We start from the raw sequence: 72,089 nt of genomic DNA, 5'->3' as shown, positions 1-72,089 counted from the left end.
ATAGTTTGCACGGTGGGAGCAGGCTGAGAGCACGAACCACACAGGGAAGTTGTCTTGTGGACTTGATGATGTGCCTGTGTTATGTTAGGTAACAATTAATCGTAAACGATACGCAATATTTTGATTTGTCATCTAAAGCACAAAATGGCTAATAGAATATGTTTTTTTTAAAAAGCACTTCAAAAACTTTGCACTTCTGGCTCCACCCATGGGCTGGAGGACACAGGTAAATGGATTTCTTGTAGAAAAGACAGCTCTGTCAGGAAACAAATGCTCCTAACATTTACTCAGTCACCTTGTAAGGGTGTCTTGGGCTCTCTATCCTCTCTCTTTACTTCTTCTTCTCTCTCTCTGCTTTCTCTCTGGGGTACCTCTACACCCGTTCCCTCTCCCCACATGCTCATTTAATAAACGCCATATAACATTAAAAAAAAGGGTGTTTTGGGTTAGAGGTGTCACTGAACCAGCAGACATCTATACCACTAAGAACCACCCTGGAATGTTACAGTTTTCATCAACATATGTTGGATACTCAGGGAAACTTCACCAGGTACAGAGCAACAAAACACTGAAATATATAGGACAGTGGGCAAATCAGCAGTGGACTTGGCCAGGAAAGACACAGAACTACAAACCCACAGCACTAGTGGGTGGTGGAACCAATACTTGACCTAGCAGTATCTGTATCCCTGGCAACCAAGTACTGGACTTATGCAGGATGTGAAGGAGTGAGGGTTTTTTTTTTTTTATTAATTTATTCTTGTTACATCTCAATGGTTATCCCATCCCTTGTATCCTCCCATTCTTCCCTCCCTCCCATTTTCCCATTATTCCCCTCCCCTATGACTGTTCCTGCGGGGGATTACCTCCCCCTGTATATGCTCATAGGTACAGCCACTTTGGAAATCTATCTGGTGCTATCTCAGAAAAATGGGAATAGGACTTCCTCAAGACCCAGCTATTCCACTCCTTGGAATATACCCAGAAGATGCTCCAGCACACAACAAGAAAATTTGCTCAACCATGTTCATAATAGCCTTATTCATAATAGCCAGAACATGGAAACAGCCTAAGTGTCCCTCAGTAGAAGAATGGATAAAGAAACTGTGGTACATATACACTACGGAATACTACTCAACTATTAAAAACAAGGAATTCCCGAAATTTGTGCATACATGGACTGAGCTAGAAAGGATCATAATGAGTGAGTTAACCCAGAAGCAGAAAGACTCAAATGGTATATACTCACTTATATCTGCATACTAGCCCAAGGAGCATGTCCCATGAAAGCCTTCACTTACCAGGAAACTGGGACAGAGGGGAGGACATCCTATTGGGACTCTAGATGAGACAAGCATGGGAGAATAGCAAAGTAGAAGGATTCAGAGGGTCCTAGAAACCTACAAGTAGAACATTATGATAGGCAGATTTGGGCCCAGGGGTCCCACTCAAACTAAGGCACCAGCCAAGGACAATACAGGTGGTAAACTTTAAGCCCCTACCCAGATCTAGCCAATGGTCAGAACATTCTCCACAGTTGAGTGGAGAGTGGGGTCTGACTTTCTCACGTACTCTGGTGCCTCACATTTGACCATGTCCCCTGGAGGGGGAGACCTGGTGGCACTCAGAGGAAGGACAGCAGGTTGCCAAGAAGAGACTTGATACCCTAGGAATGAGGTGTTTTAAGTGATGGATCTCGGTAGGAGCCAGGCACCGTCAAAAAACACTGGGATCATCCAAGACTAGGATGTTTAGAGAATGAACATTGGTGAAAAATACTCTCTGGGAAAGAGACAATAAAAAACAGGGTACCGCGGGGAAAACAGGAGGAGGAGATTATTTCCTGAGAATTCCCAACTACAAACATGCACTCATATAACTTAGAGCACAAATTTGTATATTTATATAATCAAAAAAAAAAAATTAACAAAGCAGGGCGTGAAGGCCACCGTGGCATTTAGAATTGCCTCAGGTTGGCAATAGCCTTAGACACGTGAGGAGTGGTTGTACTCGTCTGCTTGCTGGTTTTGAGCCGTGTTTCACAGCCCAGGCTGAACTGAAGCTTGCTGCGGGACCCGTTCTTGTCTCACCGTTGTGATGCTCCAACTGCATCCTCCCTGGTTCTGGAATCTAAGACATGTGCTGCTGTACCCACGTGGAATACACTACGCTTTAAACCCAGGATTCAAGTTCTCAGAATATGAATTTCTCTTACAAAAATGTTGAAAATGTTCATAAAACTATAGTAAGGTATTATTAATAGCTTTATTTTCACACAGAAAATTTTCATGATTTGTCATATATCATACAGGGGACTAGCGTTCATCCGATTAACAGGTAGTGCTTAAACACACATGTATGCACATACACGTGCACACACATTTACAAACATGTACAAACGTGTGCACACACATGCACACTCACACACATGCATTCGCGCATACAATAAAAATTCCTAGGAATTGAACCTTCCTGAGAGTCAGTAGAAAGAGTGACCAGTGGGATGTCATTCCATGTGTATACTCATTAAAATAATAAAATTGTACAAAATAAACATCTGGAGAGGACGTAACTGAATCTATAAATGAATGTGTGCTACACGGTAGAGGAGAGAATTTTGAGATTTCTTACACACCTAGGACATCTAAAACAACTTTAGACTAATAACTACATCAAAGAACAGTGGAGAAGTGAGAGCTGGAAAGAGAGGCCAGACTTAGTGTGCTTGCCTTGCAACCCTGAGGATCTGGGGTTGTCTGCAGGAAAAGAACTGAAAGTCATGGTGTGAATTTGCGATCCCAATGCTGAGAGACTGAGGAAAGCAGATATCTGGGACTTTCTGGCCAGCCACCCAAGCTTAGTCAATGAGTTCCAGGCCAGTGAGAGACTCTGCCTCAGAAAATGATGGGTGGACCTGAGGAATGACTCCCAGTATTGCCCTTCACATGCATTTAGACATGCATGCAATCCCCCACACATGAACATGTGCGTATGCACATACCTAGAAACAAACAAGAGCAAAGACAATTGGGGAAATGACTCATTTTAAAAACATCTCATTTTTGGAGGGGGAGACCTGGTGGCACTCAGAGGAAGGACAGCTGGTAGCCAAGAAGAGACTTGATACCCTATGAGAATATACAGGGGGAGGTAATCCCCCTCAGGAACAGTCATAGGGGAGGGGAATAAGGGGAAAATGGGAGGGAGGGAAGAATGGGAGGATACAAGGGATGGGATAAACATTGAGATGTAACAAGAATAAATTAATTAAAAAAAACAAACAAACAAAACAAAACAAAACAAAAAAAAAACATCTCATTTTGAAAGTACCAGAGGGGTTATAGACAAATATTACTGGGTCAAAATTAGAAAATGGAAACCTCAAGAAGTGAGATGAATATTTACAACCAAGAAATCTTTGATTCTACAATGAAAATGAACAAATGATAGCTACCCAAATTAATATGGGCAAGTGTCAGATGTAGTAATGGTGGAAGTGAGCTAGACAGGAAAGGATGCACACCACACAATTCTTCTTACACTAATTTAAAGTGGTAGGCAGAGCTGAAGGGCTGTTAAAAATGATGCCTATTTAAGAGGATTGAAGACACTAATGAACACAAATGCCAGGAAAATTTGCCTTTTGGGGCCAGCGGAGAGGTGACAGAAAGTTGTGTTCCTAGGGTGCTTTTAATATTAACTTCTTATCCTAGCTGGGGTTCATGGGAAAAGCTAAAATAATTGTCTATTATGCACATTTTTCATATATGTAATAATGATGGTTGATGGGCAAAGATAACTGTATACATGATGATAGTCCAGGAGACAGCTTTGGGAGATGTGTGTTCCATAAGGTTCTCAGAATATGAATTTTTTCTACAAAAGTGTTGAATTTTTAAAATAAACTATAGCAAGGTATTATTAATAGTTTTACTTTCAGATAGAGGCATAGGAAAATTTAATAACTTTTCTTATGTTATACAGGGAACTAGCATTCATCTGGTTAACAGGTAGTTATTGAATACATGTGTGTACACACACACATGCACTCACATGTATAAAGACACACATGCACATACACACATGCACACACACCTGCACACACATACATAGCTGCATACACACACATGCACACATACAATAAAAATTACTAGGAAATGAAGTTTCCTGAGAGTCAATAGAAACAATAAAAAATACTAGGAAGAGAAATTAAGAAACTTTCATGACGGAGTCAAAAGGTCCAATATACATACAAGACAGTGTCCCTCCCAAACACAATACAACTTGTCAGTATTCAAAGAAATGGTGCTTGAAAATTTTCCAGGATCTTGTTAAACATTCTTATTCAGGAAGCCAAGGGAATTAGAGACTATGCAAATGAAATGAAATTCACACCAACTTTTAAAAAGTAAATCTGTATAACACTAAATATAAAAAGCAGAGTTTGGAAAGAGGAGAGAGAGGAGGAGGAGGAGGAGGAGAGAGAGAGAGAGAGAAAGAGAGAGAGAGAGAGAGAGAGAGAGAGAGAGAGAGAGAGAGAGAGAGAGAGAGAGAGAATAAGAGAGTGATGCTGACAAGAGATTCCACAGCACCCGAGGGCATCAGAAGACAGTGGAGTAGGACTTTCCAAGGCTGGGAACAGTGAGTGTCAAGCCAGGGTCCTATATGCAGTGGTGCAGAATCTTGGGAGTAAAAGCAAAGTATAATTTTAACTCAAAATATAAGAAAGATCAAATGTGTTTATTATAAATTAGACCTGGTGCTAGAACATCTTAAACTAAATTTTTGGAGGAAAAGAATAATCTTGTAAAAATTTTGACTTAAGAAGAAACTATAAAGAAAATGGTCAATATGATGCTATGAACTATTAACAATACCTGTGGAGTAGACTTAAAATTCAAGCAAAGAATAAAGACATGTCAAAAAGACCTAAGAGAGGTTAGTGCTAAAGATTTCACATTATTCACTACAAAGAGGGATTGATTACGTTTAAAGTCCATTATGTTATAAATGTTAAAATCCGGGAGTAGCTGTTGATAATCCCACACTATTGGTGAGAAATGAAGGAAAGGTGAAGGAATCTTAATCTAAAAGAAATCGAACAGAACAAGAAAAAAAATTAGAAGAAACAAGCTGCGTGTGCACAGACAAGTAGTTAGGTGATATTCATAGAAGAATCGTAATTATTACAAATATTAACTGTGCTACCTAGCAAAGGTTGCCAGACAGAAAACAAAGCAACATGTTGCCAATGCTTTTGTAAGGAACACAACATAAACATAGTGATGAAGCAGAGTAGAACAGAGGTGAAGAAAAGGCATGGAGTGGAGAGCTGGCCTGAAGCCAGCCAGCACACTGTGTTAACATCCAAGCGTGGTAGACTTGAAATGGGGAAACACTGTTGAAGAGCCTTCGTCAGTATTAATAACATTCAAATGAGTGAGGGTGTGTGAAATTAATATTATACTATCGAAAAGTGGAGGGAACTAGTTTTTAATGACAGATACGTAATTATGACAAACAGCCTGGCTCACAATCACTTGATTATTGTGATAAAAATTGTTATAGCTCACATATTATAACTCTAATTAAAAAATACTCAAAACATCATAGAAGTACATGTTTTTCAAATATGTACTAACAAATTCACACAGTTGACTAAGTATTAGATAACAAAGCAAATCTCAAAATATATTTTTTTAAAAAATGAATTTCTTTCATATCATGTTCAGTAAGGTTAAAAATCTGTTGTACATTCTCACTATATTTTGAAATTCAGGAATGTATTTTTATATACTCTATTCTTAAATATCAGAAAACTTAGTTCAAAACTTGAATTGAACAAAATAAAAATTCTATATGTCAGAACTCAGAAGTGCTTTGTAATTAATTAATAACCTCAAATATTCACACTTTCTCTAACAAGGCCAAGCCACCTAATCCTTTCAAACAGCAACTGGTGACCAAGCATTCAAATCTATGAGCCTATGGGGGCCATTCTTGTTCAAACCAACACAACACGCAAACAAAAGTGTAGCATTTCATGAATGCTGATTGAGTGGTGTGTGCTTGCTACAGTGTTAGGTATAGAGGTTAGGTATATGAAATCTGGGACACTTATCCTTCAAGGGTTTCTTTGTCTTGGGACAAAATATGTATCAGTGTGACTTTCTGTCATACTCACACAAGAGTGATAAAGGTCTCCTACACATATGTAGCTGATGGGCAGCTTGGTCTTCATGAGGCAGCAGTTGGAGCATGGACTCTGTTGCCTACTTTTTGGATCACTTTCTTCTATCTGGGCTGCCTTTACATCCAGATCCACAGGCAACAGGAAGAGAGAGAAACTGAGACTGGCTTGGGCTTTTGAAACCTCAAAGCCCTCCCCACCCCCACTTTCTCCAGCAAAGTCACACCACATAATCCTTTCAAATAGTGTTTGGCCTCAGTAGAAGAGGATGTGCTTAGTCCCAGCTAATGTGCCTGGGTGGGTTGATATCACCAGGTCCTGGATAATGGCCTGGGATTTAAGAAAGGACACACTCTCTCAGCTTGTCATGCAGAAGGGGTAAAAACGTTAATTGAAAAACACAATGAAGGATATGTTGGCCAAAAGTCTAGAGATTTTCATCTCACAGGAAGAGGATCTCACCATAGCTTCAGAAGGTGGTCAGAAGAAAGGGCAGATGACGTCTGAATTGTAGATAAAGAAGAGTCTATGTTGGTGCAGTGAATCTAAGGGGTGGGGGGTTTCCACAGTACGTTTCATGGAAGGGTGAAGTGAACTCTTGCACTGGTGAGATTACAATTAGTTCAATGTGACCAAGCACATAGTGGAGTTAAAGAGGGAGATGGGAAACTAAGCAAACCTAGGTCACATGCCCAAAGTATAGTATGAAATACTAAGAGCCTTGTATTTTATTAGTAGGGTGAGAAGACTCTTGAAGCATTTTCAGCATGAAAGAGTTTTAAAATAACTTCTCATAAGACTATAAATTATATATCATTAATGTAGATTTCTCACAATAATATAAATAACAATGGAAGATTTCATATCAAGCTAAGTAAGACATGGAAGATGAGTTTGGCTGTTGCAGTCATTTATGCAGGAGAAGGTGGGCTAGAAGAATAAGATTGGAGAAGTAAACAGGTTCTGGAGATATTTAGGAGATTAGGATAACACAATCCTACAGTTACTGTGTACAGGGCTATGAGAGAGAACAGAGAGTTAGAGCAGTCTATACTCACAGCTTTAGTAGCAAGGTGGGTATTTTGTGCTGTTATCTGAAACAGAGAACCCAGGAAGAGCAGAGGGAGTAAAGTGGCGACAACGATGGACAGGATCTATCGGAGTTGCCATGGAAACAGATGATTTCTCAAGAAACGGTTATAGAGGAGGACTAAGGACCCCAAGCTGGAGGAACAGGTACAACGATGGAAAAACTTGAAAGCTATAGAGGGACACAGAAAGCAGGAAGAGGAAGGTGGATCGCCATGGAGATGAAGAGCTTCCTGAGGTAAGCCAATAAACCGAATAGGAAGTAAGGGCAAAGGGAAGGAATGACTCGGATCATGGCAGCAAACCATTTTCAGGGATCTCGAGGACAGCCTACTTCTGCAGGGTGGAGAAGACACAAGGACAGCGAGTGCAGGTTTTCCGTACAAAAGGCTCATCCTAGTAAACTCAGAAAGATGTCTGAAATATTGCTAGTATTTTTTTATTAACCTGTTTGGAGAAGTTTCAAACCATTTACATTTTATATGGGGAAAGAAGACTGGAGTATGTGTCTCCCTGAGTTTCAGAAGACACTATGTTTCCAATAAGCTAGTAGAGCCTCACGCTGCTTGAAACACTTATTGAGACACAATAAAGGCAAATATGCCTTGGACGTAGTTTAGCACCTTGGGATGCCACATAGTTTAGGTCATGCACGAAGACCTCTCTAGTAATGCACTTGGCAGCTCAAGACTCTTATTTGCATGTAATATACTTAGCAACTTATTAGCAGTATAGGACCCTACCTTTATTAGGCTATGTGTCCCCTACTCCGACAATGGAGTAAGTTTTCCCTTCCCTTGACAACTCTCAAACTTAGAGTCTATTAAATCATGCCCAGCTATGTCTGTATGTAAGAGCAGGGAAGGCTGGATTAGTTTGGAGGAATTCTCAATAAGGCTGTCTGGATCCTCCAAGCAAACTTTTAGGGAGAATTCCCTATGGAGCATCTTATACAGATGTATAACAAGACATGCATATGTCTAAAGCCAGTTGCATTATAAGAAACAATTATTTAACTTATGACACTCAAATAAGGAACAATTCAAACTATACTCTTTAGGATCCAGGTGTGTCTTCTCTTGACCCTCATGAAAAGAATCCCCATACTCCTATGAGGGCTCTTCAGTGCCTTAAGCCATGTGGTCCACTGTCCATCTTGACAGTGTGCTCCTTTCTGGCGTGTACTATCACTTTGCTTTAAATAAAACATTTCTCTTACTTCTCAATCAGTGTGAGCGTTTGTCTCAGTTCTTTTGAATAAGAGGTCAAAACCTGGCAACATCAGGCTCAAACCCAACCGCAACTAGAAGAGTGGGCCATTGGGCTTCCACAAAGGTAATGGAAGAATCCTGCATATGTTAAAAAAGTGTATCAAGTAACAGTTAGGAGCTACTGTAAGCCTTTACCGCTGGCTTACAGGAAATGCAGTGCTCATTATTGCAGCCTTTTTGCCTAACTCTGTAAGCTACTTTCACTTGACTTACTTTTTCAGTTCTTTTCTTTTCTCTCCCTCGGTACTTTATTATTTTAATTTTAATTTTATTTTTATACATTTTTAAAATTAATATATTCATATTACATCTCAATGGTTATCCCATCCCCTGTATCCTCCCATTCCTCCCTCCCTCCTTCACCCTATTCCCCTCCCGTATGTCTGTGACTGAGGGGGACCTCTTCCCCCTGTATATGCTCATAGGGTATCAAGTCTCTTCTTGGTAACATGCTATCCTTCCTCTGAGTGCCACTGGACCTTCCCATTAAGGGGACATGGTTAAATATGGGGCACCAGGGTTCATGTGAAAGTCAGTCCCGCTCTCAACTCAACGGTGGAGAATGTCCTGTCCATTGGCTAGATCTGAGTAGGGGTTCGAAGTTTACTGCATGTATTGTCCTTGGTTGGTGCCGTAGTTTGAGCAGAACCTCTGGGCCCAGATCTGCCCATCATAATGTTCTACTTGTAGGTTTCTAGGACCCTCTGCTCAACCATGTTCATAGCAGCCTTATTCATAATAGCCAGAACATGGAAACAGCCTAAATGTCCCTCAGTAGAAGAATGGATAAAGAAACTGTGGTACATTTACACTATGGAATGCTACTCAGCTATTAAAACCAAGGAAATCCTGAAAGTTGTGGACAAATGAATGGAACTAGAAAGGATCATACTGAATGAGTTAGCCTAGAAGCAGAAAGACTCAAATGGTATATACTCACTTATAATTGGACACTAGCCCAAGGGGCATGTCCCACGAAAATCTTCACTTACCAGGAGATTGGGATAGATGTGAGGACATCCTGTGGGGACTCTAGGTGAGAGAGGCATGGGAGAATGGGGATATACTGTGTCAGTTCTCTGAGACAACAACTTAGTCCATGTGAGCACAAACTCATTAGCTGAAGAAACGTTTGGAGTAAGGTGAAGCCTAATACGATTATATTGTTGAGAGACTAAATTAAAACCATGTAGTCTAAGAGATTCCCTTGGAGTGAAGCTCCTTTTCATGGTGGCACATGAGAAACAGGTTTGGAGAACAGATTTCTTCTCACACAAAGCACAATTTTTATATGCCACCGACACATGCTTAAATGGCCACTGTTTCTGGTGTTACCAGTGATCATTTTCTTCTAATCAGCTAATTGCTGATAGCTCACATGAACATCTTGTGTGCAATTTTATTTAGCACATTTCTCAGAGAGAACGAAGTGTCAGAGCTTCCCAGGTACACTGCTGCAGATGCCAGCTGTACCACAGGAGTGTTGCCCAAAAACATCTGGATCCATTTTCAGTATGAAAGGGGGTAAATATGCTTCTGGAGGAGATGCGCATCCTCATCTGTCAGTTTTTTTTTAATAATATTTCAAATTCCAGTTGCTTCCACCAAATGATTTTGATAAGAAGTACAATGCATGGGTTAAATTCTTTGATAAGAAGAAAAAGGCTAATATTTTTAGAAGCTGGCGTTGATTTAAGCATTATAATGACTGCCCTAAGAATCCATGATTAGAATAAGGAAAATATTTATATATTGTTTTCTTTTTCTTTTTAAAGGGTTTGGACAGTGAAAAAAAATGAAATTCTAACCCCTTTTAGGAAAGAAGGCAGCAAAGGTAAGCTTTAATGATTTGTCTTTTAGCTCCATTATAATGGTGACTACTATTCTGAAAGGATCCGTGGAGATATATACATGACAGCTACCCTATATTGTATTCGTATATAAAGTATTACATATAACATATTCATATGTATGTACATATAAAGTAGCTGTTGTCTACTTGCACATAGCAAATCTTGCCAGATGGGTACCCCGATTCTTAATTTGTTAGTAGAAATTACAGCCCAGTGATCACAGGTATTTATTGATTTACTCACAAGCACCTCACTAGTGGAATCACAGTCGTCTGATTCTACTTCTGTTTGACTGTCTGTTTTCTCTTGGTTCTTCTGTTCTGAACCAAAGACACAGGGAAAGTCTGCAATAACTTTGATATGAATTCTCGGGTTGGAGATGATTTGAAGTGACAGACTAATACATACACACCACACACACATATGTAGACACCTAAAAGGAACAAATATAAGGAGAACAAACATGTTTATTTTTAAACTATACCTGCTTATGAATGTTAAGTTAAAAATAAATAAATATAGTCCTTCTGTTAGTTAACTTTTTTAGAGCTATGAAAAATAGCTGGGAGAAAATTTAAGGGATTGGAGATTTACTTTGGCCAATAGTTTCAGGCATTACACACTATTGCTGTGGACTTATGATTAGTCAGAACATCATAGCAAAGGGGGTATTGTGGAGCAGTGCTTCCCACCAATGGTGGCTTGGAAGCCGAGGGCATGATATGAAGGTTACAGGGCCAAAGTAGACCCTTGAAGGGCGTGGCATAAAGTTATCATATAAATCAAATGCTGATCTCTGTGCCCTCTCATCTCTGGTTGCAATCCTCATTCTGAGAATCCCTTGTCTGAATGTTGTACAAACACTGCTCCCCAAGGGTCCCCCAATATGCCAATAAAACAACTTATAGCCAATCACTGAGCAGGAGAAGAGAATGGAGCTGACCTTCCTGCCAGCCAGGGAGAAGGAGTTAGAGGAGGAAGTAAGGGATTCAGCCACTGGAGATGCCCAGGAAATATCAGGAGAAAGAAGGTGAAGCAGGAAAGCTACAAAGTGCAAGTATCGCTGGGATGTACAAGGGTGAAAACCAAATTAGCTTAGAGGATGAAGAATAGATTAATAACTGTTCAGCTAATGTGCTTTGAAGCTTGTTAAAATAATGTAACAGAGAATCAATTATTTGTGTGATAGCTGGGTTAAGGGAAAAATTGAGAAACAACCACAGTTTTATAAAAATTATCTTAACACTTCACTGTGATATTTTGAATATGAAATACACTCCTACCCTCTCTCTTACATTTTCCGTGACTCCTGAAGATTATACTTGTGTTAGGATGGAATTGTCCCTTGAGTGTAAGCCCAGGAGATAGCTGGGTCTTGAGATAGGTTAAGTTCCAGTTTTCTGAGAAATCACCATATGGATTTCCAAAGTGGCTCCATCCTACCACCAGGACATAGGCTCCACTCTGTTCATATAAGCCTTATTTGTAATAGTCAGAAACTGGAAACGACCTAGATGGCCCTCAATCAAAGAATAGATAGAGAGAATGTGGTATATTTACACATTACAGTGATAGGATATTACTCAGTTGTTAAAAATAATATAAATAACAATTTAGATGTAATATGAATAAATTAATAAAATATATTTTTAAAGAATTAAAAAAATAATATAATTAAATTTGCAGGCAAACGGATGGAACAAGGAAAAATCATCCTGAGTAAGGTAACACATACCCAGAAAGACAAATAGGGTGTGTGTTCACTTAGAAGTGGATGTTAGCTGTTAAGTAAGGAATAATCATGCTATAATCTACAGACCAGAGAGGCTACATGGAGGGGGGTTGATCTAGAGCTACCATGTATTCAGATGTTAGTTGTTTGCCCCCTCCCAAATGCTTACTGTTCTATGAGCAAAAAACAAAAACAAAACAAAAAAAACCAAACAAAAAAACAAAACAAAACAAAACAAAAACAAAACCCTCATGGAACCAAAATGACATTTGTGTAACCTTGACCCCCAAATTATCCCTGACTGGCCAATATATTGCTGAGACTGGGCTGAGCAGAGAGAGAGCGTTGCGTGAAGTTTTGTGAGCTACGTACGGGGAGAGAAGGATCAGGGGAAGAGAGGAGGCAGGAGAGGAGGAGAATGGACCAATTCCAGAGAAGATAATGTGAGTACTGGGGAATTTGGATGGCAGCAGGGGTTGTGGGGTAGATAAATTGATAGTCGTGTAGCAGATTAGATATTATGCTCAAGTCTGTGCTAGCTTTGAATACATCATAGTCTTACTCTGTGATTAGTTGGGAAATTGCTGATTACGGAGTAACTAAACTTTATCAATAATATGAATGAGTATTAATCATTAATATTCATCAACAGCTAAGTAACAAGGAGGGCTCATTGGGGGAGACACACAAATCTCCTTGGGAAGAGGGAATGAAATAATTATTTCATGTGGGCTGGCGCAAGGAGGAGACTGAAAACAAGAGGGGTGAGGTGGGGGCAAGAGGGAGGGAAAAAGGACTGGGAGAGACAACTGGAATTGGAGCACACCTCAAAGACTAGCTAGAAACCTTGTGCAATGGAAACTCCCAGGACTCTTACAAGAGTGACCCTACCTAAGACTCCTAGCAATGGGGAATAAAGAGCCTGAATGGTCGTCTTCTGCAACCAGAAAAGACGCCAGTGGAGAGATTAGAAGGCCAAAGTAGCCACAAAAACTTCCAACTTACAATTTGACCTTCCTGCAAGATGTACTGGAGCAAAGGTGGTGCAGAAATTGTGGGAGTGACCAACCAATGATTGATTCAGCCTGAGGCCCACGCCGAGTGTGGATCCCCAATCCTGATACTTCCCGGGGGTCCAGGATCCAGAGGATGGATAGCTCAGAGACCTAGGGTAGGACCAAATACAATTGGAGGAAACAAGTCAATGGAACGATTTTTATGATATTCTGCTATTCTCATAGACAGGAGCCTAACATAGGCAGCATCAGAGAGGCTTCATCCAGCAACTGAAAGAAACATGCAAGGACCCACAGCCAAACATTAGACAGAGCTTGGGGAATCCTTCTGAAGACAGGGAAGAAGAATTGTAGGAGCCAGAGGAGGCAAGCACCCTGCAAGAAAACATATAGAACCAACTAACTGGAGCTCATATAGACTCTCAGAGACTGAGGCAACAACCAGGGGGCCTGCCTGGGACTGACATAAGCTCACTCTTATATGTTATGGCTGTTAGCTTGGTGTTCTTGTGAGACTCCTAACAGTTTCAGTAGGGGCTGTCCCTGACTCTTTGGCCTGCATTTGGGACCCTTTTCCTCCTACTAGGTTGCCTCATCCAGCCTTAATACAAAAGGAGGTGCCCAGTCTTATTGCAACGTGATAGGCCATGTTTGATTGATAGCCCTGGGAAGAGCTAGTAGGCATAGATGGGGCTGGGGTTAGGACTGGGAGGGGACAAGAGAGGAGAAACTCTGGCGGAGATGTAATATATAAGAGAACAAGAGCAGCAGCAGCAGCAGCAGCAACAATAACAATAATACTTTTTAAAAGTCCCTTTCTTCCATGCTCTGCTTCCTGCCTTTAGGAAGAGAAGATCCGCCCGTGCCACACGCTCCCATCTCCGTAACGCCCAGTGTCACGGATTGAAACTCTGGAAGCCTGGGGCCTTCTTTAAGTTGCCACACAGATATTCTGGTCACAGCTAAAGAATGTTGCTAACGCCCTCAGCCACCAGGTGCTCCAGCTAGGCACCACTTCCGGCCCCTCACAGCTCTCCCTCCATTCAGAGCACGCCTCGTCAATGGATGCTAACAGAGCCTTCCTTAGCCACCCGATCCTGTCTGGAAAACTCAGAAGGGTGCTTCCCTAATGTCTGGGTCCCTTTCAGTCCAATTGTGCTGACATCACGTTTCTTTCTAAAGCTAAAGATAAGAAAACAACTTGAAAACTTTCTGTTTGATTGCTTTTTTGGGCCAGTTGGATCGTTTCTATCCCAGCGGGCTGCTAACTGGTGGAGACGTGGAGAACACAGCCCTGGTGACATAATGGATTTGAAGTCGGTCATGCTATTAGCCAGCACGCTTGTGTATTTCAGTAGTGATCACTAGTTCCCTAGGATTTCTATTCAAGTTGGCTTGTAAGGATTTTTTCAGTTAGTTTACCTTTTACCCTGAGTGCAAAATGAAGCAGAGGTCTTGCTGAGGCATCATTTTTCTAACGGTTTTTACTTTTAGACCTTGATGAAATCGCCCCTCTCTCGAGTTCCTCTGTATCAATCATTTTCACAAAATGAAAATAACAATGTCTGGATACCAGACTCCTAAAACCCTTTGTCTTAATTGCTCAAAATGTTCTTTTATACCTCTAGTCCTTTGTGTATGAAAAGTGTACAATAATGACTATCAAAGAACGTGCTGGTTGGGAGGGATGCAAGGGGAGCGTGTGAAATGCAACGTGTGAAGATAATATATTAGTGTTTGGCAAAATTAAGGGCTTAAATGTCACAAGAAAAATATAAACCAGAAAGTTTCCTGGGACTGGCCTCCTATACGGCCCTCATTTTCATCTTTATACCTCTGACTTCATTTCGTCCATCCGCAAGCAGTTCATGAGATGTGCACACCCGTGGTTTGCATGCTGGGTGCATGAGCAGACAAAAACCTTCACTTTTTTGTCTCTACTTAGCTGTATATCTCAGAGGAAGCAGCATAAAGACCAACAGGAAGGCGTATGGTATATTAAGTGGTAAGCGCTAAAAACACTGAACTAAACCAGGAGAGGGTGGAAGGGAACAATTTTGAGTTAAGTGTGGAGACCAGGGGTATCCACGTGACTGAAGACATGTGAGTAAAGGGCAGAGGCACAAGAATATACGGGGATTCCCCGAGGGAGAAAGGGAGCCATGTATGGCCTGAGGCAGGACAGCGCTCAGGATGCTTCCGTGTTCTTCATCTTCTGCAAAAGTCTGAGCATTTCACCAAGTAGACCTGTTTCACAAAAGCATCAGAAAGCCCGAATCTCCCTTCCTAGAAGATGGCTACCATTCTTCAGGTCAAAGACGGCCCTCTCCACATTTTAGAGTTCAGGCGTAGGGGGAGAATTGGAGACACAGGAAGCCTGCTCCCTGTTTGATTTAAGGCGGGTCTCACAGGAGGTTTTCCCATGTGGACAGTAGAGGAAGCCCTGAGTGAGTGTGTATTATTGACAAGGGCCCCAGCTCCTCAGACCCATGAATATTGGCAAAGTCTTCACTTGGGCTGAGGCTCAAGAACTGGCAGCCTACCTCTGGCGGAATGTAGAATGCAAGGAACCCATCTATCTCTGCTCCCTCCTCCCAGATGTTCGCAGGCTTTTCCCTTACAGAGACCCCCTCACCCGGGATAGCTAACTCATCCTCCTGTGCTGGATGCAATAAACGCACTGACGTTTTGGCTTGCTCATAGATAGAGTACGCGCAGCCTTCTCGGTCCCAGTGTTTTTGTACATGAGTCTGTTTGCCTGTCCTCTCTTTATTTCTGCACCACCCCAGTCAGATTTCTAGGTGTCAGCCATGTGTAACACAGCGGTGAAATACCTGCGTGTGTGCTACCATGCCCTGCTCACCTCCTTCACTACAAGATAGGCTAGGAAATATAGTCTTTCTTTTTGGGAAGCACGGAAACAATTAAAATAAAATTTAAAGAGATATGCAGGGACCGAAGGAGGGAGAGAGGAGGAGGACATAAAGAGAAAGAAAGAGAGAAAGAAAGAAAGAAAAAAAAGAGAAAGAAAGAAAAAAAGAAGGAAGGAAGAAACGAAAGAAAGAAGAAACATGCTCTGAAATAAAGATAAAGAGAGTGGAACAATGAGTAGATATTAGAAAATGGCAAGATATTTTCTCCTTTTTTATTATTATGTTTCTTTTTTAATAGATACATTTATTTCATTACACCTAAATAAAACAAACTACATATATCAGGAAGAACCATGAAACAATCAGGAATTATATAACTGTTATATTCACAGTGATTTGGCTATTTGTGTTTGACAAACTTGAAGTAAACATCTTTCCTATCTTGTTGAGTCTAAAATTCTGAATGTAAATCTATATCTATTATAGCTAATCTATATTAATTTAAAACATCTATCTAGATATAAAAACATCTTAACCCCTAACCAACTAAGCTTAATTGTAATACTAAACTATCTGGTCTTCAACTCCATCAGAGACTTGAGAAGGAATAAAAATTACCTGAGTGAACCAGAAGTTCAAGTTAGCAGCTTCCAAAATGAAAAAAATGACAGAGACCGTTTACTGCTGGAACAGTCACCTAAAACTCTCTATAACATTGGAGCATCATATTCAGCCTTCTGGTCCAATATATCTGACAGACATATGTTGTGAGGCAGGAACTATTGAGGACTTGCTTACCCTGTCTTGGCACAGTTTGGCCATCAACTCTGCCTGCATTCAATCTTGCCCATTTTTAGGCAGAATTCTATCTGTGGCAGAAACAAGGACATTTTGACCAGTGGCTGGTTTGTCACATTTGAAGCCATCTCTATAAGGAGGTTCTTTGATGCTCATCATCTTCTTTGAGGTAGGTTGGGTGTTGTCAGGAGTTAACCTATCTTGTTGTCAAAGAGTCTTTAGAATAATAAAAACAGCTTTAACTGCCATATTCAGTAGGTCTCTGAGGCTTTTGAAGACCTTATCTATTTTTACCTTATCTATCTATAGAATCATATCTATCTGTTAGACCTAGGATGTATATTGTTGTGATTAAAAATAGACTAATAATTAATACTACTATGATTTGCTCAATTAACAACTAGCTTGTATTATTTAATTATCCTAAACAGCTTACAATACCACTTTCAAGGTATTGGAAGCAAAGCTTGTATTATAATTGAGTTGTATAGGTACAATACCTTCTTTTAGAGTGTGTGTATGTATGTATGTATACACACACACACACACACACACACACACACACACACACACATATATATATATAATGCATGTGAAGAATAATCTTAAATTGAATTCCATACCAAGGTATCAAGATTAACCTTATTTTGCATCAATATACAAAATTCCATGCCAATGAATTAAATAGAACCTCATTTGTAAGTAACATTTACAGCCATAAGTTGAGAAGTAGATTCAATAATCTACTTTTTATTCTATCATCCCTATATATTTGTATGTCCCCCCTTCTTTATGTTCAGTTTCTATCTCCTTACTTATGAAAGAAAGATAAAGGAAAACAGAGACATCCCTGAGTCAAACCTAGTTTTCCCTCTGGATCCAGAGGGTCCTAGAAACCTACAAGAAGAACATTACGATAGGCAGATTTGGGCCCAGGGGTCCCGCTCAAACTATGGCACTGGCAAAGGACAATACAGGCAGTAAACTTCAAACACCTACCCAGATCTAGCCAATGAACAGGACATTCTCCACAGTTGAGTGGAGAGTGTGGTCTGACTTTCACATGTACTCTGGTGCCCCATATTTGACCACGTCCCTTGGATGGGGAAACCTAGTGGCACTAAGAGGAAGGATAGCAGGCTACCAAGAAGAGACTTAATACCCTATGAGCATATACAGGGGAGGAAGTCCTCCTCAGTCACAGTCATAGTGGAGGGGAGTAAGGAGAAAATGGGAGGGAGGGAGGAATGGGAGGATACAAGAGATGGGATAAATATTGAGATGTAATATGAATAAATTAATAAAATAAAATAAAATAAAAATAACCACAAAAAAGCCAATAATAACATTTAACCAACTCTCAATGAAAATAAGTATCTGTAGCCCAAGAGAGCAAACAGAAATCCTCCTTAGGGGAAATGAGGCATTGTTCTCTTAAGGTTTTTTTCAGGCTGATTTAGGGAGAATAATACCTTTGAAGGGGCCCAAATAAAATGGGAAAAATTGGCTAAACAAGCAGAAAATGGCAAAATTTTAAAACAATGCCTCAATTCACAGCTCAGTTCTCTTACCTTTAGAAATGGACACATCTCTGTAATGTCTATATAACCATTTTTGCCCTATAAGTCTGCCTCAGAAATACAAAAAATACTCCACAACATTAAATAAGTAAAATATTGTCTATCTATCTGTCTGTCTATCTATCTATCTGACAGCAAATATGGAAAACGGCATATTTGTCTTTCCATTATGTCTCTTAAAGAAGGTACATGCGAACTACACAGAAGCCACCTAGCCTGCTCAGTTCACAATACTGTTTGCCATTAATTTCACATCCAAATAAGTATTTCCTAAGAAGTATAATTCGTTGACATTTCTTAAACATATCTGATAAAATAAAACAGAACATTGCTGTTGTTTTTACAAGCAGGAGTGAAATATAACCAACTCAGCTTCCTTCAAACCTTTTAAGAATAAATATCATTTCCAGTGAAAAATACAAAAATGGCTGTCATTGATTCCCAGTTCTAGATAGGGAGGGCACCTCAGGCACCGGATAAGCTCACCTGTCTGTCCTGTCTAGACAGAGGTGGGAGGGTGGAGGTTCTTCCAGGAATGCTGGTATTTTGGGAAGCTGCCTGTACTTGGCTTTGCAAACTTAAGTGGATTGTAGGAGTCAGGAAAGTCTTTGAGTTTTCTTTTGTCTTAAGCCTGCTGGATATAAGCTTCCTGAGACTGGCCCATTCTTTTCCAGCCTATGCCTTTCCACTGATACATTTTAGAAGTGAAGAATGGCCTGTTTATGACACAGTAGACTCCTCAGCCTGTGATCTGAGTTGTGTCACTTAGTGGGTTCCACAGGACCACTGCCAGCGACCCAAAGCATAACCATTGTTTTCTATTCATTTCCTTTGCTGTCGCTAACTCTTCATCCTGGGTCTGTAATTTAGGTGAGAGGGAGCCTGGATCTTTTTATTTTCATCTCTTAAGGGAGTTCTATAATTGAATAGGTCTTATAACACAATCAATTCTTGGATTTTTTTAATGACTTGCTTTATTAGTCTTGTTTTGCTGTTGATGTAAAAGACCCCCAAACTGAATTCAGGCTCAATAATGCTCCACTGTCACCGCTTGTACTGTAATGGCTTTACATAAAAGACTCATAAAACAAACTATACTGTTGCATAATGCTTAGTCAGCCACCCTTAGCAGTTACCAGAACCTTTCTGTCTCTCATCAGCACAACTTTGTCCTTATCACACTGAATGTGATGGGTTTCAAATTTAGTCTTCTTTTTTTTTTAAACTGTAGACTTTTCTCTCTTTCTCCATATTTTTGTCCTTTCTCTCTTTTACAGAACAGAGTCCCCCCATAGATACAATATATTCTGATTACACTTTCCCTTCTCCAAGTCCCCTCAGTTTCTCCCCATGAAGATCCATATTCTTTCAGTTTCTAGTTAAGAAGCAAATGGACATCTAAGGAATAATAATAAAATAAAATAATATAAATCAAAACCAAAGAAATAAGAATATGACAAAACAACCAAACAAGAGAATGGCCCAAAGAAGAAGCACAAGAAATGCATATAGATGCAGAAACACACATGGTAGTACACTCTGGAATCCCATAAAAATAATCTACACCCAAGGCCTTAATATGTAAGCAAAGGACCTATAAGGTAGAAAAGAGCAAGAAAATGCTCTGAGTTGACATTAAGAGACAAAGAACCCCAGTGATACTGTTGATGTCATTTCCTGTTGGTTGTCTACCACTGGGAATGGGACTTGCTGCTAAGAGTGTTTTGTTTCACCAGTGAGAGACCCCAATGAAGAAAACTAATTTTCTATTCACAAGTGGCTACCACTTCAAAATAGCTTCTGGTTAGGGATGGGTGTGTGTATGTGACCTCTTCTCCTTTCTGCTCCAGGACCCCATCTGGTGCAGACCCATGTCAGCCCCTTAAAGAAAACTAATTTCTTACTGCTTGTGTGTGTGTGTCGCCATATGAAAAAGAAATATGTTCCTTAAATTTTTGTGAATAATTGTGTTGGAATTTTGATGGGAATTGCTCTGAATTTGCAGATTGCTTTTGGTAGAATAGCCAGTTTTACTATATTAATTCTACAGATCCAGAACATGGGAGATCTTTCCATTTTTGATATTTTCTTCAATTTCTTTCTTTAAATACTTGAATTTTTTATAATGCAAGTCTTTCACTTGCTTAGGTAGAATTAGCTCCAGCTATCTTATAATTTTGAGGTTATTGTGAAAGGTGTTGTTTCCTGATTTCTCTCTCAATGCACTTGCTATTTGTATATAGAAGGGATAATGATTCTTGAGTTAATTTTATATTCAGCTACTTTGCTGAAAGCGTTTATCACCTTTAGGACTTTCCCTGTGAAATTTTTAGTGTTACTTATATATTCTATCATATCATCCACAAATATACTTTAAGTTCTTCCTTGTCAACTTATATCCCTTTGACCTCTTTCAGTCTCCTATTGCTTTACCTAAGACTTCAAGTACTATATTGAATAGGTTATGGAGAGAGTGCACAACCTTGTCTTGTCCATGATTTTGGTGGAATTTCTCGGGTTTTTCTCCATTTATGTTGATGTTGGCTATGGGATTGCTGTAAACTGCTTTTATTATGATGAGGTGTGTCCCTTATATCCCTAATGTCTTCAGGACTTTTATCATAAAAGAGGTGTTGGATTTCGTCAAAGGTCTTTTGCTAACTCTGTTAATTTGGATCTTCTCTCTGCCTTTCAGTTAATTTGACTAAATGTTTGTCAACCTTATTGATTTTTATCAAAGAACCAACTCTTTGTTCCATTGATTCTTATATTTTGTGTAGTCGTTTGTTTTACTTTATTGAGTTCAGCCCCGTGTTTACTTATCACCATCATACTTTTTGGGTGTGATTTCTTTTTGTTCCAGAGCTTTCAGGTGTGCTGTCAGTTACTAGCATGGGCTATCGCCTATTGTCCATGTAAGCAATTGGTGCTATGAACTTGGCTTTGAGAATGCTTTCATTGTGTCCCATATGTCTGCATATGTTGGGTTTTCTTCCTCACTTAAATCTGGCCCATTTTCAATTTCTTTCCTATTTTTTGTCGTGACCCATTTTTATTCAGTGGAGAGCTCTTTAGTTTCCATGAGTTTTTAAGCTTTCTGTTGTTGTGGATATCTAGTTTTATTCTGTGGTGGCTAGATAGGATACAGTATGTTAATTTATTTGTCTTGTATCTGTTGAGATTGCTCTGTTTCCATGTATGTGGTCAATTTTTCCATTAAGTTCCATGTGCTGTCGAGAAGAAGGTCTATTCTTTTGTATTCTGGTAAAATACTTGCTAGTGTCTGGTCCATTCAGGTGAAGACATCAGCCAACTCCAGCATTTTTCTAGTTAGTTTTGTCTTGGTGACCTGTGTATCTGTGAGAGTGGGCTTAGGGTTAGGATTAGGGCTCCACTAAGACTGTGCGAAGGTTGATATGTGCTTAAATTGTAGTAGTGATTTTTTTATATTTTTATTGATAATATTCATAGCATATCTCAATTGTTATCCCATCCCTTGTATCCTCCCATTCCTCCCTCCCTCATGCTTTCACTCTATTCCCCTCTCCTATGACTGTCACTGAGGGGGACCTCCTCCCCTTGTATATGATCTTAGGGTATCAAGTCTCTTCTTGGTAGCCTACTATCCTTCCTCTGAGTGCCACGGGGCCTCCCCATCAAGGGGATGTGGTCAAATATGGGGCACCAGAGTTCATGTGAAAGTCAGTCCCCACTTTCCACTTAACTGTGGAGAATGTCCTGTCCATTGGCTGGATCTGGGTAGGGGTTTGATGCTTACTGCACATATTGTCCTTGGTTGGTGCCATAGCTTGAGCAGAAACTCTGGGCCCAGATCTGCCCATCATAATGTCCTTGTAGGTTTCTAGGACCCTCTGGATCCTTCTATTTCCCCCATTCTCCCATACTTCTCTCACCTAGAGTTCCAACAGGATGTCTTCACCTCTGTCCCACTTTCATGGGACGTGCCCCTTGGGCTAGTGTATCTGGCACTATCTCAGAAAACTGGGAATAGGGCTACCTCAAGACTCAGCTATTCCACTCCTTGGAATATACCCAGAAGATGCTCCAGCACACAACAAGGACATATCCTCCACCATGTTCATAGCGGCCTTATTCATAATAGCCAGAACATGGAAACAGCCTAAGTGACCCTCAGTAGAAGAATGGATAAAGAAACTGTGGTACATTTACACTATGGAATACTAATAAGCTATCAAAAACAAGGAATTTCCGAAATTTGTGGACAAATGGCTTGAACTAGAAATGATCATAATGAGTAAGTTAACCCAGAAGCAGAAAGACTCAACTGGTATATACTCACTTATATCTGGATAGTAGTGATATTTTTATTTTTGTGACCTTGAATGGCTTTGTGTTTGGTGCATAACTGTTAAGAATTGCAATATCTTCTTGGTGTGTTTTTCCTTTGATGAATATGTAGTGATCTTCCCTATCTCTTCTGATTATTTTGGTTTAACGTTAACTTTGTAAGATTTTAAAATGGCTACCTGGTTTGCTTCTTAGAATAGTTTTCATCCTTTTACCCTTAAGAAATGACCACTCTTGATGTTAAGTTGTGTTTTTGGGTGCAGTGAAGGATAGGTTCCTGTTTTTAAATACACTCTATTAGTCTGTCTCTTTCTATTGGGGAATTGAAACCTCTGCTGCTGACAGATATCAATGATCATTTTTTGTTGCTTTCTCTTATTCTTGTAGTAATATAGGTGCCCCCTTTGATTTGTTGGTCTGTTATTCTTTATTCCTTGTGGTTTTTTTGGGGGGGTGTGATTAGCCCCTTCAAGTTGAAATTTTTTGTCTAGTGCCTTCTACAGGGCTGGATTTGTATTGTTTACATCCGTTTTTGTAATAGAATGTCTTTGTTTATCCACTGTGAGTGTTTTTCTGAGTAGCATAGGAGTTTGCACTGGCATCAATTCGTCTACCCTTAGAGTTTGTAGAACATCTGTCTCGATCTTTAGTCTCCATTGCGAAATCAGGTTTAATCCAGTAGGTCTGCTGTTATGTGCTGCTTGGTCTTTTTCTCCTGCAGCTTTGTTGTTGTTGTTGAATTCTTTCTTTGTTTTATACATTCAGCATTTTTACTATTATGTGCCGAGGGGACTTTCTTTTCTGGTTCAGTCTATTTGGTGTTCTGTATGCTTCTTGTACCTTGATATGGGCATCTCCTTCTTTAGGTTAGGAAACTTTACTTCTATGCTTTTGGTAAAAATATTTTATGTGCCTTTGACCTAGGTTTTTTCTCCTTCATCCATTCCTATTATTCATAGATTATGTCTTTTCATAGTGTCTAAGATTTCCTGAATGTTTTATGCCAGGATTTCCTTCTTTCTTTCCTTCCTTCCTTCCTTCCTTCCTTCCTTCCTTCCTTTCTCTCTTTCTTTCTTTTCTTCTGACATTTTTATTAATTAATTTATTCACTTTACATCCCAGTTATATCCCATGCCTCTTCTCCCTCCAATCCCACTCTCCCTTCCCCCTCCCCTATTCCTCAGAAAAGGGGAGCTCCCCCTACCTACCCACCCCAGTTTATCAGGATTGATTTTATCCTCTTCCCCTGTGGTCTGGCAAGGCAGTCTGGTCAGGGGTAAGTCTTTGAAAAAGCAGGTAACAAGGTCCATGTCAGAGACACCCCCTGCTCTTACTAGTGGAGCCACTGAAGACTGAGCTGCTCATTGGCTACATCTGTATAGAGGACCTAGGTCCAGTCCATACATGATCCTTGGTTGGTGCTTTGACTCCACAGGCCCCTCTGGGACCTGGTTAGTTGGCTCTCTTGGTCTTCTTGTGGGGCTCTTGTCACTTCTAGGTCCTTTTATGCTTCCCCTGACTTTTCCACTAGACTCCCTATGCTTCACCCAATGTTTTGGCTGTGAATGTCAGCATCTGTTTCAATCTGTTGCTGCGTAGAGCCTATCAGACTCTGCTAGTCTCTGCAAGCCCAGCAGCATATCATTAATAGTATCAGGGGTTGCATCTCTTTCATGGGTGGGACTTGGGTCGGGCCAGACATTGGTTGGACATTCCGTCAGTCTCTGCTCTATCTGTTCTATCTTTACCCCTACATGTCTTGTAGACAGGGTAAGTTTTGCATCAAAGATTTTGTGGCTGGGTTGATGTTTTCCTCCTTCCATTAGGAGTTTCCTCTAGTTATAGGATGTCCTCTTCAGTCTCCATGACCTCTGCTACTATGAGTCCCAGCTAGAGTTCCCCTCATATCCTCTCAGAGGGCTATTCTGACTTAGGTTCCCTTCTTGTCACAGAAATACCCCATCCAGAGTTTGTCTTTTCTCTGCAGGCTTTTTGTTCTCCTGTCACTACTCTTCCAAGGTCTTTTCTCCACCCTTATTTCTCTCTGCGCTCCCTCTTCTACCTTCTTCCTTCTCTTCGACCACTACCTCCACCTATTCTATTTCCCCTTCTGAGTGAGATTTAAGCATCCTCCCTTGGATCCTCCTGGCTACTTATCTTCCTTGGGTCTGTGCATTGTAGTATGTTTATGCTGTACTAACCGCCTAAAACCCATACCTATCATGTGTGTCTTTATTTACCAATTCTACATCCAACAACGAGCTAAATCTAAATACATAAAGAACCAAAAATTAAATACCAACAAACAAAAAAGCCCAATTTAAAATGGGACACAGTTAAACAGAGAATTCTCAACAGAGGAATCTTGAATGGCTGAGAAACACTTAAAGAAGTGATCAAAGTCCTTAGGCATCAGGGAAATGCAAATCAAAATGACTCTGAGATTCTATTTTACACCCACCAGAATGGCTAAGATCAAAAACTCAAATGACAGCACATATTGGAGAGGATGTAGAGAAAGGGGAACACTCCTCCATTGCTTGTGGGAGTGCAAACTTGTACAACTACTTTAGAAATCAATCTGGTGCTTTCTCAGAAAACTGGGAATAGCTCTACTGCAAGACCCTGCTACACCCAAAAGATGCTCCACTGTACAACAAGGACATTTGCTCAACTATATTTATAGCAGCTTTACTCATAATAGCCAGAATCTGGAAACAAACTAGATGCCCCTCAACTGAAGAATGGGTAAAGAAACTATGGTACATTTATACAATGGAATAATACTCAGCTATTAAAAACAAGGAAATCATGAAATTTGGAGGCAAATGGATGGAACTATCAAAGACAATCCTGAGCGAGGTGCCAGGATGTTTTAGATTTAGCATTTTTTAAAACTGAGGTGCACATTTCTTCAGTGCCTGAGATTGTTTTTTCCATCTCTTATATTCTATTGGTTACCCTTGCCTTGGCAGTTACTATTCAATTCATACATTCTTCGTTTTAAGATTTTCCTATGGTTGGATTTTTTTATTGACTCAATTTTCTGTTTCAGGTCTTGAACTGTTTTACTTATTTTCTTCCATTGTTGGTGTTTTCATAAATTTCTTTAAGGGATTGATTTATTTCTTCTTTAAGGCCGTGGTGTTTCTGGGCTCTAGTGGAGACGCATTGTCCTGGCTGTTCGTGGTTATGCTTTCACAGTGGCATCTGGGCCTCTGAGTTTCAGATGACTGTAATTTTAGGTGATAATGTCTCATCTTGGTTTTGTTGGATGGGTGTTTTGTTGTTGGTTTCTGTTATATTCTTTGGTTCTTTGGAGAGTGTGGTGCTGTAGGTTGCCCGGTAGGGAATGCTTTTGAGATTCTGCCAGATGTGATCATTGGGGATTCCTGTTAGAATGGTTGTTGTTGTTGTTGTTATCTGACACTTAGGAATGGAGATTTGCTAGAAGGAAGAGAGAGTTTGAAGGGTCTACAGAAGAGAGAAAAACAGGGTATTCCACTGAGACCTGCTTAGTCCCCTGGGCTGAGGGCAGAGAGGGAAGAGGGTTCACTGCTGGTAGTCTGCTACAGAGCTGGGGAAACAGATTTGAAGGGAATGAGGGAGAATAAAAGTTTTAAGGTTGCCTACCTACTTCCCCGGGCCTATTGGGGTTTCTGGGTGGTATAGCAGGTGGGTTCCCAGAGAGTGCATGTGGAGTTGTAGGCAGAGACAGAAGGATGCAGTGGTAAGAGAGGCTTTAGAAAAAGATCTGAATAATCTCCTACAGATGGGGACAGAGAGGAAAGGGAGGCCACCACTGTGGTCAGCTACAAAGCTACCTATGAGGCTGGGGGACTGGGTGTGGAGGAAAGGTCTGAAGATTGCCCACCTGGTTCTCTGCCCTTTTGATCTTTTTACATTCCTTTTCGGTATGATTGAGCCACCCTTTCCGGATTGGGTAATGAGTATGAATGTGCAATAGAGAAGCTTGTTAGAAGTTGTGCCCACTCTAGATGAATTTAATACACATGGCAACCATCTAGCATGTAAGTTGATGGCCATTAACAGAAGACTTGTTGATGAGCAGCATTAGTCTTCAAAGTCTTGCACCGAAGGGCAGAAAGTGACAGTGTGGTAGCATTAGTTGCTGGGTGGAGTCAGCATCTGCTAAGAGACCTGTGGCTGTGCTAAGGCAGCTGTTTTTACATTTATCCTTAGGTTTAGAAAACAAACACCCTTTTCTCTTGTGATCACATTGACATCCGTATCTTACCAAACATTTTTTCCTCATCACATAAATGATACTAATGAATAATAGGGAGTTTAAACAATTCAGAAAACCTTGAAGAAGAAAATAGCAGATTGTCAACACCCAGAAAAAAATATGGCTAACATGAACAAAATATTATAATTTTTTCTACTTTTCTAAGTCATATTTTTTGTTAGAGATATTTTCTTTATAATCGCATAGCCTTGTATTCCAAAGCATCATGCAGACAGAATACTTGGTCCAAATCTTGCCTCTGGTAGTTACTTTGAACAAAATTTCTTAAGTTTCTTTTGCCTTTGTTTCTTGATATAAACTTGAAGAGTCTAGCTTTATAGGGTTTTTGAGTGCGTGAGTGACATGTTGAGTCATTCAAGCACTGTAGTAATGTCAGTTTTTAGTTTTGCTATTATCACCATGTGAGAGAGACAAACAATTGCCACCATCATTTCATCGGCACAAGCATGAACTCACCTTCCGATCCAGCACCACATTCTAAGACGAGATGCCCAGTTTCCATCATTTCCCTGTTCAATATTGACCTTCAGCATTTGAGAAGCAGTTGCCACCCAGGCTTCCTAAAATCCAGAAATGAATCATAATCATGAGGGGCGAGGGGAGTTGTTAAGACAGTCTTCTGTGGAAATGATTTGGTCCTTACAGAGCTTTCTCTCTGTTTCCTGCTGAGTGGCTCAGATGACTAGCGTTCCATCAACCCCTCCCGGATCATGAGGCAAACTCAAATTGTGGGGCAGAAAGGTTGAGGAACCTCACCCTATGGATATCTGCTGAACACCATCCCAGCTATAGTCTACGGACCTCTGTACTTCCTCTACACACCCAGGAAATAATGCCTGAATTTCCCTAAATTACAGCAGAAGGTATTTTCTGACACATCAAATAAAGAATGGATATCTTCAATTTTTAGATCTTTTTCTATGATCTTTTCACCTTTTTCTCTGACAAAAGATAATCCATTTTGATCTTGGCTCATTTGATATAGTCTCACTAAGAAATCCTGGCTATCCCAGTATTGATCAGCTGCCTGGACCAGGTTGGTCTCAAACTCATGGCAATCCTCCTGCTTAGACTCTCAAACACAGGTGAAATTATTCCTCCTTTTTAAGTGTTATATGATTTTTTAATTAATTTTTTACATATACATTATTACACAAATATACAATAAACTACCTATAGCAAGAAGAACCATGACACGATCAAGAATGATATAAATGTTACATTCTTAGTGTTTTGGCTATTTGTATTTGACAGCCTTGAAGAAAACATCTTTCCTATCTTGGTGCATCTTTGAAAGTGCTATTATAGGCTGTTTAGGATAAATAAGTTATACAAGTTAATTGTTAGTTGACCAAATCATGGTCATATCAATTACTAGTCTATTTATATCACAAGAATATACATGCAACAGGTAGATATGACTCTATAGACAGATAAAATAAAATCGATAAGGTCTTCAAAAACCTCAGAGACATAGAGAATATGGCATTTAAAATTGTTTTTATTATTTTAAAGATTCACTGACAATGAGAAAGGTTAACTCCTGGCATCACCCAGCCTACCTCAAAGAGGATGATGAGCATCAAAGAACCTCCTTATGGAGATGGCTTCAAATGTGGCAAACAAGCCACTGGGCAAAATATCCTCATTTCTACCACATACAGAATTCTGCCTAAGAAAGGGCAAACTTGGATGCAGGCAGAGTCGATGGCCAAACTCTGCCAAGACAGGGTAAGCAAGTCTTCAATAGTTCCTACTTCACAAATATGTCTGCAGATACATTGGGCGTTCTCTGATTTTTAAGGTATTCAAAATTGAATGGCAGCCCCTGAGGCTGCTCAGCCAACAGTTCACCATACTAAGACCTTCTCTTTCTGTTTATTCGTAGCAAGTAGGACAAATGTCTTTTCTTCAGTCTCTGGCTGTTAAATTAGGACGTTTTGCAAAAATTATCTGTGGCTGTTCCGTATTTCCAAAGCTTGTCTGTCAAATGATAGTGCCTGTTTTAAAGTGTGAGAGTGCTCACATGTCCTTCTAATCGAGGGCTCTTTCACTTACTGCCTTCTGCTTCTCAGTCAGCACATTCTCTTCTCTTTAAGCTGGAAGGAGATTTTTCTAAATTCATTTATTACTATAAAGCTTAAAGAGAGACTGCCACGAATATAGAAGAGGAAGGCTTTGTGGAGACCCTTTTTTTTTTTTTTTTTCCTTCCGGTAGTATTTTGGTAAGGAGCCTTAACAAACCTCTCACCTTTTGAGTTCTTTGCCTGAGTTGTTTCATTTAAACACTAACCTTCTCCTTCTCACTGGGTTGTCTGGCCAACTGTGGCTTCTTTAAGACTTCCACTGTTACTTGGGTAGTGTGTACTTATATTCCTTTTTAAAAAAATATTAATTAGGTCTGGCCTTGTTCATGGACAGGGATTGTAACTTCTCTGTATGTGTGTTTACCTGTATGTTGGATTACACATGTCTGTGTTGCAAGGCACATGCCCACATGTATGCACGCATATATGGAGGTGGGAGGACAACATTGGATGTTTCATCCATATTTCCCTTAAGTGTTGTGTCTCACTGGTCTGAAGTTTGCTAAGTAGGCTAAACTGAGTAGCCAGGGTGGCTCAGAGATCCAGCCACCTCTTCCTCCCCAGTGCTGGGACTACAATCACATACCACCATGACCAGCTTTTTACATGGGGCCTGGTTATTGCAGGTCCCTGTGCTTGCAAATAAGGTAAGTTATTGACTGAGCTCTCTCCCCAGCTTCGTTATCACTCTTACATGTGGTATTAGTATCAGGGATTCACTTAAAGCCTTCTGTCTCTCACACACATGGACACAAACAGACCCATTCAGAGTGAGTTTGTGGTCATCGGACAGATGACATTCTTCCTTTATGCAGAAAAGCGATACCTTTACAGTGGCTCTTAATGAAATCCCAGTGTGCTATGCAGAGAAAACACCTGCTGAGCCATTACAGCAGAGTTCAGTGGTCTTGGCCCTGCTGTTGGTTTAGCCTGCGTAAGAGGACACTGGAGAAGTACATCAATCAATAGAGGCACTCATGGATGTCTCTGCCAGATGTCTTCATTCCTCAGAAGTTCCTTGTGTTAAGTATGGCAGCCATCAATGGGAAAGAATATGTATATCACCTAATATCTAAGGAGTTCTATCAAACTCTTCTCTTTTTAGACCAACAGCTCTTTGATCAGCCATAACATACAAACATCGATTTCCTATGTAGGCTTCACCTTTGTGCTTGGTAATATTTTGCTAATTTAACACAAGCCAGGGTTGTCTGGGAAGAGGAAACTTCAGCTGAGGAAATGCCTCCATCAGATTGGCCTGTAGGCAAGCCTGTGGTGCATTTTCTTGATACTGGTTAATGTGGAATGGCCCAGCCCACTGTGGGCAGTACCACCCCTAGGCCCTTGGTCCTGAGTTTTGTAAGAAAACAGTCTGAGCAAACAGGTAAGCAGCATTCCTTTGTGATCTCTGCTTCAGTTCCTGCCTTCAGCCCTTCAGCTTTCCTCTTGGAGTTCCCATTTTGGCTCCCCTGATGATGACCTGTGACCTGTAAGCCAAATAAACCCTTTCCTCCCCAGGTTGTTTTTGGTCAAGGTCTTCATCTTAGCAATAGGAAGAAGCAAACCAAAGCGATCTTTACATAAAATGACAATGAACAGGTGTTAACATCTTTTCCTCTGCCCCACCCCCAAGCACTCCTGATCCTCAGGAAAAAAACAAAAACAAAACAACAACAATAACAACAAATACACACAGGAAGAGGAAGGAAGGGAAGTGAAATGAAGAACCAGAAGTACATGGTTTACTTAGGAAACCTACAGAATGCCTTCAGTGCTACAGCACAGCTAACCTTGGTTGATGGTGATAAATCTAACTCTCTTTTAAACTTTCATTTCTTACTCAAAGTCTGCCTTTCCAATGAGGCCCTTCTAAGCTACTTTTACCTAAATAAAAACTTTTACTCTTCCCCTAAGCTCATATTTCTTTTCTTATTTTATGTTTTCCCTGAATACATGTAATTATCAGTCTGTCTCACATTGAAAAACTGAGGCTTTTATGTGTCAATTTACTACATATCAAAGCTCCAGTTTGACCCATGACTGATGTCTGAACAATGCTTGCTGATAGACTCAACCAACTTATTGATGAAGGAATGAACATAAGGAGCAGTTTTTAAAAAGTCAGTCTTTAAAAAAAAAAGTCTAGTTAGAACCTCAGACTTCTTGAAGGCCTTTAAATTAATTGTTAAAATTTATCTTATGTATATAGATGTTTTGTTTGTATGCATGTATGTCTACCATGTGCATGCCTGGTACCCACAGAGGCACGCAGAGAGTATTGGATCCCCTTATGCTGGGGTTACAGATGGCTGTGAGCCACCATATGGGTGCTGAGAAATGAATGTGGGTCCTTTGCAAAAGTAGTCAGTGCTCTTAAGCACTGAACCATCTTCCAACCTCAAAGATTTTTTTCAATATCACTTATTGAATCAGAATATTCTCAACATCACTATTAATTACTTACTTAGAAACTAGTAGCTTTTGTTAGACTCTTGATATTAGGATTCAGATTTTTAGCTTTTGGGCTCACTACCAGTAAAAGTGGGAAGATATTTTAAACTTTTATAAGAAAAGTGTCTACTCCATTCTCTCACAATTTATTTCAGCTTGTTAAAATATTTTGTGTCTTAATTATTTTGTACTTTCATTTTTATTATGCAAAATTATTCAGAATAAAACATGCATATTCTAAAAAAAAAAAAGTAACATGCGGACAGTGTTGCAAAACTCCAGGTGGGAGCTGTGACTGTCATGTAAAAATGACATATGTAAAAGTTATAAAATATACAACTGAAGTGTTTGAAGGAGAAAGGTGTCATTTGGGGGAGATTTATTCTCAAAGTCATAAGAAAAAATGGGAAGTGATTCCACCTGTTCCTTCTAGAGGTTCTCGTTTCATTGCCATGTTTAGTGGCAATTTGTGTGCTGTATTACAAACAATTAAAAAAAAAAAAAAAAAAAAAGACAAGCTCTTGCCTTCTGGAAAACAGACCAGTCGTAAAATGAGGCATAGTTGTAGAATTAAATATATCCATTGAGTTGTTAGAACCAGTTAAATGACACAAGAACACACAAAGCTAGAGCCATGCTTCTTTTGATTTATTCACATGATATACTTAAAAAATTCAGAATACCTTCAGCTAGACCCCCAGTCCCAGGTAGCAGGAGTCAAACCTGAGGGGCTTGCCCTGGTAAGGCTCCTAGGAAGCAGTCCTGCCATGTTGCCTGCCCATTCTACCTAGGATCATAGGCAGCCAGCACATCCTGAGCACCTTTGACCACAGAGACCCAGAGTGGCAGTCAAGTGGCTCTGATCTCCTATCCATGTCTCTCGAAAGCATCTTAGTGAAATGACCCACCAAAGCCCCAGGGAATCAACTGGGTGGCCCTGCACATCCTCTGTGGTCCCAAGAAATAGATGAATACCCCATGGCCAAGAGCTTCAACTACTTGGCATCTGTGGAACAGATTCTCAACCCCATCCTCCTGTTCCCGAAGTATTTAGAAGGCGACGGGATCTCTGAGCTGGTTGGCCTCATAGGCTCTATGAAGTCACAAGTCACAAGTGTTGTCTTTAGGCACCGACAGGGGTCCTGTCTCTGCCTATCATATAGCCTACCTTCCATGTGGCCCAGACACCTGACAGACATGCATTGCATCACTATGCATGCTGCACCGTAACCACATGATGCCTACCTGACATCCATGACCTTCCATGATCCACAGAAACCAATGTATGTCCCATGCTGCATGCTCATGCACCGTGATCAGAGCTGCTTCAAGCCTGCCCTGCTTACTCTCCTTTTTCTTTTCAAGAATCACAATATTTATTGATAGATACAAGTATATGAAATCAGGGCATGAACATGACTTGATAAATTAAGTAGACTTAATTTCAGTAAGAGGGACCAATTCAAATCCTCAACGTTTGTTTCACACCCATGAAAGCCTTTTCAAGGGCATTAATGATTTCTCAAAACTGATCAGTTTTGTGCAAGTAAACCATGTTTTTTTTTTAAATGACTTGTGCACTTACCCAGGCTCAAGGATATTAAAACCTAGCATATAAAGTCCATTACTAGAGGTAGAAATACAGGCAATATACTATTATGGCAACAACCATAAATAACAGTTAAGAAACTTTCTGTAACAACCAAATGGATAATCGGATAATCAAATATTGAACAAAGTGCCCCCTACAGTATTCAGTGTTGCTGTTCGGTTTTCTGACTTAAAACAGCCTATGGTAACTGGGAGCCAAGAAGGTCCTGGCAATAGACTGCCTGTGCCTGAGAACTTAGGATGTAATTATCGTGTGCTGTTAATATTCTATCTAAACATCAAAGCCACTCCTAAAGAATTTGATGGTAGACTGTGGTTCATGCATCACACTACCGAAACCGACATGCTTCTGCTTTAAATGTTGTGAAAAACGTTACAGCGGAGTGAATTTTCGCAGTGGTTAAGTCAGATGCAGTTGCATCTTTGGCCTACGTGCCGTCACTAAGTAGACAAGCATGCACAATATAGGTTTTTCCAGGAACATAGATAAAAGGCTCATTGGAAAATAAAAGGTATAAACAATTCTGTGAAATAACTGTCAAAAAAAAGTTTTTGCATTTTGGGAAAGACGTGGGCATTCAGCCCCAACTCAAAGGGTTCCCTAATGGACTGGACTGAAACGATGCTTTCCACGGCATCTTACAGTCAAACTGTTGCAACTAGAAGACTAGTGGGAGCTTGAAAACAGCAAATGAAAAGTGTCCCATAGCTTACTGATAGTAAATCAGCAGAAATTATATATGTCAGAAGAGAATAGGATGGTATTTCAAAGTCTTGGACAAAAGAAAACACCAAAGAATACTGTATCCCACAAAACTATCCTTGAGAACTGAAGGAGAAATGCTTGTCAAAAAAGCAAAAACAGTACACTTATCCTCATCAGGCCAGCCCTGTGAGATGGGCTCAAGGGTGGCCTTGTGCTAGAGCTGAAGGGACGGAAACACGCAAAGCACAGCACTCAAATAGAGCACACGTGAGAAAGAGAAAGGGAAGGAATCCAGGCCTTGTGTGTAATAAACCACCAAGTCACAGAGAAGAGCCACAGGAGAAAGAGAGAACAAAGAATATGCAGAAACCCAACAAAACAGCTTGACTTGCTCATTTAGAAGACAGACCAGCTGAATGGATTACAAATAAAATCAAAGCAGCTCCAAAGCAAGAGCAGTCAGACCTAGAGCCAGCATCCCTGACTCTGAGAAACCCACGTCAGCCTTAAAGGCACACACAGACTGCAAGGGAAGGGATGGACAGGGACATAGTATGAAAATAGAGACCTTAAATAAACAGAAGTAGCTCTGCTTATATTTGACAAAACATACTTTAAATGAAAAGGGAGATAAAGAAGGCCGTTATGTAATTTTAAAAGGGGTTATTGACTTTAAAAGATGCAAAAACTATCAGTATAAGCATATTCATTCAATACGAGAGAAGCCAATTATATAAATTAAACACTGTAAGCTGATAGTTGATAATGTCATTTTCTTTATTTGTCTGTTATAGTGCTGGGGATTCCAGCCTTTTATAGTTAGGTGCAGTATTACTGAGCCACATGCCAATTTAAAAAATTATCAGTCTAAACAGAAAGACAGACTCAAAGAAAATGTCTGGTAGAGAGTTCAACACTCCACTTTTAAATCAATAGAACAATAAAGAAGCATTGAACAGGAAAAAAACTAACTAAGAAACATTGGAGCTATAGTATATACAAAGAGACTTAACAGATATTTATAGACTATTTCATCCAACATGTAAGCACATGATGTAATCTCTTGGAGAGACTACATGTTCATTCACAAAATAAGTTTCAGCAAGTTAAAAAAAAAAAGGAATTTATGTTTTTTTCTGAGCAAAATGGAATACGATATCAACAAAATGATTAGCATTGGAGTTGTACAAACAAATATGGAAATAAATCAGCATTATCTTGAATTGGATTAATAATAAAATTACATGGAAACACAATTATACAACTTAAAGTATTAGAAAAAAAAGAACAAATTGAACCCCCAAAAGGACATTTGGGGCTATCTCAGTACAACAAACAGAAAACTTAGAGGAAATGAATGTATTTCTGGACATGTGACATAAAAAAGCAGACATGAAGATAACAGATAACTGAGCAGCTGATAGGAAATGGCACTGGATTAATAACACAAAAGTCTTCAAGCAACGAAAGCTCAGGCTTCCCTGGTGAATTTTACCAAGTCTCAAGACCTAATGCCAGCTCTACTCAAACTCTCACTCACTGTCTGGCGCCAGCATTGTCCTCACGCCCAAAGCAGACAAGGATAGAAAAGCAAAGGAAGAGAGAGAGAGAGAGAGAGAGAGAGAGAGAGAGAGAGAGAGAGAGAGAACTATAAACCATTTTACCTAATAAATATAGATTCTCAAGCAAATATAAAAACATAGAACTCAACATCTCATCAGAAACATAATCCACAGTGAGTACGTGGGGCTGACTCTAGGAATGCAAGGATAGCTCAAAATATTCAAACCAACAATTCTAACACATCACATTAACATAATGAAAAACAAGTCACATAATCATTGCAACCAGTGAGGAACATGTCATAGATAAAACTCAACATCCTTTCCTTAAGAAAACTATAAAAACTAGATATAGAAAAATGTGTTTCCATATAATAAATAGTATTTATTTACTCAGCCTGTATCATATTGAACACAGAAACATTTTCTGTAAGATTATTAACAAGACAAATTTGTTTTGTTTCTACTTAGGATATCTTAGCCACCATAACAAGAGAAAAAAGGAAGAACATGCAAATATGAGCAGAGAAAGCCTGATTATCCATATTTGCAGATGGCATACTACAGACAGAAAAACCCACACCAAAACCTCTCAGAACCATTAGAATAGTGAATTGAGTAAAACCGAACAAAGAAAGAGCGAAATACCAAATTTAGTATCTCTTTGAAATTCAGTAATGAAATAGTTGAGAAATAAATTAAAGAAACAATTCCATCTAATAATAAATACATATATGAAGTCCAGGAATAGTTACCCAAGAAAGAGAGTTATTTCTTTAATAAGAATCACAAAACATCAGTGAGAAAACTGAAGCTGCTATAATAAAGTGAATAGACATCCTATAGTCATGAAGGAGAAAAAATTAATATTTATAAATGTCCATACTGTATAAAGATATCTACAGATTTTATAAAGATACTAATGACATTTTTAAAATAGAAATTAAAAAAAAAACTTCAGAATTTTTTATCAAAGCAGAAAAGTCCTGAAATAGCTGAAGCAATCTTGAACAATATTGCAACAATTGACATCAAAATATGCTAAAATATTAATAACCAAGATAACAGTTTCCACTATGAAAAATAGAGAATAGAGGAAAGGGCCAAAATTGAGAACCCAACCGTAAGTGCACAACTCATTTTTAACACATGCTAAGAATGTACAGAGCAGAAAGGGTATCTCTTCAGTTAAAAATAATTTTTTTTTCTGGAAATATTGACAATTCATATACAGCAGAAGGAAGTACAGTCTGCCCCCACACATCAAGATGCCCCAAAGGCTTGCATGTATGACTCCAATCTATCTTACTACTAAAAGAAAACAGAGCTGAAATTCTTTAGGACACTGGTCAGGGCCAACACTCTTTATGTGACTCCCGAAACAGGCAACACAAGAGAAACTCCATCACCTCAAGCTGCAGAGCTTCAGCACAGCAAAGGAAGTAATCCTCAGAGTAGAGGGAATATTTAGGAAGTCTTGGGGAATTGAAAGAGGATGCTGCATAAAAGGATGCTGGGAATAGACTCTGATAGCACAGAAGGACCAATATGTTTGGCAGTAAATTATTTCAGATAGCTTGCCGGGATTATCTTAAATGTTTTTAAAACAAAGAAGATAACTTGTCAAGGTAAGAGATGTCACTTTTCTCCATCTGATCATTACATAATGTATGCTGAAATGTCACCCTATCCATCTATCCATCTATCCATCTATCTATCTATCTATCTATCTAGCTAGCTAGCTAGCTATCTATCTCTAAGTCATTTATCAATTGAAAGTACTTTTATAATTTAATAGATAAGGTTTATTTACAGTAAACTAGCCTGTAAGAAATTCTAATTACACAGTTTGCTGAGCTTTGATAAATGCCTGTATACAGCCACTTAGCCCATACTCTGGGCATGAGCAGACCCGGACCTCCTGCAGGCAGATACCCCCACGTCCTTTTACAGATACAAGCCCTTTTATAAATTTTAAAACTGTTAGTTTTGTCTTATATTGACCTTCTTGTTTCCTAAAAAGATACAAATTTCTACTATCTTTCAATTCAAATGTTCAGCTAGAAACTCAGTAAGAATTTTATTGTGCATATAGCTACTACTTTGCTTTTCCTTGAGCTGGAAAAGTGCGAGGTTCTGGCTTTCTAGCACAATCTGTAGAGCAAATTTATATATTTAAAACCTACATGTCAAAAGGGACCAGGAAAACAGTGCATAAGAAGGAGACAAGAAGTTGTAAGTTACAGGTACCCTGGGCATTACAATGTTCCACCCTTCCATTTCCTTCCATTTTTCTAGCACAATAATGAAGTTAATCAAATTCTTTATATATTGTGGTCATTCTTTATCTTTGACCACTCAGCTTTATTGTATTTCTGTGCTTTCAACTTCTTTTTTGGCTTACAGAGCTCATCAAAATTCTAGTTTTTTTTTTTTTTTTTTTTTTTTAAAGAGTCATTTAATGGCCAAAACAACATAGAAATTCCTGGCATTTGTCTATCTCCCTCTTCCATTCTGGAAGAAGTTCACATCACGTTAGAGACCAGAAGACTTGGCTCAGTCTCTTGTGCTCAGCCCTTTCTGGGTACCACTGTGGTAGCAGAGATGGGGCCCCAAAGGGATGCACAGGCTTCCACAAGACCAGTCTCACCGAAAATGCTATTTCTCCTCAGAAATGTATTTGTCTTTGAGAAAAAGCAACCACAGAGAAAAATCTTGGGCGGTGGGGTGGGGAGTGGGAGGGTTGAAAACAGGTACCATGGAAAATATTCGTATTGATTTTTATAACTGTATTTGGCAGTGGCTGTGCTCCGGGCTGTCCAATGCAAGCATCCAGGGGTTTTCTTTTCCATTGGTAGTATAGTAGAGTTTCTCTCAGTAAACATTTGCTTTTGGGAGGCATAAAAGGTCAGTTTTGGCCAACTGCATCAGCCCTTCTACTGCCATCTGTAAAAAATTTAGACATTGCCTTTTTGTATGACCCTTTAAAAATACACAAGACCTAATTCTATCCTTTTCTCACATAAAACTCCCATTGGGCTTTAGTGGGAACATTTTTCAAGTTAAGTTCAGAGGAATGAGGACGTTTTACAATGGCCCCTTGTGAGAACTTCCTTGGGCAGAACTAGCCTAACTCCTCATTTCTCCTGAGAGCATTTTATGAGCTTTGAAACTTCTACATCAACCCCATGCTGTGAAGCCCGAACGTCTTGGCTATGAAGATAGATCCACCTTGTGGTAGCATTTGAGCACAGTGCTTTGCAGGGAAAAAAAAGCTGCCCACCTACTCATCATGTCCGCTCCCAGCCCCCGCCGCCCCCCCCACCGCACCCCACCCCACCCCCCCTGGCCATACTTAGTAATGTCAGACTTAGGCTGAGAGCCCCATACATACTTTTTCAGTCAATCCTGTGTGGTTGCAGTCATGGTAAGGAAAGTGAGACTCGGAGTGGCTCAAAGCACACTGACAAACCCGTTTAAAAAACCCAGATAATATTCAGACCATCTGTGATACCCAGTCATGTTTGTCAATTTGACACACCTGGGAAGAAGTAACCTCAGTCAACAAATTACCACATGGCACTGGCCTGTGGGCATACCTGTGAGGCATTCTCCTGCTGATGTAGTGGGGCCCAGGTGGCCATGGGGGGTACCATCCCTAGGCAGGTGGTCTATATGAGAACCAGGGCTATATAAGAAAGGTAGCCTAACATTGCCTGCTGGAAACTAGCATTCCTCTGTACTGTCTGCTTCGAGCTCCTGCCAACCTCTTGCTTTGGCTTTCTTTGAGGATGGACTATAAAGAAGGTGATGAAACAAACCCTTGCTTCCCCAGGTTTCTTCTGGTCTTGTTACTTGTCACAGGAACAGTAAGCAAACTAAAAGACCTTTGATTTGCTCAAAGCCATGGCTGTGAACGGCAGCCCATGTTGCGTTGTTTTCCACTGCTCTTGCCCTTTGCCTGCCCTCAGGGGAAGATGGCAGGGGGCCCTTGCTCCTCTTCCTGCCTCTTCATAAGGAGGTTGCACTATAGTCAGTGTTTCCTGTGTTCATCTTTGTCTGGCCAGAAGAGGGTCCATAACGGCTCAATAAATACATTTTACATTTACGACTTACCCCCTTTTTGTGATTATGAAACTTAGACCTTGTTGTTGTTAAAAACTGGACAATAGAGAACAGTGTGTCTTTCCCAAAACTTATTATCTCAATTTAATATATGGCTGATACATGGTTCAAGTCTCCCAAACTAACAACAGCAACAACAACAACAAACAAACAACGACAGACCCCACAATCTTGTTTTGCATCTGTTTGTATGACAATAAGCTCACCATGAGTTGCTTGAGCTTGGCAGTAATTAAGCATGATTACCACAGGGCAGTTAAAGCTGCTGGCCCTCACAGAGCTGGAGCAGAAAAGAGGAAACACACACACTTCACCCTCACATGTGAACTCTGCAGTAACTTACGAGAACACACCAAACCTCTAAGTCAGTTCAGGTGACATGGCCAAGCTGCTTATTTCAAATTACCTCCTTTCTGGCAGGATAAGAATTGTATTTGAGGAAATCGACTGAAACAGCTTTTCATCTGCCTTGTGGACCCTACTTGAGACCCGAAGCCCAGGAACCAAAGCTGCATCTACTACTCTTCTGTCCAGCTACAGGTGGTCCAGGATTTTTTTTTCCTTTTTTTTTTTTTTTATTAATTTATTCTTGTTACATCTCAATGTTTATCCCATCCCTTGTATCCTCCCATTCCTCCCCCCCCCCCATTTTCCCATTATTCCCCTCCCCTATGACTGTTCTTGAGGGGGATTACCTCCCCCTGTATATTCTCATAGGGTATCAAGTCTCTTCTTGGCTACTTGCTGTCCTTCCTCTGAGTGCCACCAGGTCTCCCCCTCCAGGGGACATGGTCAAATGTGAGGCACCAGGAAACTGGGACAGAGGGGAAGGCATCCTATTAGGACTCTAAATGAGAGACGCATGGGAGAATAGCAAAATAAAAGGATCCAGAGGGTCCTAGAAATCTACAAGTAGAACAATTTGATAGGCAGATTTGGGCCCAGGGGTCCCACTCAAACTAAGGCACCAGCCAAGGACAATACAGGCGGTAAACTTTAAACCCCTTCCCAGGATTTTTTTTTTTATTAACCAATCAGTGATAACTGGGGAGCAACGTTGACACAGCGTTATTCAGTGCACGTGAGAATGCACTCATCTGGACTGCAACCAGATCTTGGGGCCCAGAATTTAGCATCTGAATACATAGAGCACCAGACCAACCCCCAACATTTTCCCATTCTTGTTTAAATTTTAAAAAAGCTCTTTCTCTTGCAATAATAAACTACATACAGTAAGAACAATTATAAAACAATTATGAAAACTATTGTGTAATAATTACATTCACAATGTCCACCCCACTTGTATTAGAAAACTTAGATCGTGCTCTACGATCTACCCTGTCTTGATGAGTTCAGAGTTCTATGCCCAAAGCATTTTTTATCACAGCTCGCATTTAACAACCTAAAAATTCTACTTAGACCCAAAAATATCTTTTAAAAACGTATTTTTAAAAATCCTAAACAACTTAAGCTTACTTGTGAGACTATAACTCTCTAGTCTTCCACCTCATCAGAGACCTGAGAAGGAATAAATATTGCCTGAGTATGTAGGAAGTTCAGAGCAAGCAGCTTTCAAAACATAGAGATGACACGCAAATTTTCTTTGCAACATTTGGACATCATATTCAGCTTTATGGTGCTGTACATGTCGGACTTTTTTGTGTGATATAGCAATTATGAAGGATTGCCTGCCTTGTCTTGGCAAGTTCAGCAACTCCCCTGTGCAGTTTGCCCGAGTTTGGCTAGCATGCTGTCAGTAGTTGAAGGAAGGACAGTTTCTTTCCCAGTGCCTAGCTTGCTGCATTTCAAACAAAGTCTGTGTGGAGGTACTTTAATGCTCATAATCTTCTTTGAAGCAGAAATGGGTGCTGCCAGAAGCAGACATATCTTACTGTCAAAAAGCCTTAAATTAATTAAACATTTTAAAATGCCGTATTCTGTAGATCTCTGAGGTTTTTTCAAGACTATCTATCTATCTATCTATCTATCTATCTATCTATCTATCTATCATCTATCATCTATCTATCTATCTATCTATCTCTCTATCTATCTAATATCTGAATTAGCAAGCATTGCTCATTTCTAGCTAGTCACTATCTGTTCAACCTAGGGAACATAGTTTTTGTAGTTTACTAGACTAGTATCTAACATGACCATGAGTTGGATAGTTTGACTGTTAATTTGCATTACTTAATTGTCCTAAACAATATGTAATAGCAGCTTTTACACATGTTTATTTTTAATTTGTTCACTTTACATCCCAGTTGTAGCCCCCTCCCACGTCTCCTCTGATCCCACCCTTCCCTCCCTCCTCCCCTTGCCCTCAGAAAGGGGGAGGCCTCCTTTCCTATCATCTGACAATGGCCTATCAGGTCTCAGCAGGACAGCCTGCATAAAAAGGACTAGAGTTTTACACTGCATTTGTTAATGAGTTGCATAGGCACAATGCCTTATACAAGAGTTGAAACATATATACATTATAGGTATAAAAATAACTTTAAATTTGTGTCAATATATAATAATATAAATCAAAGTGTACCCTAAATTTGTATCAATATACAATAATCCATATAATATAAAAATAATTGAGAATATTAATAGTACTATAGTTTAAGAGTAGATTCAGTAATCCACTCTTTTATCCAGCTATTCCTATATTCCCCCTTTTCTTATCCTGCCTTTTTCTTTCATTTTCCGTAACGTCATATATGAGAGAAAGAAGGATTGAGGAAAGAAAAATCAAAGATAGAACCCTGAGTCTCAGCTCCTATGCCTTGTTTTCTCCCTGATCAAAACCATAACAATTTGCAAGCAACATCCACCACCCATAGAACAACCAAAACCCACTTACCCCCTTTTGAGAAATTGGGTACCATTCTCTTAAATTTGATTACTGATGTTTTGGGAGCCCAAGGGAAAAAAAGGAATAATATCCAGTCTTTGGAAAGCCAGCTTTAACATTTGTTGTCTGTTCTTTTCTTTGCTATGAAAGTGCAGGCTTATCTGAAGTCTTGACTAGATCAGTCTGTGGTGCTGGACTAGCTAGCTAGCCATTTCTGGATGTGGGTTTTTGTGAACATGGCTACTGAGGCAGCCTGGGATTGGATCGAGCAAGATGCTGGAACAAACATGTCTGCATCTCAGCATCCTTCAGGATGAATCCTGTTAAGACTTCTCCAACTTCATTGGTGCCCAGTCCTTCTGTTTTCTAAACATTTAAACTTTCATAGGTAATATACCTATGTGCAGTGTACACAACTTAGCACAAGATGATTTTCTGCTCTTTGTTTGAGCAGGTGGAAGGCATCTGTCTCTCTTGATAAGTCAATCTGGCTTGTATACCAAACTATAATACCAAATTTTATCTATGCCATATGAAAGGATGGCATGATAAGTCCTAAGGACTCTGTAACCAACAAGATTTATCGGGTTAGACTACAGATGATTTTACCCTGTCAAAAACCTGATATATGAAAAGTAATTCATTTGAAATGGTGTTTATTGCTTAAGAATAGGTGAAATTATTGTACACAACCTGTTCTAGACATGTTAGCTCATGAGTGGTGTGTACTTTAGTTGCTGCTCTTGTGAGCACATTTAAATCTATTTCAGATGTGCTGTAGATTTGGTACAAAGAAGCTAAGACAGCGTGGTTCTGGGATCCTCTTGAGTTCATGTTTCCCAGTACTTGCTGAGGAAAGATACAGGAAAGAGGAGGCAGCAAGCAGGCATTCTTTAAGTCACAAGTGTTGTGTCTTCTGTCCTACCTACCTCAAACCAACTCTAGGCTGGGCCATATTGTTTATTGTTGGTACACAAACGGGAAAATGTTGGCTCACTTCGTGCCAAAGAATGAATGCAGGGAAGAACTTAGTGCCCAGTAGAGGCCAAAACAGGCTCCTGCCCTCGTAGAGGCTGTCACCTAGAGAGGGAGGATGCTATTGGAAATCACGTGTGCTTCGTACAGTACAGAGGAATGAATGGCATGAATTCTCTTTATTGTGCTATATGAACAATGGATATTTATGTCACCTTTTAGGTCATGTATATTAGAGTTTACTAATACATTTGGAGTTCTTTGGTTCTTACCCTTAGACATAAACACTGTCCTGAATTTTGATAAATCTTGTCTTTGATTTTTATATTGCTTTTATCTATCTATCTATCTATCTATCTATCTATCTATCTATCTATCTATCTCCCTACACAATGTAGTCTGTTTGCAATTCACTGAACTTTAATATCAAGTTTTATAATCTTAATGAAATGTAGAAAGGTTTATGCAAAAAGTTATATGTTAACGTATATGCACATAAAATGCGAACTCAAATAAGACAGGGAGTGACCACGTTGCTCCATTAATCAATTAGGATTTCCCTTTCCCATGTAAATGATGCAGAAGTCGGAAAAATGAGTTTCCTTAGGTTATTTCCAACTTAGACAAATATATGTCTAAGTGGCCAATGCAAGTGATCAAATTAAAAGAGCCATGAAGTGATATTTGATTGATTTTCTTCTCTGAACTTCTGTCTCCCTATGCATGATCTCTGGATCCAATAAGCCAGCAGCCATCTGGTTTCTCAACCTATAACCAAGAGTAATTCCCTACCCCTCCTCTTGCTCTCGCACCCTGACCCGTCTTTCCTACACAATTACAATCCACATCCTGTGAGAGTCATTCCTTACTGCCTGTGGTGGCATTGCCATAGCTGTTTCACTGTCTTCTTTCTCTCCCAGAAGCCATTCTCAGCCTGACCACTAGGGTGACGATTCAGAATTATAAATGAGATCATATCTTACTCTAACCTTTCCAGAGCGCTCCATCTCACTGGATGGGAAGTCTTGATTAGAGCAAAGAAGACACAAAGCTCCACGTTGCTGACATTGACTGTGCCTCTGAACTTACCCGTGATGCTTTCTTTCCAGCCACCGCAAGCACACAGCTCCCTTTCTGTGGCATGCGCACTAGCTTTTCCTTCTTCGTCTGGGGCCTGGGGGGTGGGGTGGCGGTGGGGGTGGTGGTGGGAGTCGGGGTGGGTGATGCGGGGAGCAGTGCCCAGTCAGATCTTTGAACGATCTTCCTGTTTGAATCTCACTTCTAGGATACACTCTCTGCCACGATCTTCCGCCTATGCTCTCACTCATTTTATTTTCTGCATAATGCTTTTGTTGTCTGATGTCATTTTCATCATTCTGTTGCTCATTACGTTAATTTTTCTCTTCTCTTTAGAATTAAGACTTCACATGAGCCTGTCTTTTCTCTTTGGTACCATGTTCCTGGCACTCCTTCTAGGGCATGACATTTTAGGTTCTAACTATAATTTGGGGTAATAAGTAAATACAGGCTGAGAAAAACAACAGCAATTTTTGTTTTCTGGGATTAAAGAGTCATGTGCTGTTTAGTGTGAATGCTTTCGGTCTAAACAAAAGGTTTGAGCCTAGGCCGTCATTCCAGCCTAGTTAAAAGAGTTAGCAATCTCTAAATAGCATTTAGAGATGATTTACTATATCCAAGCCCACAACATCCTTCCGTCTCTTACCATATGACGTAGGTAATATTATTCCAAGTCAGTGGCAGTGAAGCTGGAATTTGAATTCGGCAGCCTACCTAGAGAGTCAGGTGGCCCAGGCACTGATCTCTTTTCCTTGATCTCTAAGCATACCGGCGTGCTTTCCGCCAATCCGCACAATGGTAGTGTACTTTGATGTTTTATTATTTTTTTTCCTTAAAAAATATAAGTAAGATAACAATCAGGTAACTGTAAGAACAATTACACATTAATTATGACATGAAAACTTAATAACTATGTAAAGAGTGCAAACATGCATTTTCTATACTCTTAAAAGAGCCTTAAGCACGAAGCAATGCATTTATTGATTGGCAACACATGGACTTTTTGGTAAACATCCAGTTATACTTAGTCTGGATTGGCCCTTCACTATCTTTTCCCTTTAACTTGAAGCTTTTAGGAAGGACATCTGGAAGTGGTTTGAGTTTTACTGTAGTGCCTGTGATGCCAGCCTTTGTCTAGCCTAAGGGCCCAGGGTGAAAAATAGGAAAAGAAAAGGAACCGTGGTTTTCAGAAGGTACAGCATAGGGGAAAGGTCTGGGTGAATGCTCATAAGAAACCGAGGAGGAAAGTGAGGTCTACTGACAGGCTCGTCAGGGTCCCCTGGGTCCACTGGGTCTACTGGGCCAGGAACTAGGACATACAGTTCTTGTATAAGCCAACTGTTTCCTGTACACACATGAATGGTGTCGTGCTGTCTTGAACATCTCTCCACGGAACAGGACATGACCTCACATCCTCTTAAAAAGTATTATTTTTTGTGAACCTGATCATAGTATTTTTTGGCTCAGAAAATTCAGCATAGAATATGAGCTATGGAATTAATAGGAGTAGAATTATTGGAAGTTTGCATGCTAATGCTTTAAGCTGGGAAACACTTGAAATTCTCAGTCCCTAGCATCAAACTTTGACTATGCGTCAAGTGAACAGGAAAGACAAACCAGCATCTTCTGGGACTCATGGTGTCAGGGAGTATGCCAAGGGTTTTATATCATCAATTTACACTTTGATATTTTGAGTAGTCAACAACACATGTTTGAATATATTTTCATTTCCTCTTTAGTTTGGCCCAAGGAGTGAAATTCTGCCTATGACCATTAACTAGTGAACAGTCTACGTTCTCTCTGTCAGACTTATATTATCAATGAGCAAGGCACACTCTGCTGAATGGAAGGGAATTTAAAAATGTTTTCCTTGAAGGATGGAGGAGGCAGACTTTTGTGAATTCTCAAATGTTTGGTAGAAGGAGTCATACAGGAAAATAAGGTTTGGGGTGGCGTGTTGGGGAAAAGCAGCTCATCAAGAAATTAACTGATATGAAACCATGGGACCTGCAAGATGAATAATTCTCAAACATCCACCCGTTTTGGCATTAATTGTTATTCCATTCCATACATGTACATAATGTATTCTGGTCATTTTTGTTCCTATTACCTGCATTCATGCCTTACCCCCATTTCTCACTGAACCAGTTCTTCTCAACAAATACCCTCCTACTTTCATGTCTTTTGTTTGGCTTGTGACCCATTGACTTTAATTAGAGTACCTTGCGTGGGCATGGGTAAAAGCTGTAGTTTCTGGAGCATGGCAACTTACCATTGAGTACACTCCTAGGGAAAGCAACTCAGCATCTCCAAGCTACAAACAGTGTTCTATATTGAGAACAGACAAATTGAACTCACAAGCTATAGAAGGAAGAGTACAGAACAATGAGAAAGAACTTAAGTTTGACTGAAGAGATGACAAAGTGCACATAGCCATGCACAGGAATGTGAGAGTTCTGGGCCACCTTAGTGTGGGGGATGAAGCCTTAATTCATTTCATTTAATTATGAAAGAATTGAATTTCCCTTAAGGCAGAAAGACTTGGGAACACTTAGACAGCAGGCATTTTGGATTATGTATGTAAATAGTTGTCCTTAGAGTACTGCAAGAAAAAAAGCATCACGTGCCCATTAAAGAGAAGTTGATATTGAGAGATAGAGACTGAAAGGCTGTGTCCTATTTCTATCCATTACTGTGGCGCTCACCATTGGGTATCTTTGGTTGGGTAGCCAATGGTGGAATGTATAGTTTTGGATGATGAAAATGAGTAATTTCAATCCTTGACCACAGCAATTGAGTTTCTCATGACTTCTCATTCTCTTTTAACCAAGTCTTATATTGGCTCCTAGTCAGTTTATTAGCAGAGTAGTAGCAACAGCTTGCATGTAGGGCTGGTGCATGCACAACACACACACACACTCGTAAAGAAGCCTTTGGTAAAACAGCTGCAACCAAGAAAAGCCGCAGCTGTGTAGCCACCAGTAATGGAAGACAAGGAGAGGTACACCTGAGTGAAGGAAGGGACGAGAGCAAAGAAAGCCAGTTTGCCAGGTGCTCTCTTAAGTTAGTGCATGTTTCCCTTTAATCCTTAAAGCAAACACCACCTTCACATGGCAGATAAGGCAAGTGAGACTTCAAGATGCTTAGCAAATTGCCAAAGCAGGAACAAGAGTTAGTTTTCTAATACCTATGCCGCACTTAAAATTCCAATCTTATTTACCTCTGGAGTTTGAAAAATGAGAACAGCATGCACTTGGGAACCGGTGTTGTTTTTCCTAATTGTATTCATTTATTTGCTTGTTTCTTTTTTTTTGAAAAAAAAAAAATATTCATTTTACATCCTGGTCATAGGCCCCTCCCTCCTGCCTTCCAGGTGCCACTGTCTCTGCTTGTTTCCCCTTTCCTTCCTCTCCTACTCCTCAGAGAAGGGGAACCCACACACACTCACCCACCTCAGCGTATTAAGTTGCAGCAGGACTGAGTGCATCCTCTTCCCCTGTGGCTTCACAAGGTAGCCTTGCCAAGGTAGCCCTGCCAAGAGAAAGTGGTCAAAAGGCAAGCAACCGAGTCCATGTTAGAGTCAGCCCCTATTGCAATCACTAAGGAACCTATATGAGGGCCAATCTGCCCATTGGTTACATCTGTGTAGGGGGCCTATGTTCAGTCCATACGTGGTCCCTTTTTGGTGATTCACTCTCCACAGGACCTCCCTGAGCCTTGGTTAGTTGGCTTTGTTGGTCTTCTTGTAGAGCTCCTGGCACTGCTAGGTCCTTTTATCCTTTCCTCTACTCTACCACAAGACCAATGTTTGCCTGGGGTCTCTGCATCTGTTTCTATCAGCTGCTATGTGGAGCCACTCAGAGAACAGCTATGCTAGGCTCCTATCTGCAAGCATAGCAGAGTATTGTTAATAGTGTCAGGGGTTGGCTCTCTCCCATGGGGTAGGTCTCAGATTGGGTCAGTCATTGGTTGGACATTTACCCAATCTCTTCTTATTTTTGTCCCTGCACATCTTGTAGGCAGGATAAGTTTTGGGTTGAAGTTTGTGGGTGGGTTGATGTTTCCCTCTTTCCACTAGGAGTCCTGTCTAGTTAGAGGGTGGCCTCTTCAGTCGCCACGACCCCTGCTACTAGGAGTCTCAGCTGGAGTCGAATCCTCCCAGGCACGTACCCTGTAGTAAGTCTCCAGCTTGTCACAGAGATGCCCCCTCCTAAGGTTTCTTTTCTCTCTGCAAGTCCTCCTGACTTCCCCTCCCCCCCCCCCCGTCCCACCTCCCCAAGTCTGATATTGACCCTCATTTCTCTCTGTGCTCTTTTTTAAAAAACCCTTTTCTTTTTTAAACCATATCTTCTATTCATTCTATTTCCACTTCCGAGTGAGATTTAACCATCCTTTCCTGAGTCCTCCTTGTTACTTATCTTATTTTGGATCCGTGAATAGTAGCATGGTTATCCTGTACCATATGGCCGAAATCCACTTATCAGTGAGTACATACCATGTGTGTCTTTCTAGGTCTGGGTTACCTCAGGATAATCTTTCTAGTGTCATCCATTGGCCTACAAATTGTTTCCCTGTTTTTAATAGTTGAGTAGTATTCCATTGTGTAAATATACCACAGTTCCTTTTTCTGGCTTCAGTTGAGGGACATTCAGATTCTGGCTAAAGATGCTATGAACATAGCTGAGCCAATGTACTTCTTGTACAGTGTAAATTTTTTTTTAATGTTTTGGTCTAACTGGATGTCTACATGTAGAAAATGCAAATAAATCCATATCTGTCACCCTGTACAAAACACAACTCTAAGTGGACCAAAGACTTCAACATAAAACCAGACACATTAAATCTCTTAGAAGAGAAAGTGGGGAAGGGCCCTGAACTCATTGGCACAGGAAACAATTTTCTGAACAGAATACCAACAGCTCAGGCTCTAAGATAAAAAATAAATAAATAATAATAAACAATAATAAATAATAAACAGCAGCCTACACATTGTAAAGACCTACCCCATATCTGACAAAGGAAATTTAAACACCAACAAGCAAAATAATCCAATTTAAAAATGTGGTACAGAGTTAAACAGAGAATTCTCAACAGAGGAATGTCAAATGGCCAAGAAGCACTTATAGAAATGCTCAGTGTCCTTAGTCATCAGGGAAATGCAAATCGAAAGGACTCTAAGATTCCATCTTATACCCATCAGAATGGCTAAGATCAAAAATACAAGTGGCAGCACATACTACTGAGGATTGCTGGTGTGAGTGCAAACTTTGTACAGTCTCTCTGCAAATCAACTGGTGCTTTCTCAAAAAAAAATTGGGAATAGCTCTACCTGAAGACCCAGCTATACCACTCCTGGACATATACCCAAAAGATATTTGCTTGTTTCTTATGTGTGTGCTGACACGTGTGGATGTCAGAAAAATAACTGTGGATGCTCTTTCCTTCTGCCACGTGAGTCTTCGTGGTGTTGAACTAGGACTACACGGCTTGGCAACAATGACCTTTCCATGCTAAGGGCCTGGCATGCTTACAAGGATTTTACCTATGGGTTCAGAGGAAAAATAATTGTGTCCTTGGATTTCTCTTGGACTCTCTCTGCTCCTATTGCTCTAGGTCTCTCACCCAAATGACTTATTATAGGAAACCTGAGTTATACCTATTTACAAATTAGTTGTTCATTTGGAGTTTTTATTTTATTTTTTTAGGTGTTTGTTAATACCTAAAAATTGTGGTTACTCAATGATAAGATATGTTGCAAAATTATAAGACATAAAATTCAGTTACTATTCTTTATTTTTTTATCCTTTGGCAATTTCATACATGTATATAATCTATTTTGCTTATTTTCATTGCCTGTTATTCCCTCTTATACCTTAACACCACTCCCACTGACCCTCGCTTTCTCAACAAATCCCCTTATTTCCACACCCTTTGCTTGTGACCCACTGAGGTTAGTTAGGGTTCCTTGCATGAGCACCAGTAGAGGTTGTGTTTTCTGCAGCATGGCACGTTGTGGTCAACTAATAAGTATGCCTAATCAATGCTTATTATTAGGCTAATTGTTATTCGGCAGTATTTTCTAACCAGCTAACAATCAATAAAGACACAGACACCTGAAGTATTTTTAAATGAGCCTTTACCTGGAGCCAGGTGGATATTACCTCTTCAGCTATCCTCCAATAACTCCCAGCCTCCATCCAATTCCATTTGCTTCTAATAACTACTATTTGTGCTATTTCTCATCCACAATCCCCAAATACTTGCTATTGTTGTTCATTTTGGCTATCTCTTTCCATGAGGAACTTCAGAGTTCCTTTTCTGTACCCTCTTTCCTCTAGCCTCACCCTTCCCATTTACCTGTCCAGCTTTTTATTGGTTAAATAGGAATAAGTATTTAGGCACAAAGTCAGCAAGCAGTAATTAGCATCAAGTACATCAGACCAACCTCCAACAATAGCAATTTACCACCAAGGAAGGCAACTCAGCCTCTTCCAGCATCAATTAACTGCCAGTAGCTTCTCACAAGGGGGTGGGGGCTCATCTTCATAAGCCACATCCCATCTGTGGTGAAACCTTGACAAGCATTGCTTCCTAATTGTTCGATGCAACTTGCTCTTCTATCTAAGGGAGAAACTTGTGAAGTAATGGACTTACCAACAAGGCTGCATTATCAGTCTGCGAAGTTAAGGTCTTTCTGCTGAGGGAAAAGGTACAGACAGTGGGTTAGAGCCTACTGGCTACAGCTGTGCATGCTGCACACCACTATACTCCAATGTTTAAAAAAGTAGCCAAAGAAAGTGGTTTCTAAAAGCAGATGTGGAGTCCAACATCTGTCTTAACTACTGACTTGCAGTTACAGAAAAGAGAGATGCCATCTTCAACACATAGAACAAATTCCAGGAAAGCCCTTTATTGTCAAAAAGGGCTTATAAATACTTGGGAGCTTATTCATCACCTTTTCTCCTAGTTTAGGCCACAAGAGAAATTCAAAGAGGAGGAGGAGGAGGAAGTGGATAAAGAAGAGGAAGTAGTAGTAGTAGTAGTAGAAGAAGAAGAAGAAGAAGAAGAAGAAGAAGAAGAAGAAGAAGAAGAAGAAGAAGAAGAAGAAGAAGAAGAAGAATTAGAGTTGTCTGGGAAGTGTCTCGGTGCCCACTGTCTAGTCTTTGAGTTGGTGTAGTAGACTGAATCCCATGCTAATGAATATGAAAGAAGGCAACTGTTAAATATTATTCCACAAGAGAGAAGTCTTTCCTCAGGAGCAGTCTACATAAAGAGTGCAAAAGAAGGCCTGAGGCAATATACTGCTCTCCATGAAAACTGAATGGGTTAAAAAAAAATCTTTAAGATGTGTTGCTATGCTTTTACATTTAATCCACACAGAAAGCATATAGTCACTCTAGTTTTGTTTACTACTAATAATGATGATGATGATGATGAATGGTTTGGGTGTGTTTGAAAGAACCCCTTTTAAGGGTATACAGACCTGTTGAACTGGAATCTATAATAAAGGAGAAACAGCCACACCCAACACAATAAATAAACAAGCAAGCAAGTAAAAGGTAGGAACACCACCACCGCTGAGATGGCTCAGAGGACAAAGGTGGTGATGGGAAGCCTGGTGGCCTGAGTGTGATCTCAGGACCTGTGTAGTTGGAGCAAACAACATACAGATTCCCCAGAGTTGTCCTCTGCTTTCCATATGACCTAGGCGACCTGCTCTCCTTAATAAAGAAATAAATGGAGGGAGGGAAGAAGGGAGGGAGGGAGGGAGAGAGAGAGAGAGAGAGAGAGAGAGAGAGAGAGAGAGAGAGAGAGAGAGAGAGAGAGGAAAATATGCCGGGATTTTTGGATTTTTGCTGGAGCAATTTATATAATCCATTAAAAACAAAACAAAACAAACAAAACTCTTTTCTAACTGCAGTGTTTTAAAATATATTTTTATTAATTTATTCATATTACATCTAAATTGTTATCCCCTCCCTTGTACCCTCCCACTCTTCCCTCCCTTCCATTTTCCCCTTACTCCCCTCCCCTATGACTGTGACTGAGGGGGACGTCTTCCCCTTGTATATGCTCATAGGGTATCAAGTCTCTTCTTAGTAGCCTGCTATCCTTCTTCTGAGTGCCACCAGGTCTCCCCATCCAGGGGACGTGGTCAAATATGAGGCACCAGAGTTCGTGTGAAAGTCAGACCGCACTCTCCACTCAACTGTGGAGAATGTCCTGTCCATTGGCTAGATCTGGGTAGGGGTTCGAAGTTTACTGCACGTATTGTCCTTGGCTCGTGCCATAGTTTGAGCAGGACCCCTGGGCCCAGATCTGCCCATCATAATGTTCTTCTTGTAGGTTTCTAGGACCCTCTGGATCCTTCTATTTCCCCATTCTCCCATGCTTCTCTCATTTAGAGTCCCAATAGGATGTCTTCCTCTCTGTCCCACTTTCTTAAGGTCAACAATTAATAAATGCAGTGTATTTTTGTTGTCCTAAAATATATAGGAACTAACTTCAACAGTCCTACTCTTTCCTGCATGCAGTAGAAATCTCACAAAAACTATAAAAACCACACTGAAGTCACCCTGAGAGGCCGGAAGCAGAGTTTCTATGGTGCACACCCCGCAGGCAGTAAGTTACACAGAAAGAGAGCCTTTGAGGTGAAGGAGCACAATTGCATTAGACCCCTTCAGCTGCTATAACACCACAGGAAAGCCAAGTGCCAGGAGCGTCCCCACAGCTCCAGGCTTGAAGGCTGTTCTGTGTACCAGGCCTTCAAACCTGAGCCTCCTTCAGCTTGTAGGGCATCTTCAGGCCGGGACTCCAGACTTATGGACAGGCTTGAACTCCAGGTAGTTTGTGTACTAGTTTCCCCTCTGGCTACAGATGGCCCCTGAGGACTGCCAGGCTGACTCCTAGAATCCCAGCAATCAGGTTAGCACTCTTAGACTCAGTTCCCAGGATGGCTCCTATGGGTTTTGGGTACTGCCTGACCGTTGCTAAGAGCCTTTGTAGACTCAGAAGCCAAACTTCTACCTGTGAACTGAACCTCCCACTCTCCCCTGGCAACATCCTGACTTGGGGATTTAGTCTCTGAGGGTATCTGACTGGCAAACTGACTCCTATGGTCCCAAGTTCTAGGCTGGATCCCATGCTGCTTTAGTCTTAATGGTCAGCTCAGTAGCGTGCTGGCTGCATAGATTCAGATTCTAGGCCTGCCCTTAGACCAAACTGACCCAGTATCTGCAGCTCTGGAATAATTGCAGGACAATATTGGCTCCATAGAGCAAACCTCAAGTTACCTTGGCCCCAGGAAGGGACCTATGCCCACGGCCACTAAGCCATGCTAACCCTTATGGATAAATGGTCTAGCTGTGTTCACAACTGAGCCAGGACATGTACCCCCCCAGAGCTTCAGGATCAGGCCATAACAAGCAGTAATTTTGACTTAAGCATTAGGCAGGCATCATAGATGTAGAGACTAGGTTTGGCTCCATGCCAGGCTGGTTCCAAAGCCCCATTCAACAACTGACTCCTATAACTCCATATTACAATATTTCAGGTCTATCTTAGTAGGACCCAGAAGCTAGCCCCATTTATAAAGATGGTCCTCTGGCCAATATCTGTGTGCGCAATTTTTTTTTTTTATCAGATGGTCTTTTGTAGAAATATCTTCCCATTGCTTCTTAACTAGCTGGGCATTTCACTGCACAGCTGTTGAAGTCATGAAGGTAGCAGCCGTCCACATTGCAGCCCATGGCACTTTGCAGTACCCAGGACCTCCTTAATAGTTCTAGAAAGCTCTCTGATTAAAGAGCAGTGTCACATCTGCTGAACAATGTTGACTGTCTCATCAAAAGTGATGTGTCCACTGTGTTTAATGTTCCCCTGCTTCTTTCTGTCTTTTGGTGACTCTTTGAGGGCTTTGATGATCGGGGCAAAGGCAGAGGGCATCCCCTCAATCTGGGCCTATCTGTTCTGCATGGTCAGTTTTGCTGTAATCCTGAGACCTTTCGAGTCTCTAGTAGCCCTGGCAATGTCATCAACAACCTCTTCTGGAGACAGACCCAGAGGACTGATCTTAGGGGGCCAATGCGGGTGTGATATCATCCTTGCCTCCAGTGCACCTCAAGTACATGACTTTAATCTTATTGGAGTCAAACTTGAGTGGCATGGTGGAGGAGGCCAGTGTCAGATGAACCTGGATTCAGGATGACCAAATAACCTGGCATTGTAGCCTCCTTCAAACTGAAAGCTGAAAAGTGTGTGCACTGTCTTCAACCTCTAATACAGCATAGTAGAACACAAGTTCCAGTTTGTTCCCAGTGTCTTCAGGTACCAGATCAGTTGCAATAAGTTTGATGCCAGCCCCAGCATTTAGCTAAGCCCTAGCTAGGCTTCAGACCAGTCCTTGTGGTATAAGGCTTCATGGGATCCTGGGTCCTAGGGACCATCCTACCCTTGTAGATGGCATTGCCTGATCAGACTTTGTGGACCAAAGCACTAAGACCATATCCAGAGATCCAGGCACCAGGGTAGTCCTTACATACTCTGGATCAAAGCTCTTCCTAGTGGTCCATAGTACTTGGTCAACTTACCACAAGTCCGCTTCGTGGACTCAAGCTATAGGCCTACCTCAATGCCTGCAGAACCCATATAGATTCAGTTTGTAGGCTCATCCAGTACAGTGAAGACCTTAGAACCTTGGAAATGAAAGGAGCATGGGATGGACAGCAGGAAGTATGAAATAGAGCTGGCCTAAATCTATGAGATAAATTATGTGCAATGTGGGTGGCATAGCTGGAAAAGGCCAGGACTTTTGGAGGCAGAAGATTACACTCTACGTGAATCCTGCGTATCTAACATTGAGCTACAGAATCTGGATTTACACTGCTGGAATTTGGATTTGGCTTTACTTAAGTGTGATTGTTTTTATGTCTTGGTTCTTCTGTTCTTTTTTTTTTTTTTTTTTTTTTTTTTTTTTTAAAAAAAATTTAAGTAATTTATTCAAATTACATCTCAGTTGTTATCCCCTCACTTGTATCTTCCCCTCCCTCCCTCTTTCTTTTTTTTTTTTCTATTTTCTTTTCTTTTCTTTCTTTTTTTTTTTTTTATTAATTTATTCTTGTTACATCTCAATGTTTATCCCATCCCTTGTATCCTCCCATTCCTCCCCCCCCCCATTTTCCCATTATTCCCTCCCCTATGACTGTTCCTGAGGGGATTACGTCCCCCTATATATTCTCATAGGGTATCAAGTCTCTTCTTGGCTACTTGCTGTCCTTCCTCTGAGTGCCACCAGGTCTCCCCCTCCAGGGGACATGGTCAAATGTGAGGCACCAGAGTACGTGAGAAAGTCGTATCACACTCTCCACTCAACTGTGGAGAATATTCTGACCATTGGCTAGATCTGGGAAGGGGTTTAAAGTTTACCTCCTGTATTGTCCTTGGCTGGTGCCTTAGTTTGAGCGGGACCCCTGGGCCCAAATCTGCCTATCATATTGTTCTACTTGTAGATTTATAGGACCCTCTGTATCCTTTTATTTGCTGTTCTCCCATGCGTCTCTCATTTAGAGTCCCAATAGGATGCCTTCCCCTCTGTCCCAGTTTCCTGGTAAGTGAAGGCTTTCGTGGGACATGCCCCTTGGGCTAGTATGCAGATATAAGTGAGTATATACCATTTGATTCTTTCTGCTTCTGGGTTAACTCACTCATTATGATCATTTCTAGCTCAATCCATTTATCCACAAATTTCGGGAATTCCTTGTTTTTAATAGCTGAGTAGTATTCCATAGTGTATATGTACCACAGTTTCTTTATCCACTCTTCTACTGAGGGACACTTAGGCTGTTTCCGTGTTCTGGCTATTATGAATAAGGCTGCTATGAACATGGTTGAGCAAATTTTCTTGTTGTGTGCTGGAGCATCTTCTGGGTATATTCCAAGGAGTGGAATAGCTGGGTCTTGAGGAAGCCCTATTCCCATTTTTCTGAGATAGCACCAGATAGATTTCCAAAGTGGCTGTACTAGTTTGCATTCCCACCAGCAATGAAGGAGTGTTCCTCTCTCCCCACATCCTCGCCAGCATGTGGTGTCGCTTGAATTTTTGATTTTAGCCATTCTGATGGGTGTAAGATGGAATCTCAGAGTTGTTTTGATTTGCATTTCCCTGATGACTAAGGAGGTTGAGCATTTCTTTAAGTGTTTCTCAGCCATTTGATACTCCTCTGTTGAGAATTCTCTGTTTAGTTCCAAGCCCCATTTCTCAATTGGGTTATTCGGTTTGGTGGTGTTTAATTTCTTGAGTTCTTTATATATTTTGGATATTAGACCTTTGTCAGATGTAGGGTTGGTGAAGATTTTTTCCCAGTCTGTAGGCTGTCGCTTTGTTCTCTTGACAGTGTCTCCTGCCTTACAGAAGCTTCTCAGCCTCATGAGGTCCCATTTATTAATGGTTGACATTAAGGCCTGGGCCGTTGGTGTTCTGTTCAGGAAGTTGTCTCCTGTGCCAATATGTTCCAGGCTCTTTCCCACTTTTTCTCTAAGTGGCTTAGTGTCTCTGTTTTATGTTGAGGTCTTTAATCCACTTGGATTTGAGTTTTGTGCAAGGTGACAAATATGGGTCCAGTTTCATTTTTTTACACATAGACCTCCAGTTAGACCAGCACCATTTGTTGAAGATGCTATCCTTTTTCCATTGAATGGATTTGGCTTCTTTGTCAAAAATCAAGTGACCATATGTGTGTGGATTCATATCTGGGTCTTCGATTCGATTCCGCTGATCAACCAGCCTGTTGCTGTGCCAGTACCATGCTGTTTTAAGTACTATTGCTTTATAGTACAGTTTGAGATCAGGTATGGAGATTCCTCCGGAGCATCTTTTATTGTACAAGATTGTTTTAGCTATTCTGGGTTTTTTGTTTTTCCATATGAAGTTCAGAATTGAACTTTCAATGTCTTTAAAAAATTGTGTAGTTATTTTGATAGGGATTGCATTGAATCTGTAGATTGCTTTTGGTAGGATGGCCATTTTTATTATGTTAATTCTCCCGATCCATGAGCAAGGAAGATCACGCCATCTTCTCAGGTCATCTTCAATCTCTTTCTTCAGAGTTTTGAAATTTTTTTCATACAAGTCCTTCACTTGCTTAGTTAGGGTAACTCCTAGATATTTTATATTGCTTGTGGCTAATGTGAAGGGTGTGGTTTTCCTAATTTCTTCCTCTGCAAGCTTGTCATTTGTGTATAGGAAGGCTACAGACTTTTTTGAGTTAATTTTGTATCCCGCCAATTTACTGAAGGTGTTTATCAGCTTTAGGAGTTCTCTGGTGGAGTTTTGAGGGTCACTTATGTACACTATCATATCATCTGCAAAGAAGGATAATTTGACTTCCTCCTTTCCCATTTGGATACCCTTGATCTCCTTTTGTTGTCTTATTGCTCTGGCTAGAACTTCGAGTACTATATTGAAGAGATATGGAGAGAGTGGGCAGCCTTGCCTTGTTCCCGATTTGAGAGGAATTTCCTTGAGGATCTCACCATTTACTTTGATTTTGGCTATTGGCTTGCTGTATATAGCCTTTATTATGTTGAGGAAAGTGCCTTGTATCCCCGATCTCTCTAAAACTTTAAACATGAATGGGTGTTGAATTTTATCAAATGCTTTCTCTGCATCCAAGGAGATGATCATGTGGTTTTTTATTTTCAGTTTGTTTATATGATGGATTACATTGATGGATTTCCGTATATTAAACCATCCCTGCATGCCTGGAATGAAGCCTACTTGGTCATGATGAATGATATCTTTGATGTGCTCCTGTATTCGTTTTGCAAGTATTTTATTTAGTATTTTTGCATCTATGTTCATAAGAGAAATTGGTCTGAAATTCTCTTTCTTGTTGAGTCTTTGTGAGGTTTAGGTATCAATGAGACTATGGCCTCATAGAATGAAGTTGGTAATTTTCCATCCATTTCTATCTTTTGGAGTAGCTTGAAGAGTATCGGTATTAGCTCGCCCTTAAAGGTCTGGTAGAATTCTGCACTGAAACCATCTGGCCCTGGGCTTTTTTTGGTTGGGAGACCATCGATGATTGCTTCTATTTCTGTAGGGGAAATGGGACTATTTAGCTTGTTTATCTGTTCTTCATTCAACTTTGGCAAGTAAAATTGGTCAAGAAATTCGTCCATTTCCCTTAGATTTTTCAAATTTTGTGGCGTATATGCCTTCAGAGTAGGATCTTATGATTCTTTGAATTTCTTCAGTGTCTGTTGTTATGTCTCCCTTTTCATTTCTGATTTTGTTGATTACAATACTGTCTCTCTGCCTTTTAGTTAGTTTGGCTAATGGTCTATCTTCTTGATTTTCTCAAAGAACCAGCTTTTGGTTTTGTTGATTCTTTGGACTGTTTTCTTAGTTTCTAATTTGTTAATTTCAGCCCTGAGTTTGATTATTTCCAGGCGTCTACTCCTCTTGGGTGTTTCTGTTTCTTTTTTTCTAGGGCTTCCAGTTGTGTTGTTAAGATGCTTATGTGCGATGTTTCCAATTTCTTTTTAAAGGCACTTAGTGCTATGAATTTTCCTCTTAGCACTGCTTTCAATGTATCCCACAAATTTGGGTATGTTGTTTCTTCATTTTCATTGAATTTCAGAAACTCCTTGATTTCTTTCTTTATTTCTTCCCTGACCCAGGTGTCATTTAGCAGAGAGTTGTTTAGTTTCCACAAACGTGTAGGCTTTTTGTTATTTCTGTTGTTGTTGAATTGCAGCCTAAGAGCATGGTGATCTGATAGGATACAAGGTATTATTTCAATCCTCTTGTATCTGTTGAGGCTTGCTTTGTGACCTACGATGTGATCAATTTGGAGAAGGTTCCATGGGGTGCAGAGAAGAAGGTGTATTCTTTCTTGTTTGGGTGAAAGGTTCTATAGATATCTGTTAGATCCATTTGACCCATGGCATTGGTTAATGATGTTATTTCTCGGCTTAGTTTCTGTTTCAATGACTTATCCTTCAATGAGAGTGGGGTGTTGAAGTCTCCCACTATTATTGTGTGGGGATCGATGTGTGGTTTAAGTTTTTTTAGGAGATCTTTTACATATGTGGGTGCCCTTGTATTGGGAGCATAGATGTTCAGAATTGTGATGTCATCTTGGTTGACTTTACCTTTGATGAGTATGAAGTGTCCTTCCTCATCCCTTTTGATTAATTTTGGTTGAAAGTCTATTTTGTTCGATACTAAAATGGCTACACCTGCTTGCTTCTTGTGACCATTTGCTTGGAATATTTTTTTCCAACCTTTTACCCTGAGGTAATGCCTTTCATTATGGGTGAGATGTGTTTCTTGAATGCAGAAGAATGTTGGATCTTGTTTATGTACCCATTCAGTTAGTCTGTGTCTTTTTATTGGAGAATTGAGGCCATTGATGTTGAGAGATATTAATGACCAATGACTGTTAAGAGTCTTAATTTTGATGTTGTTTCCAGTCGAGTGTTTGTGTAGTTGTGTTTTTGCCATGGGATAGTTATCTATTTCCTGGGTAGTTTTGGTTGTAGCTTGACCCTTTGGGATGGAGTTTTCCTTCTAGTACCTTCTGTAAAGCTGGGTTTGTGGATAGGTACTGTTTGAATTTGTTTTTGTCATGGAATATTTTGTTTTCTCCATCAATGGTTATTGATAATTTTGCTGGGTAAAGTAGTCTGGCCTGGCATCTGTGTTCTCTTAGGGTTTGCAGGATCTCTGTCCAGGCCCTTCTGGCTTTTATGGTCTCTGCTGAGAAGTCAGGTGTAATTCTGATAGGTTTACCATTAAATGTTATTTGGCCCTTTTCCCTTGCAGCTTTTAATATTTTTTCTTTGTTCTGCATGTTTTGTGTTTTGATTATTATGTGGCGGGCAGTTTTTCTTTTCTGGTCAATTCTATTTGGTGTTCTGTAGGCCTCTTGTATGTTTATAGGCATCTCTTTCTTTAGATTGGGGAAATTTTCTTCTATGATTTTGTTGAGAATAGTTTCTGGGCCCTGGAGTCTGATGTCTTCTCTTTCTTCAATGCCTATTATCCGCAAATTTCTTCTTTTCATGGTGTCCTTAATTTCTTGGATGTTTTGTGTCAGGAGTTTTCCAGATTTGGCATTTTCTTTAATGGTTGATTCAATATCTGTGATTGTATCTTCTAGCCCTGAGATTCGTTCTTCCATCTCTTGGATTCTGTTAGAAAAGCTCACCTCTGTGTTGCTCGCCTTCTTCTCTGAGGTCTCACGTTCTCGTTTTTCTTCTGTCTGTGTGTTTATCATTGAATCCATTTTCATTTTCAGATCTTGAACTGATTTTTTGATTTCTTTCATCTGATTTTTTGTATATTCCTGAGTTTCTTCCATTGCCTCTTTATAGGTCTTCAGAGCTTGAACCGTTTTACTTATTTCTTTCATCTGGTTGTTTGCATTTTCCTGCAATTTTTCCAGTTCCACTCTATGTGCTTCTTTTATTTCTCTCACCTATTTGTCTGCGTCTTCCTGCATTTGATTACGAATTTTATTTGTTTCCTCCATTATCATCCTCATTACTAAGGATTTGAGGTCATTTTCTTGTATTTCCGTTGTATTTGAGTTCTCTGGGTGGTTTTCTTTGGGATAGCTGGAAACTGGAGACGCCATGTTGTTTTGGGTTTTTTTGCGTATGCTTTTTCGTTGTCCTTTAGACATCTTGCCGCCTTTGTTTTTGTTGGGTAGCTTCCAGAGTTGAATGGAGGGTGTCTGAAGATAGATTCACTTGTTTTCTTACAATTTCCCCAGGCTGCGAGCTCAAAGCTTCACTGGTGTGGATGTTAGGAGGTTAGCCCTGTTGTTCTGGTCTCTCACAGCCAGTGATCCTCAGTCCCCCTCTGCTGTGGATCCTGTAATTGTTCTGGGTCTCTGAATGAGCGTTGGGTCAGGCCAAGGTATCCACAGCCTTCTGTGTTCCCTGCCAAGTCCAGCCAGGAGCACTGGGACCGAACCACGGGCAGAACTCAGCTAGATTCTCAGGGCCTGAACGGTCTGCCAAGCTCAGCTAGGGATTTTGGGCCCAAAATGCACACAGGGTCCAGCCAGAATTTTTGGGCTGGGACTACGCACCAAGCTCCACTAGGGCCTTTTGGCCCAAAGTGCGTGCTGTGGTCAGTTATTGACTCAGGGCCCGAGCTGACCACCAATCTCAGCCAGGAATTCTGGATTCAAACTGCACACTGTGTCCAACCAGAGTCTTAGAGCTGGTGGAACTGAGAGCTCTGTCCAGCCTGTGCCACAGCAGGAGAACTGCGGCTGCTCTGAGTTAGCGCCAGTGGTGGAACAAGTGCTCCGCCCGCACTGTGTCACCGCAGGGGAGCTGCCGCTGAGCTGAGGTGGTGCCTAGGATGGAACTGAGCACGTCACCAAGCCTGCGCCACAGCAGGAGAACTGCGGCTGCTCTGAGTTAGCGCCAGTGGTGGAACAAGTGCTCCGCCCGCACTGTGTCACCGCAGGGGAGCTGCCGCTGAGCTGAGGTGGTGCCTAGGAAGGAACTGAGCACGTCACCAAGCCTGCGCCACAGCAGGAGAACTGCGGCTGCTCTGAGTTAGCGCCAGTGGTGGAACAAGTGCTCCGCCCGCACTGTGTCACCGCAGGGGAGCTGCCGCTGAGCTGAGGTGGTGCCTAGGATGGAACCGAGCACATCACCCTGGGCCCTGATCTACCCATCACGATGTTCTTCTTGTAGGTTTCTAGGACCCTCTGGATCCTTCTATTTGCCCATCTCCTATATATCTCTTACCTGGAGTCTCAGTAGGATGTCCTCACATCTATCTCAATCTCCTGGTAAGTGAAGACTTTTGTGGGACGTGCCTTTTGGCCTAGTGCCCAATTATAAATGAGTATATACTATGTGAGTCTTTCTGTTTCTGGGTTAGCTCACTCATTATGATCCTTTTTAGTCCCATCAATTTGTCCACAAATTTCAGGATTTCCTTGTTTTTTATAGATGAGTAGTATTCCATGGTGTAAATGTACCAGTTTCTTTATCCATTCTTCAACTGAGGGACATTTAGGCTGTTTCCAGGTTCTGGATCTTATGAATAAGGCTGCTATGAACATGGTTGAGCATATGTCCTTGTTGTGTGCTAGAGCATTTTCTGGGTATATTCCAAGGAATGGAATAGCTGGGTCTTGAGGAAACCCTATTCCCAGTTTTCTGAGAAAGCGCCAGATAGATTTCCAAGTTGTACAAGTCTGCATTTCTACCAGCAATGAAGGAGTGTTCCTCTTTCTCCACATCCTCGCCAGCATGTGGTGTCACTTGAATTTTCGATTTTAGCTGTTTTAATGGGTGTAAGATGGAATCTCAGAGTCGTTTTGATTTGTATTTCTCTGATGACTAAAGACTTTCAAAGTTATACTATAATTTATATTGTTTTAATGTGAGACCCTGGAGACAAAGAATTGAAAAGGTATATGTTTATATGTCAAATTGCACACCCTGGAGAAATCTGAGATGGGACTATCGGTTGAAGAATTGCCCAGATCATACTGGCCTATGGAAATGTCTGTAAGACCTTGGCTTGAATGTTAGCTGATATAGATGGACACAGCCCACTCTGGGAAGCACCACGCCCTGGGAAGGTAGTTCTGGAATGTAGAAGAAAGGTACCACACAGTTTGTCAGGCCAGTTTCTCAACGGATTCTGCTTTAAGTTCCTGTTTGAGTTCTAAACTGACCTACCTCAATGGTGGATGATGACCTAGAAGTGTAAGTCAGTTGAATCCTTTCCCTTTCTAAGTTGCTTTTGGCCAGAGTGTTTCATCACAGCATCAGAAATATAATTAGAATGAGTCCCATTTCCATAGATACAATAGACCACTGAATCTAGGCTTTAAAACTAATCTCGTGGGCCTATGTATCGGGATTGCCATCTTCTGACCCATGTACTCAGGAAGTCTATCCTAAGGCCACATTATTTGCCTGTCTAAGAATTTCTGCATAGGGTGACAATAAATGGCTTTCCAAGACAAATGTAGTTTGCAAAATGAACTAAGTCCTCACCTCTTCAAGTGTACTGACAAGAAAAGAAAACATGAAAAATCAAGAAGACTCAACTTTGTCAAAGCAATGCAGTAATTTCCTTATCATTCATTTCAATGATATATATGAACTGCCTGATAAAGAACTCAAAATAATGACCATAAGGAAACTTAGCAAACTTGAAGAAAATATAGAGCAATTGTTTAACGAAGTCCAGAAATTGTTGACGTGCAAGATAAGAAACATGGAAATTGTAATTATAGTTTAAAAAAAAGCCAGAAATTCTGGAGCTGAAAACACAGTGAATGAAACACAGTGTGGAAGGGGAGCAGTGGGAGGAACAGTGTAAGGGAGGGTAAGAGAAGGGGTAAATGTGATGGAAATGCGTGATGTACATGCATGGAAAAAACATGAATAAAATCATCACTTGTCTGATTAATAGGTGCTAACACAAATGTGAAATCACCTTTAGCTTCATAGATTAAGAAAAAGAGCCCCCAAGACCCAAATAAATAGAGGCCAAAAACCAAAGGAAAGACAGTGGAAACGGTACCACAGAACTGGCGTGGTGGTGAAAGCGCTACGGAGCACAGTACTTTGATGCAGAAACCATGTCAATGCTGGACGGGACTGTTGGCTAATTTGTAATTCCAGCCTCCAAAGACAGAGACAAAAGGGTTTCCTGAGCAAACTGGTTACAGAGCTTAGCCACGTAGCGTGCACATACACCCATACATGTAAGTGCAATGCAAAATGTGCTACATGTATGTAAAATATTAAATCAATTATAAGAATCTCCCAACAAGAAAAGTTCAGGACTATACTGTTAAATGCTACTTAACATTCAAGGAAGGAAAAAATCATTCTAATATTCTTAATTGAAAAGAGAATATTTCCAATTTCATGACAATAACAGCACTTTATAATAAAGCCGTATAAAGACACCACAAGAAAATTAGCAAACAAAAATCTAGGTATAGCCAAGACAGGGTAATCAAGTCCTCAATGGTTCCTGCCTCACAAATATGTCTGTCAGATATATTGGGCCAGAAGGCTGATGAAGATGCTCCCATGTTATATAGACAGTTTTGGGTGACTGTTCAGGCAGCACACTGTCTCTGTCACTTTTTTTTTTTTTCACTTTTGAAGCTGCAAACCTGCACTTCCTGTTAACTCTGGTAATTAATTTTATTCCTTCTCAAGTCTCTGATGGGGTTGAAGACCAGATAGTTTAGTTTTACAATTAAGCTTAGTTGTTTAGGGGTTAAGATGTCTTTAGGTTTAGATAGATGTTTTAAGTCGATAAAGGTGAAATATGATAGACATGGATTTACATTCAGAATTTTAGACTCACCAAGATAGGAAAGATGCTTTCTTCGTGGTTGCCAAATACAAATAGCCAAAACACTATGAGTGTAACATTTATATAATTCCTGATTGTTTCATGGTTCTTCTTGCTGTATGTAGTTTATTGTATATATGTGTAATAATATAAATGTGTATATAAAAAAAACAAAAATAAATAAATAAAAACAATACAAAACCAAATCTAGGTACAAATATTCCCTGGTGAACATATATGCATAACTTGAACAAAAAATTGAAATGGAGCAGTTTTATAACAGGGCCCAATGAGCTTCCCTCTGATAAGAGAGGTCTTTTATATCTCAAATAGTTCTAGTTGCCTCAGAGCTGAGCAACTACTGGGCAGTTACATTCATGAGTGTAATTATCCTCATGACTCACGGCATGTCTCCTGTACAAAATAAACAGCCACTTTTTAAAGGATCTTGGCTTCAAGTTTGCTGAAATTTCTTTAAGTCCTTGAAAGTGATTGGGTCTTGGAGTCAGGACAGAGGTTATGATGAAAGCTTGAGTCCCATGCTGGCCCCCGAACTGGAGTTTTTCTCTTGTATGTACTGTAAGTTGTTCATGTACGTTAGGGAGCACCACTCTATAACCTGCTAGCCCAGGCCCTGGAGCTGCAGATTATGGATTATTTACTGTCCTCCATATCATCTACAGACACCATGTCCATTTTTATTTTACGAAGTTAGGTGCCAGCAATTGACCTTTGACCTTCGGACCCACCTCTGAAATCACAAGACCTGTTTCTATTGTAGCTGTTCCACCCCCCCCGCCCACCCCTCCCTCGTATCCAGAGTGCACCCAGTTACATCATCAGAGAGGCAAACTCACTTCCTTAACAAATGGCCTCCTCAAACTTGTGGTAGGCCCCTGAATGACCTGACATGTATGAAAAAATAACCCCCAAACGTCCACTGTCGATATATTGTTCATGTCATTACGACTTCATTCAGCATGGGTGAGCAGTGAGCCCACTTCTCAGTTAACCAGTTTGTGAAACAATTATAAATATTCTCATACACTCTAGCCATCACACTTTTTATTTTTATAGTTTACATAACATATGCAAATATATAGGTTTATATTTACATATAATTATATGCTTATACCCATATGTGTCGATAAATTTCAGCCTGACCTAAAATTATCCTATTCTATTTCAGCCTTAGTTTCTCCCTATGTCATTGACATAAAATGAGAAAACGTTGTGACTCTTTCTTTTCATCTGCAAACTGGTTTTCTACCAGGTCTGATTTTGTATTTAGCTATTGGGTGTGGTGGGATGTGTGAATAGTTGGAGATCTAAAGATGTCACTGGATGGCAGAAGTGGCACACAAAGGCAGTAGAAGATGTTTGAGTAAGTCAGAAAGTCTCCAGGGAGGGAGAAGAGGGGCTGCTTCCCCTGGGATTGTAAGGGAGAACACACAGGGTTACTCTGAGACCTCTGAATCATGCACTGTGTTGAATCCTCCAAGATAGCACTGCTTCGTCAGGATGCTACCTTATATTAGTTGGTGTTCTTACTTTGACATTAGCCTATGACTTTAAATAGTACTTCAATTCAGCGAGATATTTGAGTGAATTTCCTGCTTGATTTTCATCCATTGAGTGTCAACCTTTCAGCTCCAATAAATAAGAAATTGTTTCGCAACTGTCCCTGAAAACATCTGTATTGATATTCTTTGTTACGAAATAGAAGTGGCCATGAGTGAAAATACTGGAAAGATATTGAAGTCAGGTGTGATGTAATTTCAGCACTTTGGGGTCAGAGGCTGGAAATTAATGTTTGGGAGACCTTTTGGTCTATATGGTAAGTTTCATGCCACCAAGGCTTATATAGTGAGCTTTTGTCTCACAAAACAAAAGGCAGAGAGAAAGAGAGAGAGAGAGAGAGAGAGAGAGAGAGAGAGAGAGACAGACAGACAGACAGACAGACAGACAGACAGACAGAGACAGAGACAGAGAGACAGAGAGAGAGACAGAGACAGAGACAGAGAGAGACAGAGACAGAGACAGAGAGAGACAGAGACAGAGAGAGACAGAGACAGAGACAGAAGCAGAGACAGTTTCATTACTATATAAGATTTCCCAGAAGAGGAGAAAAGTGAGCTGGGAAACTAGGAGAGCTCCCTCTTGGGGTAGCATTATACTGGTTCAGATCACAAAGCAATTCTCTTCCATGTCCGCTGTGTTCCTCTATTGTATTGTCCTATCAGCTTCTCCCATGGAAATTTATTTTTTTGTTCTTTTCTGTCAACCTAGTATTATGACTTATATGATAAATGCTTTATTTTTAGATAAAATTTATTGGATCATATCTATCTAGAAGTAAGACTATACATACTGTTTGGGCATGAGTAGGGGAGCAGTAGGATCCGTATTCTTAATATAGATCTTAAGTTATTATATTTAACAAGATGAACATTCTTATTTATTTAAAACACAAAGCTAGATAACATTTCCCAGGCCCCCTTACAGGTAGGTGCGGCCACATGACTGGATTCCAGGCAGAGGGGGGACTCAGAGGAAAGTCATATGTACAAATTTGGCGTAGTATCCATGATTTCCTTGTTTCATTCCCCTTTTGGCTGGCTAGAAGGCAAAACTCGTCCAGAAAGCTAAAAGGCAAAGTCACAATATGGAGAGAGGAAGCACAGACAGACAGGGAGTCAGTCACCAGAGTTTGCTTTGGGATTCAGATGGATTGCACAAATCCTCTAGTGCTGACGGCATTAACGCTAGTTTCCTGAGTGCTCCCAACTTTGACTTTTGGTGACATTAAATATTACTCTTTTTTTTTAGTGTATTTCTGTATTTTATATAACTACTTCTAACAACGCATATACATTTAAAACAAAGATTACTGGTCTTTCATTTACTTTCCAGTTTCTCTTTTCTGAACATCGTCCAACTACTTCCTGGATCCTCAAGTTCTGGTTCCCAGTGACCATGCTTCCTCTCTCTGGCTCTAATATATAACTGCAAAGATAAGCAGACAACATTTATAACACAGAAAAAATCTCCTCAACAAAGGTGAATGTTATGATGGCACCAAAGGACGCACTGCAGAAAGTTCCATTTTTCTCGTTGCATGGTGTGACTAACATGGTGTCAGTCTTGACATTGAAGAATAGTTTTCTTCCTGAATGTATTTTCTATCAAGACTTTTTTTTTAAAAAAAGCTCCATCTGCTGGGTGTGGTAATGCATGCCTGTAATCCTAGGACTTGGAGAGGCAAAGGCAGGTGGATCTCTGTGGGTTCAAGGCCAGCCTGGTTACAAAGTGAATCCAGGACAGCCAAGGCTACACAGAGAAACCCTGTCTTGAAAACCATAAACAAGTAAATAAACAGACAGACAGACAAATAAAGAAAAGATTCATTTAATAAAGGCCTATCTGAAAGCATCTGCAGAGAATTCGTGGTTTGGATAAAAAGATGGAATTATCATTAATTTTCATGTTTATGTACTGCAGGCCCTATAAATAAAGCAAGTGACTTTGAAATCTCGCCAGTTTTAATACTGAGTTGATTAAAGTGGGGGTTATTTTTCTCACTTTCATCTTTGGCTGCATTGGAATGATTAGCTATTAAGTTGAGATGTGTTTAAAATTATCTCTGAGGATCCCCAAGAATAGATAGGCATGTTAAAGTTTGACTTTCTTTCTCTGAATTGTGGTATTATATCTCATGGGGAACACCTGCCTAATCCTCCTAAAAGAATGGAGAAGGACTCTATAAAATAAACCACCCGGACCAGTTCCTGGGTGAGCACTGTACCAGAGGACAATTTTTCTAACTCATATTTTTCTTGTAGAGGATAAATACTACTGAAAGCCTGATGCCCCTTTCACCCACTGTCCAGACCTATCTGATGGTCCGGACCTAGCTGATGGTAACAGCTATAACTGTTGGGGATTGATGAAGACCCACACACGATTATGTATTGCTAAACTGCTACTATTTAAAATGTGTTTTTATGTTTCAGTTCAGGGAAGGTTCAAGCAAGTACCCTTTGGTTACAAAGTATATGTATTTTATAATATCCATGTATTTTCTAAATGCAATGTTTGCACATGAGGTTTAGCAATAAAATAGATCCTTCATTTTCTTTATAACCTTCACTTGCTGGAGAGGGTGAAGTGGGCTTCAAACACATTGGATCGTACTGCTAGAAGACTTACTTTAAGTGAGAAAGATACAATGACAACCTTATAACGTAAAGAGCTCTTGACAGTCAATTTAATTAAGTGCTTGAAAACCTCTTTGCTTATTCAACATTGCTTGAGATTTTACATAGGCCGATAAAAACTTTTAAGTTCTAGGTTCTGTGCATTACTTTTGTGTAAACTTAATGCACTAAATTAATATGTAGGCTGGCAATTCAGCACTGTACAGCAGTGAGGTCAGAGACATGTTTTCTTGAAATTACTGAAATCCTTTAAGCTCTTAGCACTGTGAAAAACCACAAAATAGGCCCTCTGGCTGTGCTTTGGGGTTGAGGGGAACTGTGCGGGAAAGTATGGTTTGAATGAATATTTAACTTTGTCTCTTGGCACTCTTAGCTTTAAAACTCCCACATTAAAAAAATGAAATAGGATTCTGTTTGAAAATATATTTATGTATTTTGTGGTGAGTTGATAAGGCGATATGAGAAGTTCAGATACTATGTCCAATTTAAATATTTTATTTAAGCTAAGGACCTTGTATAATATATAACACACACACATTGTAGCCTGAGGGCATGTAATAAATCATCATGTGTTATCTTTCATTTTCTTGAGACTTTATGTTACAAATTTTGTCTTGAAAGTTTGAGAGTTGTGAGAAAAACCATATATATATATTTATAAGTGAGATCCATTTGGAAGGACAAGAGCATCATATTTGGTTTTGTTGATACGGGTCTTAACTTTTAAGCAGGTCTTTGTTGAGTAAAATCGCTCTACAGTTTATTTCTACTTACTTACACATTCACTGATGACGTTTAGATAACTGAAATGAAGAGCCCAAGTTTAAAAAAAAAAAATGAAAGAATAGCAGAATATACGTTGTCATCGTTAGTTCCATACTTGGGACAAGGAACACACACCTTTGCTTGACTGGCCTGTGGGCGTGTCCATAGGGGCATTTTCTTTCTTTCTTTCTTTCTTTCTTTCTTTCTTTCTTTCTTTCTTTCTTTCTTTTCTTTCTTTCTTTCTTTCTCTCTCTCTCTTTCTTTCTTTCTTTCTTTGTGTCCTTTTTTCTTTCTTTCTATTTAATTAATTAATTTCTTTATTTACTTAACACAGTTCGCCTCCACCCCACCCTTCCAGTCTGCCCTCACCCATCAACTCCTCCCTATGAATACCAGCCAGCCCTGGCATATCAAGTTGCAGTAAGACTAGGTGCATCTTCTATTGAGGCTAGACAAAGCAGCGGAGCATTTTCTTCACTGCTAATTGATGCAGGAGGGTCCAGCCCACTGTGGGCTCTGCCATCCATAGTCACACAGCACTGGGCTGTATAAGGTAGTTGAGTAAGCCAGCGGAAACAAGGCAGTAAATAGCACTCCTCTGTTGTCTCTGCTTCTGTTCCTGCCTTCAGCTCCCACCTGGCCTTCCACCCATGATTCGCTCACTGTAACATGGAAGCCTTTCCTCACAAAATTGGGGAGGAAACAGAAAAAGCAAGCTAGAACATATGAAAATGAAAAATGGGGAGGCAAATACAGGAAACTAAAAGATAAAGGAAGAACACAGTATAGAAGGAATAGTGGGTGAGTTAATCCAAACTAAGAATGTACAAGAAAGCCTAGTCTTTCCCTCTAGGCTCATGACCCAATGTTATTGTTCTAAACGAACACAGTAGTGAATTGACTCCTAATTAGAGTCCTAATATGGCCGTAGATCAGTGCATCACTCAACTGTCAGCAGAAAGGCTTCTTCCTGTGGTAGATGGTACTGAACACAGAGAGTCATAGCTGGACAGTTTGCCAAAAGAAAGAGACTTTAGAGCACTCAGACCTAAATGTGATGTCATTATCAAACCCTCACCTCCCCCCCGCCCCCCAGTGCTCAGGGATCTGTGTGAAAGAGGAGGCAGAAAGATAGTAAGAGGCAGAGGTGGTAAGTGACTCCAAAGCAATGGGTCCACCCCCCCCCCATACGCCAAGGCTAACATTCTTATGAACTCACAATATGTGCAAGAATACAAAAGTTTCAAGGCAGACAAAATGCCAGGAATGAGAGGAGGACATAGGAACAAAAGTCCCACCTCAACCAAGACTTTGCAATGGATAGCTTCTGGAAAGGGAAAATCAGTTATTTCCAGTGGAGTGATGGTGGATATGCCCACTCCATCCTGGACAGGCCTCATGCTCAGAATTCATTGGGCAACACAAAACAGATACCGTGTGTGTGTGTGTGTGTGTGTGTGTGTGTGTGTGTGTGCGTGTGCGTGTGTGTGTGTGTGCGTGTTTGTGTATGTTGTCTTATTTTGTTTTTTTTGTTTTTTGTTTTTTTTTAAGAGAGAAAAAAAAAACACGGAGTGGCGTGCGTTGGGAAGGCAGAGGATCTGGGAGAAGCTGAGGAAAGAGAGCGAATATAGTCAAAATATACTGTATTTAGGATGTTTAAAAGGAAAAATACTTATGAAAACCCACTAGCTAGCAAAATAATTTTAAAATACAGCGCTAGAGCAATGAGAGTGGTAACAGAATTGTCCTGCAGGAGTGGACAATGTCATTCCCCGAGCACATGGATTATTAAATTAAAGTTTAGCACATGGCATGGGATACCTCACTATGAGTTTATTGGTCAGAGAGGCTCCAAAGGCCTCCAGATCAGCATAGGCTATGAGCATTCCCAGCAACTACTTGGTAAGATGAAACACTTCAGGTGCAGGACAAAGATAAATCAATCTTATCTACTAGGAAACGTCCTTTCTGTACTTAGTTTTCATAGTACTAGAAGGGTCCATATAGGCTGCTGAGGGAAAAAAGTCCTTAGCGGTTATACCCAGTGATGGACCCTGTATGCTGTAATACCAACCGACTAGACAAGATATGCCCCATGGTGCAATAGTGGCACTCCTGTGTTGGGGAAACTAACCACTCTCTGGTTAGATTTGAGCTCTACTCAATATGAGGAAACTTTCTAACTGGTACTGGAATTCTGGTCAAAAGCAGATGGTGGGGAAATCATAGGCTCTAGGGCAGAATCTGGTGCTGTTGGTTTGCTAAACGGTTAGGCTGTCAAAGTGCATTCTAAATTCTGATGTTTATACCC

At 40.3% G+C, this 72,089-nt stretch overlaps 1 pseudogene; it reads right to left on the bottom strand.

Moving 5' to 3' along the window:
* Nucleotides 1-54,114: 54,114 nt before the first annotated feature.
* Nucleotides 54,115-54,692, bottom strand: LOC127196144 (60S ribosomal protein L12-like; annotated as a pseudogene).
* Nucleotides 54,693-72,089: the final 17,397 nt, after the last annotated feature.

This window comes from Acomys russatus, chromosome 12, assembly GCF_903995435.1.
Source record: "Acomys russatus chromosome 12, mAcoRus1.1, whole genome shotgun sequence".
Classification (NCBI taxonomy): Eukaryota; Metazoa; Chordata; class Mammalia; order Rodentia; family Muridae; genus Acomys; species Acomys russatus.
This window is presented reverse-complemented; position numbering and strand designations above follow the sequence as displayed.